The 72,089-nt window shown below is 33.9% G+C and overlaps 2 protein-coding genes and 1 non-coding gene across 3 annotated transcripts; all 3 read right to left on the reverse strand.

Moving 5' to 3' along the window:
* Positions 1-9,151: 9,151 nt before the first annotated feature.
* Positions 9,152-9,270, reverse strand: LOC114579399. The gene has a single exon (XR_003700340.1). It is a non-coding gene; the product is annotated as a 5S ribosomal RNA (ribosomal RNA).
* Positions 9,271-10,039: 769 nt separating this feature from the next.
* LOC110095460 (lysosomal Pro-X carboxypeptidase) lies at positions 10,040-30,246 on the reverse strand. Its single transcript, XM_020821005.2, has 10 exons — positions 29,841-30,246; positions 26,308-26,494; positions 18,302-18,435; positions 18,116-18,228; positions 17,918-18,041; positions 12,662-12,811; positions 12,401-12,556; positions 10,867-10,946; positions 10,619-10,668; positions 10,040-10,545 (listed from the first exon to the last, which is right to left on the reverse strand). Exons 1-10 carry the CDS (start codon positions 30,204-30,206, stop codon positions 10,388-10,390), a joined length of 1,518 nt encoding a protein of 505 aa, XP_020676664.1. The 5' UTR covers positions 30,207-30,246; the 3' UTR covers positions 10,040-10,387.
* A 16,928-nt stretch (positions 30,247-47,174) lies between these two features.
* LOC110095436 (nuclear polyadenylated RNA-binding protein 3-like) lies at positions 47,175-49,294 on the reverse strand. Its single transcript, XM_020820979.2, has 2 exons — positions 49,068-49,294; positions 47,175-48,630 (listed from the first exon to the last, which is right to left on the reverse strand). The coding sequence occupies exon 2, from the start codon at positions 48,563-48,565 to the stop codon at positions 47,339-47,341; it is 1,227 nt and encodes a 408-aa protein (XP_020676638.1). The 5' UTR covers positions 48,566-48,630; positions 49,068-49,294; the 3' UTR covers positions 47,175-47,338.
* Positions 49,295-72,089: the final 22,795 nt, after the last annotated feature.

Below are 72,089 nucleotides of genomic sequence, written 5' to 3' on the forward strand. Positions count from 1 at the left end.
AGATTCCACAACATACCAACTTACTGAGTAAAAATATGTGAAAACAATTAAATATGGACACTGTAAGAGTCTGCACGAAATACGCTTACATGCCATAGGATGCAAATTCAAAAGCCAATTATGGTGAAAAAAAGTAGAAAAGCATGAGTTTAATGCCATATAATCTTGCAGGATTTTTGAAGACTTACGTGGCACCAAATTCTGTGGCTTACCATGTTTGCCTTGGCCTCACACCATAGCTCGATATGCACTCATCCGCAAAGGCCAGGGTAATCAAACTCGTATGGGGGAAACATACTACTTTCTTTCCTGCTAGAACAAGGGCATACCATCTCGGTACAAGGCCTGTTCAATAACAAAACAAATTAAAACAGTTTATGATCACTTTTTTCTTGTCTTGTCTACAACTTGAGTATATATATATAAAATTTGAGTTGCAGCTACAGGACCTCCAATCCCACCCACTCATCCATGAGGATCCATCTTCAAGACTCAAAGCAATTCAACGATCCCGTGTCAGTTGTAATAGATGCTTACTCCAGCAAAATACACGTCCAGAATATCGGTACCATCAGGATAATCATCAAATTTTTTTGCAAACCTTTGATAGGAATATATAAGGCATTACAGAAAGAATAAATATTAAGAATAAAAGAGACGTAGCAATTAATAATGGCAAAAGAGCTTTTCCAAAAAGGCTTCATTTAGTACTCAAAAAGAATCATAAACAAATCACATAATAGTTGAGATATCTAATAATGAGAATGATATCATAAGAATAAAAAAAGATTAGCATATAAATAAAGCCTGATTGAATAAATTATCACAAGAAAATGTTGAGACAATAAGGGTCATCGAAATTTAAGAGGTGGGAAACTCAACTCATCCAATGAAGGAAGAGGGGGTAGTTTATCGTTAATTCAACGTACTGCAAAAATGAGATAAAATAAACTGTTAACAAAACTCTGGATGCAGCTTCCTCAGGCAAATGAGCGGATAACAAAAAATGCCAAGCGAATTTTAGCGAGGACACCTACAAGATAGAACTAAGATGCTTTGAAGAATGTCAGCCTTGAACAATATTTTCTTTTCCTTAATAGAAAAATAAAGGAAAAAGAAATAATAATAAAGATGTAACCTTTGAACTCAAATAACTGAGAAGCAAATGGAGCAAGCCTTCATATTAAATAGAATAACTGTTACGAGGCCCAAAGTTTATAGAGTCAAGAAACCCATTGATGCTCTTATATTTCTTCTACAAAATTAATGTATCTGTTAAGACCGGTCCTATTGGACCTGTCCAGCCGGGCTCCTTCACGTGCTATAGCAGCGGGCAGCAAGAGAGAGGGAGAGGGAGAATGCGGGACGCACTAATTCAAATTCAATTATTATGGAGTCCCAAAAGGAGGGGGCAGCACAAGCGCAGATTTGTCCTTTGGGGCCTAATTAATTAATTGCTGCTTTAAGTTAGGAAGGGAGGATTAGTGTTAGGAATGCTTTGTTTTTGATGGGTCTGATTTCCGTGAGTTTTGCTGGCGTTTTGGGTCCTAATTCATCTAGGGATGGCAGAGAGAAATGATCCCCTCTATTGAATTGAGGATAATCTTTATCTTCCTTTTATTATTCCGGTGTTTGATTTCCACAATAAAAAACTATTGTTTTGTTGCTTTTTCCCTTAGATTCATGAGATTTCTCGGCTGTTTTTACAATCTTGTTAGGTTACTTGAAATAATGAAACTATTCAAGTATTCCAATCAGTATCCTTTGAACCCTATTTTGCAAAAACAAAACAAAAACAAAAAAGAGGGGGAAATTAAACTAGCTCCGCTAAAACATAAAGAGGTGTTACGTTGGTATATCTTTATGTAACAACCCTTCATTGTTGCACCATAGCGTGTTCTATGAAAGTATTCCACTGCGAAAACAATTAGATGCATAAAACTGTTTAGAACGCACCTACTCTTCTATCCTATCTCCATCTCCAGATCACTTCTCATGCAAGCTATCTCAAGAGTTCATACGTAAATGGTTGAGGCTTGTTAAGCCCATGCAGAGTTAGCTGTGACTCACCAGCAAAAAGCATATCCAATTATGAGCTTGGCACATGACAACCATTCTGTAGCTCGCAAAAGGAAGATAAATAAAAGAGGTATTACATACATACGTCAGAATTCATTTGGGAACATGCATCACGCTTATGTGGTGCACACAAAGCTCACGACAATACGCAATTGCCCAAGGATCTCACAGCAAATCTATACAACTCAAACAAAAAAAGACATCAAAAGTTTATATATATATCATGACCACGTCAACCTCAATGTTGTCCACCCAAGAGCTCACATTCAAAGCCAAAGAACAAAGGCCCTTCTTACAAGCTTATAGAGGGAACGGGCACACCCAGTGCATTCAAATCACTGTCAATATGGATTAATTATTCAGTGCGGATGCCTAATGCCATCTTAGAGACCAATGCAGAATGATGTCACATCACCCCTTTGTAGCGTTTGCGGCAACGATACCAGCTGACGGCAAAGGTTGCACCTGATCGCATACGGTGTGGAGCTAACCTCACAGCAAGAAAATTCTCATTAAATTGAGGCAAAGGTTTGATGTGCACATCATATCCCATATATTAGTAGAAAGATCTTTTCTGTGACTTAAAAATTGGGGCATTCCAAAATACTACTACATAGCAACTTAACATCTCCAGATCAACATCTACGACTTGCGAGGGCATTAAAAAAAAAACTCTTTTGATCATCAATTATCAGCTCAAAAGACTTTATTTAATCTAAAATGCAATAAGGACCAGGTTAAGAGATTAAAATTTATTCATAATTTGAAGTAGTTGAATCCTTCAAGACATCGTAATTGGCCACAATAAATAAAAAAGATAATCACAAGACAAAAAAGGCAGAAAAGACAGAAAATAAGACATATTAAACAGGAAGAAAACAGACACATTGATAAATTAATAATAAGCGGCCTCACAATCCTCAAGCTTCAAAATCCTTAAATTCTAAAATTTTGAGGAAGATGAAATTCAAAATGAACTTCACCAATCAAACATTGTTAGCATATAAAAGGAGAATATTTTGGTAGAAAGGTACAAAATAAAGCAATGTTTGTCAAAAGTCAGGCGCTGCGAGAAGGAAAGCCAAGCACCTTAGAATTAATTGATGAGCCCGGCAGTGCTATAGCTATGCTTCGCTCGAAAAGAGCAAGAAGCCCCCAAGCACACTACACAATTGCAAAAAGAATATTTTTTCTAATTCAATTCTAGACTTTTTTTTTTTTTAAGATTCTACCCTCACTTGCCTTCTTCATTTAGTTCCACATTAGTGCCGCAGAACCTATCAATTTAATTATAGCTGCCTGTTTCATGAATATTTTATTCTGTTAGTTCCTAGCCTTCTATGTAATCAGTTCACCGTTTTTCTATCTAAATTTCCTAATTTCTTCTGTAATCAGTTAAGTACTTTGCCTGTCCATAATTCATCTGCCGTCTTCTTGACTGTATATCATTGCTTTATATACTTATAAATTATCCATTAAAATCAAGTTATATTTCAATGATAACAACTATTTCAATTTTCTCCTCATGCACGACGATATTGCTCATTGTACTAACTGTTGCTCCCTATGTCAACTGTTGCTAGCTGCATCCAAATGTAATATATATTGATGCACATTGCGCTATTATTTCTCACTATTATCTTGAATTTATAATTGACGGATAAAATTGATGTATTATATCCATGCACCGGAGTAAACACTGAGTTTTTTTTTTTTGTTTTTTAGAAGCTTTGTAAAAATTACTATCAAGGGTGCTCATCAATTACTGAAGCTGCTTTAAAAGAAAGTACATTGACGTTAACTATGTGACGTGCTTTGAAAAACAAACTACAAATAAATCTCCCACACTAGTCCTTTTCCTATTTTCTTTCATGATAAGAGGAATATCTAAACAAGCAATACTGCTGAATTTCGATCCATCATACCATAATATCTGGATCACTCCTACAATGCTGGTTATGTGTCATAGGTTTTTATTTTGGGACAACATCACCGAAAAAAAAAAAAAAAACACTAAAACAGTTGCAAGCAATCACAAATTTTCAAACATGGTGTGTAGTGCAGTAAAATTGAAAAAAACTCTTATATATGATAAGGCTGCCGCCATCACCAAGGTTGTGTTTTTAGTCTTTTATGCTTCCTAACAAGGCACAGTATAGTAATAGTAGTGTTTTTTAGTCTAACGTTTCACTACTTTATCTTTCAAGTAATTTTGGGTACAACTACAAGACCATGACCTTTTTGAAACAAAAAATATTACTAAGTCTATCAGTTTAAAATGCACAGAAGCACATACATTTATTAAAGGAAATAGCTCTGCAGCAACATGATTAAATATATACATTAAACTGAAGGCACAATAACCATGCATCTAATAGAATCGATTCTTCTTTATATCTTTTACTTATTGTTTTTTTTTTTACAGAGAAAAAACATTACTGAGTATTCTCCACAGTACAAGTAAATATAACAAAGTAGAAGAAGGAATGAAAAAAAAAAACAGACTAACCAAGGAAATAGAGACTCATATTTGAACAATTTGAAACTCCAACCATTGCAACACGCATCGATGTTCTCTCTTTTTTTCATGGAATATCAGTAGTTCATCACTCAAAGCGAGTTTAAAACACTACAACGAACAATTAATATCAAAACTTTTTCCCATTATGCGTCAATGATGAATCATTTTTCTCCATTGTGTCCTATTAAGAGTGCCAATCTCATTTAAAATCTAATAAAAAAATTCATTTTTATAATTTCTAACCAAGTCTTTTAGGTCTAACCTCTACCTTTCCTGACATAGGGCCAAATCTAAACATCTACACTCCTAAACCGGGTATTCAGAAATCTACTATTTTATCACTATTATACTTGTTTCGTATTCTGTCTCTAGAGGGAAAACCACTCAAGCCCCCTGAGCATCCTCATCGCAAACACTTAATAAGCATTGCAGGTCTCACCACCATCCTATAGAATTTTCCCTTAAGTGCGGAGTTCTATCACACAATAGGACCCAATGCATTCCTCCAGTTCAACCGATCCACTGAATTTCTGACTAATAATACCCATCTATTTCACCATCCTTTGAAACATAGACCAGATTTCTAATTTAACTTCTTATTAATGACTGATCATCCAATGTCGAAAATCCCCCCCTACTAGATCTATCTACTATAAAAAAACACTCCATGTATTTGGTTTTAGATCCACTAAAAACGAAAATCTCTTAGACATATAAGTGGACCTCCGATAATTCAATTACTTCAACCCCTTCTCTAGCCTTATTCTAGTGCTTATCAACCAAGAAAGAATATCATCAGTTAAAAAAGCATACACACAAGGTACGATAGCTCTTGCAAATATCTTAATAAGAACATCGCAAAACTAAAGCAGAAGATATTGGGCTTAAGCAATTCTGATCTAATCTAACTGAATAGGAAAATGTACTAGGTCAAACCACCGCTTTGTGTTTTGAACACAAGTTATTAGCCCCTGCATTTACATATCACTTAATAACTTGAATAAAAAGCATTATTAACCATCTTTCCTATTCATGAACTCTGCCAAAACACTTCCTCTTGGAACTTTATCATAAGCTTTCTTTGAAATCAATTAAATATCATAGGTAGATCCTCCTTATTTTTTATGCTTTTTCTTCCATCAAACTTCTTAATAAAATGAATAGCTTTTTTCATGATAGACTATCACGGCATGAAATCCCAGGTAAAAACACTAAGCAGTAAATCGTTAAATTACAAGAAAATCAACCTGTTTCTTTAATGGGTTGGGCTGGCAAAGGCATAAGAAAGCTGAGGCGTATGGAAATTCCGACCATCGCAAGATAGCTAATATGCAGAGTCTAACCAGTCTGAAAGTTGTTCGGTGTTGTTAAATCCCTGGCATTCAACAGAAAAAGTAGACAAAACAGGTGAAAAGAGGAATATGTTTGAACGAAACGAAAAGACCTTACTTGCATAGCCTAAATTTTCCACTGATAGACTGATTAAGGCCAAACCATATTTCCCTTGAGCTTCAACAACATCCCAAGAGTTTTAATAACAATCAAAGCAATTTCATACTTTCAACGCTGAAACATAGCAGATTTGCATAAGTAACGTATCAAACATACTAATATAATTATAGCATGTGTAGGTGTTTATGAATGTTCAAACCTTTGAATCACTGGCAAACAATGTCATAGAAATGAGACTCCGTGGCTGATATTTTTCAAAAATTTGCAGAATGGGTGCTGAAGAAGCGAGTGCACGATAGCAATATGCGTGATGTATTTAAGCCTCAATCATGCAGCCAAACACTGACTTCGACAAGCAATTAACAGTTTTTAACACTAGTTTCGGAACACAAAGAAGAAAGCATTAATGAGTTTATTACAAAATTATGAAAAAGGTGCCTATAAATGTCCAGAAATTGCTTGGTGTTGGAGAAAAGGGATGAACAGGACGAATGAAACAAAAAAAACAACAGCTAAAAAATAATAATATCATTAAAAACAAGAGAATAATTTGGTTTCAGCAAGTTGATAGGAAACGTGATAGGAAACACTTGTAGATCTCAAGTATTTCTATCAATCTTCGAAAAACAATGAGATTTCTCCCAAAAAAGTCCACACAAAACCATAGAAAACAGTAATAATTGTATTTATTTGATGAAAGAAACGGAAAATACCAAGATACAAGATCCTTATCGAGAGGAGGATCGATCTCTCCCAATCTCTAGACACGCAAGAGCCCCAAAGAAAACCCAAGAGATCTCAAATTCCAGTCAGAATTCAAGATTGCCCCTAACCCCTAAGAAAATAAACACTATTTAATGCATAAATCCATCTCTCTCTTTTTAGGGGAAATTAAAATTTTGATTTAACCAATCCACTTTCCGCAGCCGCACAGCAAAATGATCAATAAAAAAGAAATATATATACATTTAATCTTCTGAGGAAGAACACGAGGCCGTAAATGTTGCCGAAGGATCGTACTCGCTAAGCGGTTCAGAAGAGAACACGCGGTTTTGATCGCAGGCAATTGATCGTCTCCAGATAATCTTGTTAGTTTAAATCGAAATCTGAGTATAATAAATACATCAATGCAAAATACTTTTAACTTCAAAGCTAAAATGAAAAATTATGGTTGTCCTAAGCCTCCATGTCCATGCTATGTAGGGCGAATTATTAAATCCGGTCATCAGACATCCGGACATCCAATCCGAACGCCCCACGTCACCTGAATACACTAGGCCCCAGTGTATTTGGGTGACGTGCCACGTCTGAATTGGTGCCCGGACGAATCCGTACACCGGATGTAATAATTTTCCACTATGTAGGCCAAGAAACATGGATCTTTAAGAAGAATGAAGTAGAGTAAATTATTCCATATTCAATATTTTCATTAAATTTCTCATGAGAATATATGGAAGCACACAACTCTCATTGGCCTATTGGTTGAGAGCTTAGACTTCCAACTAAGAGGTTCAGGATTTGAGTCTGTGTATGCGTTGTGTGTATAAATTTGCCTTAAATAGCCTAAATGTCCAAAAAAAAAAAAAAAAAAAAAAATATGGAAATTAAATTTCTCATGAGAATATATGGAAGCTCCCTCTCCTCTCACTAAATGATTGCTATTAAATTAATATTTTCCACCCACTTCTCTTTCTTTTACTTTTAAAGAAGGGTGATAGGAGCAAAGTACAAAAACAAAAAGCCCCTCCAACCAACATCTGAACAATTTTCTTTTTAACATTTAGATCAATTACACATCACATACATAAAACGTAAATTTAATACCGTTTTTTTTTATAGTCAAAATTCGCAACTAATAGATTAAGGTTCATTTGAGATGACTTTAATTCTACTTCTTAAAGCAGCTTGAAGCAGAAAGAAAGCCATCCCAAACAACCCCAAACGAAGCATAAGACTTCGTTTGAAGAAAAAAATTCTTATTGCTTTCTAAAACGGTTTTTTTATTACAAATATTTTTAATTTAATTTTTTTAAATTAAAAGCTATTTTAAAAAGAAGCAAAAAAGTTGTTCCAAACAAAGCCTAAGATGAGCTGCGTGAAACAAAAAAATTTCCAAAAACAAAAGAAAAAACTAATATATGAACATGAACTTATATGTACCTTTTTATTGTAAGTTAGTGGACAATGACACAAAATCTCCTCATGATTTCTTCATTGCCATGTCTCCTAAATATTCCCACACGTATTCTTTTAAGCTTCAAATTCAAAACTTTTTTACTAACAATCTAAACATTCAACCTACAAGTCAAAATGAGCTGCTTAATAATTCCGTCATCTTATAACATTAATGATCTTCACAAATTAACACGTATATTTATTTATTTTTTTTATAAAGTAAAAAATTAATAATGTAGACTTCATGAATTGTTATTCTCCTATAGTGAAGGAGGATAACAAATATTTTCCTTTTCACACTTTCCATCACCCACATCACATGGGCAAATTATTAGATCCGGTCATTGGACGTAAAGATACGTCCAGACACTAATAAAATATTATTTTAAATTAAGCGCATCAAAAATGCAGGTAAAGCGCATGTAAAGTGCAGGTAAAACGCAATCAAAGCGCAGTCAAAAAAGCGCTGTCAAAGCACACCTAAAGTACAGTTAAAGTACAGTCAAAGCGCAGGCGACGTGGCAAGTTTTCATTGGATGTTCGGACCTATTTTTAGGTCATGTGACCGGACCTAATAATTTGCCCATCACATGAAAGTAGAAAGGAAAAAATTATAAGAACTAATGGCACTCACGAGTAAATAGAGGATCTAATATTTGTTCCTTTTGTAACTTCACCTTTCACAAATTTTCTTCTGCTGCTATATTCACTTCTCTTTCCATGCCAATAACAACTATATTGAACCAACGTCTAAATTCTAATTTGACCCCCCGTATTATTTTTGTCACTAAACTCTCTTTCTATCTCTTAATGTCAACATCAAAATTTTTCTAGATTTAAAATTGAACAACATAACATTTCACCTTGTCAATAAATATCTTAAGTTGGACTTGGTTCTTTTTTATTATTATTATTATTTTATAAAAGGTGCAACACGAGAACTTTCAAGGAGGTCACTCATCCTAGTACTACTCTCGCCCAAGCACGCTTAACTGCGGAGTTCTGATGGGATCCGGTGCACAGGTGCTGGCATGGTCGCACCCTAGACTTGGTTCTTAGAAAGTGGGTAGTGGCGAACTCGAGGAAGATTAGATCAAAAGCTTAGAGATCTCCAATAACCAATCCCAAGGTCAATTCGAAAGAGTAGTTCTAACCCAATGGGTTGACCTAGCATACTAGTCTACATAGCCTTAACATAAGAGAGACTAGGGTGAGGATGACTACCCCTATTTCTATGGAGAAATTATTCTATTTGGTCACCAGACTATCCAGAGGCAAATCAGCATGAGTCACGTCATCCCAGTACACATCAAATAGAAATGTGTCACATCCAAATTACCCCTAAATAGCTTCTGGTGACCACACAGAATAATTCTGCGTTGCCATGAGCCCTAGATCCAACTTATTCACTCGGGAATCATAAGGGCCAACCTAGGTCCACCTATGTAAAATCCAATCAATCGTAGAAGGCAATTTAGGCATCCTAATCAAACCTAGAGGCAATTAGAGTCAATTGACCTAACCTAGAGCAACCTAGGAAGCCTATTATGTCCCTTAGGAAGCCTAGAGTCTAGCTAGCCACCTAAGAACCCCAAGGACCCACTTAGGTCAACCCTAGCCCAATGATCAAACATAAATGTTCACCTTAGGGTCATTTAGTCAAACCAGATTAAATGGACATATTGGTTATGCTTATATATTTGCAAATGATAACCATATCAATGCATGTTATGATGAGCTTAGATCTTATCATTAGAATATAAGCTTTGAATATCTTAAGACTAATACAATTGATTCCATAATATCTCAATATTAGCCATAAAAGATAATGATCACACAAACTTTCACTATTTTGATGCCCCCAATGTTTTAAAAGGGACATCATATCAATCCTTGTTAATTAAACTCACATAAGAAGCATGGGCTAACTCCCAATCAAAAGGAAAAGCATGGAACAGAAGGTAAGAAATTATTTTTTTCAGTACCCAAAACACAACTTTACAGTACTTGTCAGGCTTCAGGTTTCAGTTGGGACGGCTTTCTTACTATTTTTTAAAGCAATTTTTTAGTACAAAATTTTTAATTTTTGTACTAAAAAGCTGCTTTAAGAAGCAGCAAAAAAGTCGTCCCAAACAAAGCCCAAATAACATTACGTACAATTTAAATAAATAGTGGAATAATACTATAGGCTGTAAAAGCCTTGTCCTGATAATAGTCATTTATCCAACCTTTGATTAGTTTAATCTCTGTTTCCCTTAGTTCAACCAACCATTTTGGATCATCTGTAGTTGAAGAACGCAAATCAATATGATGTGCACCTGAAAGAAAAAGACATTTCAGTTTTTCTAGCCAAGAAACTTTAAGAAATCAAAGATTGAAAGCATATCATACCTAGTTTGGTAACAAGTGCAATGATGCTATGGGATATGTTTTGAAGGACACTGCAAGTATCAGAAACAAGTAATAATGAATGTATCTACCAACTAAGATCAAAGGCCAAAGCAACTCAGCTTTGTTTGGGACAGCTTTTTTATTGCTTCTTAAAGCAGCTTCCAAGTATAAAAATGTATTAAGAAGCTGCTTTAAGAAGCAATAAAAAAGCTGTCCCAAACAAAACCTTAAATAAAAGAATGCTTTACCCGCCACCACTCCAAGGATCCAGCAGTCCATTTGAGAAGATGATGTTACTGCCAAATTTCTTTAGGACTGTACTTATATCCTGCAGGAGATCATGTAAAGGTCACATTATTTCTTAGATTTTTACCATTTGGGATTTGGCTTAATATGAATTTTAACTCTACAAATGCCCTTAAAATTCGTCAGAAAATGAGAATTTCATTCTAACTCAAAATGAGTAAACATAAAATCATAGCTTTCTATGTTTTTTCATCCACAATCATCCAATGAGCCAAATACATTTAAGATTCAGAAAAAAAGTTTCTGCTTTGAAGGGTAAGAACGGATATATAGAACTCCTATGTCCTACTGTGGCAAGAGCCTCGTGCATGAGGCATCAAGTATTAAAGATGGAATATTTACGTATATTGCACTTAAAAATTTGATATTTTCTATTCCTATTTTGATATTTGATTAGTAGGATTTACATGCAGATTACATAATGATTACGTATTTACATATCTAATATCTAATTTTTTATATTTATTTATATAACACACAAATCTTTAAATCATAAAAAAAAACACCACTAATATTAATTTTTTTTAAGTTATACATACCTTTCGAGATATATATATATATTTTATGTGATTGAGATACTAATGAAATTTAAATTTTAGGTCTTAGATATATTAATAAAAAAAAATTATGTCGTATGCATGTTTATCTCCCATTTTATTAACAACCTATTGTGAAAACAAACTATGGCAATAAAGGATAAGGCTTGCAGTCGCAAGTTGTTATGCTCACTAAAGGAATTTGGACAATAAATAACCCAGTGCTATATTGGGAAAGTGAAGCACATTAAGGTTTCAATTGTGTTGGGGGGTGATGAGGAGTAAACACCACAATGAAGAAACAAATAAGAAAGTAAAAGCAGCAGAAATAAAGGCACCAATATTTAATATAGAAAAACCCAAAATAATAAAAAAACTACAGAGCCACACTACACTAAGAAATCCACTATGAAAATTGGGAGAAATAAGTACAAATCTCTCTTCTCTCTCGCTCTCTCTTTCTTCTCTTCTCACATGCACTATTTTCAATGTCTCACACACAAAAAAACAAGAGAAAGCCAAGTAAAATAACCCTAAGGGATGCTACCCTTGAGAAAAAACGAGAAAGAAAAGCATCCAGTCCGTCTCACAGCGTTGCGGCACTCTACTCTTAGTAGTTCAGTGTCGGGGCGTTGTACAAAAAAAAGAAGTTTTCGAGTGCAAACCACCCAAACCCAAGCTTGGGGTAAACCCCCAGCAAGCACGACAAACTTGAGGTCCGAGGCAACAAAACAACCCGATTGATCAACATAATCAGATTCCACACATACCAACTTCTGAGTAAAAATATGTGAAAACAATAAATATGACACTGTAAAGTCTGCACGTAAATATCCTACATGCCACTAGGATGCAAATTCAAAAGCCAATTATGGTGAAAAAAAGTAGAAAGCAGTGAGTTTAGATAGCATATAAGTCTTGCAGGATTTTTAAGACTTACGTGGCCACCAAATTCTGTGGTTACCCATGTTGGCCTTGGCCTCACACCATAGCTCTGAATGCACTCATCCGCAAAGGCAGGGTAATCAAACTCGTATGGGGGAAACATGCTACTTTCTTTCCTGCTAGACAAGGGCATGACCATCTCGGTACAAGCCTGTTCAATAACAAAACAAATTAAAACAGTTTTATGGATCATTTTTTGTCTCTGTTCTACACTTGCAGTATATTATTACTATAAATTGATGTTGCAGCTACAGACCTGCCAATCCCACCCACTCATTCCATGAGGATCATCTTCAAGATCAAAGCAATCAACAGATCCCGTGTAGTTGTAATAGATGCTTACTCCAGCAAACACACGGTCCAGAATATCGGTACCATCAGGAAAATCATCAATTTTTTTGCAAACCTTTGATAGGATATATAAGGCATACAGAAAGAATAAATAATTAAGAATAAAAGAGACGTAGCAATAATAATGCAAAAGAGCTTTTTCCAAAAGCTCATTTAGTACTCAAAAAGAGAATCATAAAGCAAATCACAAATAGTTGGAATAATACTAATGATGAGAATGATAGTCATAGAATAAAAAAAGATTAGCATTAAATAAAGCCTGATTGAATAAATTATCACAAGAAAAATGTTGAGACAAATAGGCATCGAAAATTTAGAGGTGGAAACTTCAACTCATCCAATGAAGGAAGAGGGGGTAGTATTATCGTTGAATTCAACGTACTGCAAAATGAGATAAATAAACTGTTAACAAAACTCTGGATGCAGCTTTCCTCAGGCAAATGAGCGGATAAGCAAAAAATGCCAGCGAATTTTAGCGAGACACCTAAAAGATAGAACTAAGATGCTTTGAAGATGTCAGCCTTGAACAATAATTTTTCTTTCCTTAATAAAAAAAAAGAAATAAATAATAAAGATGTCAACCTTGAACTCAAATAACTGAGAAGCAACATGGAAGCAAGCCTTCATATTTAATAAATAACTGTTACTGAGGCAAAGTTTATAGAGTCAGAGAAACCATTGATGCTCTTTTTATTTCTCTACAACATAATGTATCTGTTAGACCGGTCCCTATTGGACCGGTCCAGCCGGCTCCTTCACGTGTATAGGAGGCGGGCAGCAAGAGAGAGGGAGAGGGAGATGTGGCCCACTAATTCAAATTCAATTATATTGGAGCCAAAGGAGGGGGCAGCAAGGGCAGATTTGTCCTTTGGGGCTTAATTGATTAATTGCATGCTTTAATTAGGAAGGGAGGATTAGTGTTAGGGAATGCTTTGTTTTGATGGCTGATTTCCGGAGTTTTTGTCTTGGCGTTTTGGGTCCTAGATTCATCTAGGGATTGGGAGAGAATGATCCTCCTATTGAATTGAGGATCAATTGTATCTTCCTTTATTGATTCCGTTGTTTGATTTCCACAATAAAAAACTATTGTTTTGTTGCTTTTTCCCTTAGATTCATGAGATTTCCTCGCTGTTTTTACCAATCTTGTTAGGTTTACTTGAATAATTGAAATATTCAAGTATTTCCAATCAGTATCCTTGAACGCTTTTGCCAAAAAAACAAAACAAAAACAAAAAAGAGGGGAAATTAAACTTAGATCCCTAAAACATAAGAGGTGGTTACGTTGGTATATCTTTATTACAACCCTTCATTTTGGTCACCATAGCGTGTTTCATGAAAGTCATTCCACTGGAAAAACAATTAGATGCATAAACTGTTAGAAACGCCCTACTCTTCTATCCTATCTCGCATCTCAGATCACTTCTCATGCAAGCTATCTCAAGAGTTCATACAGTAAATGATGTGAGCTTGTTAAGCCCATGTCAGAGTTAGCGTGCTCACCAGCAAAAAGCATATCAATATGAGCTTGCACAGACAACATTCTGTGAGCTCGCAAAAGGAAATAAAATAAAAAGAGGTATTTACATACATACGTCAGAATTCATTTGGGAACATGCACACGCTGATGTGGTTGCACACAAAGCTCAGACATACGCAAACTTGCACCAGTGATCTCACGCAAAATCTATACAAGCTCAAACAAACAAAGACATCAAAAGTTATATATATATATATCAGTGACCACGCAACCTCATGTTGTCCACCCAAGAGCTCACAATTCAAGCAAAGAACAAGCCTTCTACAAGCTTATAGAGGGAACGGGCACACCCAGTGCATTCAAATCCTGTCAATATGGATTAATTATTCAGTGCGGATGCCTAATGCCATTTAGAGACCAATCAGAATGTGCCACATCACCCCTTTGTAGCGTCTTGCGGCACGGTACCACTGACGTGGTTGCACCTGATTCGCATACGGATGTGGAGCTAACCTCAGCACAGAATAATTTCTCATTAATATGAGGCAAAGGTTTTGATGTGCACATCATTATCCCTATATTAGTAGAAAGATCTTTTCTGTGACTTAAAATTGGGGCATCCAAAATACACTACATAGAACTTAACATCTCCAGATCCACATCTACGAGCTTGCGAGGGCATTAAAAAAAAAACTCTTTTGATCATCATTTCAGCTCAAAGACTTATTTAATCTTAAAATGCAAAAGGACCAGGTTAAGAGTGATTAAAATTTTTATCTATTTGAAGTGTTGAACCTTCAAGACATCGTAATTGCCAAAATAAATAAAAAAGATAATCACAAGGACAAAAAAGGCAGAAAAACAGAAAATAAGACATTTAAACAGGAAAAACAGACATTGTGATAAATTATAAATAAGCGGCATCAAATCCTCAGCTTCAAAATCCTTAAATCTAAAAATTTTGAGAAGAGGAAATTCAAAATGAACTTCACCAATCAAAATTGTTAGCATATAAAAGGAGAATTTTGGGAGAAAGGTACATAAATAAAGCAATGTTGTCAAAGTCAGGCGCTGGAGAAGGAAAGCCAAGCACTTAGAATTAATTTGATGAGCCCGCAGTGCTAATAGCATATGCTTCGCTCGAAAAGAGAAGAGCCCCCCAAGCACACTACACAATTGCAAAAGAAATTTTTTCTAATCAAGTTCTAGACTTTTTTTTTTTTTAAGATTTCTACCTCACTTGGCCTTCTTCTATTTAGTTCCCATAGTGCCGCAGAACCTATCAAATTAATTATAGCTGCCTTTTTTATGAATATATTATTCTGTTAGGTTTCCTAGCTCTTCTTTAATCAGTTCACCGTTTTGTCTATTAAATTTCCTAATTCTTCTGTAATCAGTTAAGTACTTTGCCTGTCCTATAATTCATCTGCTCGTCTCTATTAGACTTTATATCATTGCTTATATGCTTTAAATTATCCATTAAATAGTTATATTTCAATGTACAACTATTTTCAATTTTCTCCTCATGCAAGCACGATATTGCTCATTGCTAACTTTGCTCCCAATATGTCAACTGTTGCATAGTGCATCCAAATGTATTATTTGATGCACATGCGCTATTATTTCTCACTATTATTCTTGATTTATATTGACGATGAAATTTGATGTTTATATCCATGCACCGGAGTAAAACTGAGTTTTTTTTTTTTTTTTGAGAAGCTTTTGTATTACTATCAAGGGTGCTCATCAATTACTTGAAGCTGCTTTAAAAGAAAGTACTTGGACTTAACTTATGTGACGTGCTTTGAAAAAAAACGACAAATAATCTCCCACACTAGTTTTTCCTATTTTCTTCATGATAAGAGAATTCTAACAACAATACTTGCTGAATTCAGATCCATCTATTCTATCCATTTTTAATTAGCGATCTATGCCTACAATGCTGGTTATTTCAAGTTTTTATTTTGGGACAACATCACCGAAAGAAAAAAAAAAGCACTAAAACAGTTGGCAAGCAATCACAAATTTTTCAACAGGTATCGAGTGAAAATTGAAAAACTCTTGATTGTGATGATGATATAGGCTGCGGCCATCACCAAGAGTTGTGTTTTTAGTCTATTTATGCTCCTAACAGTTCACAGTATAGTTAATAGTATGTTTTAGTCTAACTTTCCTACTTTATCTTTCAAGTAATTTGGGTACAACTACAAGACATGACCTTTTGAAACAAAAATTATACTAAGTCTATCAGTTTAATGCACAGAAGCACATCTTTATTAAAGAAAATAGCTCTGCAGCAAATGATTAAATATTATACATAAACTGAAGGCACATACATGGCATCTAATAGAATCATTTTCTTTTTCTTTACTTTGTTTTTTTTTTTACCAGAGAAACTTACTGCGTTTCTCAGTACATGATATAACAAAGGAGAAAAAGGAAAGAAAAAAAAAAAACAGACTACCAAGAAATAGACCAATTGACAATTTGAACTCCAACCATTGCAACACGCACGATGTTCTCTCTTTTTTTCATGGAAATATCAGTAGTCATAACTCAAAGCCAGTTTAAACACTACAACAACAATAATATCAAACTTTTTTCCCATTATGTCGTCAATATGAATCATTTTTTCTCCATTGTGTCCTATTAAGAGTCAAATTCTCATTTAAATCTAATAAAAAAATTCATTTTTAATATTTTCTAACCAAGTCTTTTTAGGTCTACCTCTACCTTTCCTGACATAGGCCAAATCTAATACAGCTACACTCCTAACCGGGTTATCAGAATCTACTCATTTTTCACTTATATACTTGTTTCGTATTCTGTCTCTAAGAGGGAAACCACTCAACCCCCTGAGCATCCTCATCTGCAACACTTAATAAGCATTGCAGGTCTCACCACCATCCTATATAATTTTCCCTTAAGTTTGCGGGTTTCTATCACACAATAGGCCCAATGCATTCCTCCAGTTCAACCATCCAACTTGAATTCTACTAATAATATCTCCATCTATTTCACCATCACTTTGAACAATAGACCGAGATTATCTAAAATGTGTACTCTTATTAATGACTTGATCATCCAATGTCAAAATCCCCCTACTAGATCTATTACTATAAAATAAACACTCCATGTATTTGGTTTTAGATCCACTAAAACGAAAATCTTTAGACTATAAGGTTGACCTCCATAATTCAAATTTACTTTCAACCCCTTCTCTAGCCTTATCTAGTTGTCTTATCAACAAGAAGAATATCATCAGTAAAAAGCATACACCAAGGTACATGCTCTTGCAAATATCTAATAAGAACATCCATAACTAAAGCAAGAAGATATGGGCTTAAAGCTAATTCTTGATCTAATCTAACTGAAATAGGAAAATACTAGGTCAAACCACCTTTGTGTTTGAACACAAGTATTAGCCCCTGCATACATATCCTTAATAACTTGAATATAAGCATTATTAACACCTTTCCTTTTCTGGAACTCTGCAAAACACTTCTCTTGGAACTTTATCATAAGCTTTCTTTAAATCAATAAATATCATAGGTAGATCCTCCTTATTTTTTCTATGCTTCTCCATCAAACTTCTTAATAAATGAATAGCTTTCATGATAGACCTATCCGGCATGAATCCAGTTTAAACACTAAGCAGTAATTTAAATTACAAGAAAAATCAACCTCTTTAATGGGGTTGGCTGGCAAAGGCATAAGAAAGCTGGAGGCGTATGGATAATCCACCATCGCAAGATAGCTATATGCAGAGTCTAACCAGTCTGAAAGTTGTTCGGTGTTGTTAAGATCCCTGTCATTCAACAGAAAAAGTAACAAACAGGTGAAAAGAGGGGAATATGTTGAAGGAAACGAAGAAGACCTTACTTGCATAGCCTAAATTTTCCACTTAGACTGATAAGGCCATCACCATATTTCCCTTGAGCTTCCAAAACATCCCAAGAGTTTTTAATAACATCAAAGCAATTCATACTTTCACGCTGAAACATAGCAGATTGGCAATTAACGTATCAAAATACTAATATATTATAGCTTAAGTATGAATGTTCAAACCTTGAAATCACTGGAAACAATGTCATAGAATGACTCCGGTGGGCTGATATTTTCAAATTGCAGAATGGGTGCTGAAGAAGCAAGTGCACCGATAGCAATATGCGGATATTTAAGCCTCATCCATGCAGCCAACACTGATTCGACAAGCAATTACAGTGTAAACTAGTTTCGAACACAAAGAAATGAAGCATTAATGAGTTTTATTACAAGAATATGAAAAAGGTGCTATATGCAAATGTCCATGAAATTGCTTGGTGTTGGGAAAAAGGGATGAACAAGGGACGAATGAGAACAAAAAAAACAACAGCTAGAAAATAATAATATCATAAAACAAGAGAATAATTTGTGTTTCAGCAACGTGATAGGAAACGTGATAGGAAACACTTGTAGATCTCAAGTATTTCCTATCAATCTTCGAAAAACAATGAGATTTCTCCAAAAAGTCCACACAAAACCATGAAAACAGTAGATAATTTGTATTATTTGATGAAAAGGAAACGGAAAATACCAAGATACAATTGATCCTCTATTCGAGAGGAGGATCGATCTCTCCCAATCTCTAGACACCGCAAGAGCCCAAAGAAAACCCAAGAGATCTCAAATTCCAGCCAAATTCAAGATGCCCTAACCCCTAAGAAAATAAACTATTTAATGCATACAATCCAAAAAGAAATCTCTAAACAATCTCTACATTCAAATTTCCCTCCTAAATCCCCCATAAATCCTTCCTAAATCGCTCCGTTGGCTTTGGCGGCTCGGTCGCCCATACAGGAAGAGGCGGAACTCTTCTGCCTATTCCACCTGAGCCGGTCCCACGTGGAACGGTCTAACACAATGTTCTCCAACATCACTCTTGCACATAAAGAGATATTCCACAAATTCAAAAATGCAAAAAGATTACAATATTTGCACTCAAATATTTTCTCACTCTTCTTTTATCTCTCTAGTATTAAATTTCTTATGTTTTATCACCTAAATCTCTCTTCTCCTATTCTGTCATTGTTTATATAAAATAAAAGAAGAAACAAACGCATAAAACTCCAACCATCAAGAAAAGCAAAATAAAACATATATTGTATATGAAAATTGTATCTCTTTTTGACAGTTTTACTTCATCCTTTGAATTATGTTGCTTGTATCGGGTTGTTCCTCAACTTTAATTAAAATTGATGAAAACTATTGGATCGATTACTATGAAAGCTGAAAATTGTTATTCATGTGAACTATTTAAATTAAAAAAAAAAAAATTGTATATTCGTATAAAATTAATTCAAATAATAAATCATTGATTAGTTACATCCAAAACTAATTTGTATATTTTATTATCCCCTTAATTAATTGCTTATCAGCCTTATGATTCATAAGTTGTGAACCGAACAAGTTTAATAATATAATCATCAATTAGTGGATATTCTATTATACTAATTAATTAATTGAGTAATTGATACATTACTAACTAGAATATATTACTCTTTCGGTAATCAATCATTAGTTAAACAACATATTTAATCTTTACTTTTCACAATTGATCTGATAGGTTTAATACCCCTTTTTTTAAAGTAATGATTTATTGTTTAATGATTAATTATAGACCCAACTACTAATGTATCAATGTTAAAAAATGTAAATAAAGTATGCCTATACTTCACTTGTTTACGTTCACGCCGGTCACATGAATTTGTTTGGAAGATCATATACATATCTTGATTGCGAAAGCAAGACTTGTCACTTTGACGAATCTTCATATATATATATTGCATCATGTTATATATTCGATAGAAAATGTATATGCTTATTAAAATAGAGAATATGTATATGAAAAGTTTGTAGGTGGCAATTGCCTTATGGTTGATGAATCATATCTTTATGGTTGCTTCATTATATTAATGTTAAATATCCCTTGACATGTCACATCAACTCCTAAGAAAAATAATACATATAAATGTTTACATTGTAAAGTCGAATTTCAACGTTATGTATATATTAGACATCAAATAGATCTTCTGAATATATCAAAGGATTTCCTATATGCGTTTGGTATATGCTGTAAGGTTTAATAGCAATGTTTGATAAATCTATCTACTTCTATGTTTCAATTAAAAGCATACATAAGTTCAATGTGAAAGCGCTTTGCTTATGTTTGAAAAAAATGCAAGTCTTATATGATTATTCCCATGTCTCATTCGTAGTGTCTAACTTGGCTCGCATATGTACAACCACTTTATGTATTCGTTTGTTTGTATATATGGTCATATATGAACGTCGTGTGAAGGACATCCAATGTATATGCAACTAATTTAGAGAATGATTAGAATTCATTATTGGATAAATGCTCTCATTATTGGTAAGGCTCTAGTTTTGTTATTGATGATTGCATATTAGAATGTAAGAAATTTAAATCATCGTTTATGTGATTTTATAACGTGTTATATACATTCATACCCTTAATATTTGTGAACAAAAATGTATTTGGTTATGTTGCTTTAGTGTTCACATGCTAAATTTTAAATAGTAAGTCGTATAGAAATCGTTGGGAGAGTCCCCCATGTATTTTTGGAATCATATAGACATAGAAGCTCGTAACCACCTCGAGCAACCACACTCGTTATATGCCTCAATTATGAGTACATGTTGGTTCATTAAGAAGTGGTATGGTTCATATTAGAAAGTTCCATGAACTCGAACAAAAATAATAATAATAATAAAACTGTTACGGTGTTATACTGGAATTTGTATTCGAATTAGTGAGCTTTCATATGTTTCATGTATGATTTCTCCCTTATGTTTTGTAACGATAAGCAGCTCATATACTTCATGTGTAGATATATATTTGTATTAGCAGAATTTCACATAATTCACACATAATCTATTCTTATTTTCTATGTAAATAAATTTTCAAATATTTAATGTATGATTATGGTAGCAAATCTTTATGTTATATCAATAAATTTTATATGTTGTATGTAGAGTGTTATTCAATGTCAATTCTTCTCTCCCATATTAGAAAACTCTCACATTATCTTGTACCCTCGTGGTGACATGCACATATTTGATAAATACACAATGTTAAATTGCTTATTAATTAAAGTCTTGTCTAGTTATGTTTCCTTTTTGAATGGCATCTACACATACCTATATATTTCTCTTTTTTCTTTGTCTTGCGAGGTACTTGTATCCTGCATGTATGAGTTGGTGGGTCGTTTGTTTGGAGGCTTTTAGGTGAACACATCATGGTCAAGTATACCTTGATAGTCATGTATAGATCTCTCAATGCATGACGAACAAAAAACACTTTAGCACACACATTGTTGACTGCTTTTAATTTCTCACCCATAAGTTAGTGCACTGACGAAGCTTTAGCCTTGTGGACCAAAGCTTGCCCCTCTTGCCATGAAACCTAGAGACCCTTAGGGTGATTTTAGGTATGTAGTGTATGCCACCTATTTGAGTCATATGCATCGCTTTTCCCATACGATATGGGCGCCGTTAGAATGTTTTTTTTCTTGGGATCTAAAAATATGCAAATAACTCTAAAAATTTTCTTCTTAATGATTTTAGCCTCCAAATGTATCTTTCATAAGTATGTTTATATATGATAAATGGAATAAATACGAGCACTAGCATGTTTAGGTAGATCTATAAACTAGTATTGTATATGAGATTTTCTTATAATTAATTTTTGTAGATTTTCTTATTTTTTCCTTAATATAGCACCTCATTTTCCTGTGAAGGTCATTTGATCCAAATAATATGAAGAATATTTAAAAGCTATAAAACCAACTAATAAAATACACTAATAAACTCATAGCTAATCTTAATTCATAATGAACCAATTATAATAATAATCATCCACTACAAAATCACTAAGCAACAAAAATAAACTTAATAATAACAAAGATGATTACCTGGTAATCCGGGCCTATGAGGTTTTTAACTTAGCCCCAAAGAAGATGAAATAAACTTTATGACCCTGGTTTAACAATGGTAGTCATTGCATAACCTAAATAATTAGTAATAAACCATCAACAAACTAAATCTTGCAACATGTATCCTAATCAATTCGAGAATATAAGAAGTTTATATTAAAATTAAAACTCTAATAATTAAAAATGACTCATAAAATATAACAGATTTACAAATCTCTAATTGAATTCATATAAGTCTATATGACTCCTAAAACTCTTTAATCAATCTAAAACTTCTTAAATTCTTTAATTAACTTACAACCCCTAAATTTTTTTTTTAACCAACCTATAACTTTAACAAACATTAATTAATCAAGTGAAATCTTAAAATATATAAAATACACCTCCTATCAACTCCTAATCTAATCATAAATAATAATATACATTAACTAAGATGAAGATAAATAAAAATTATTAAAATTCTCTCAACCAACTCTCCAATGTTTAACAAAACACTAAGATACTAAAACTTAAATTTAAACTAAAATACATTAACTTTAAAAAAACAAATGAACTTATTAAAGGAGCAAATGAACTTCGAATCATATCTTAGTGCCTTAACTTATGTCGGGTTTAAGTCTATCTTTGTATGTTTTCCCTTAATATACATAAGGTATATAGGTTGGATTACCTCGAGTTGCGGGGCTAAGTGTCCTAAGGAGGCCTCGTCATCGTGCCCATTGTGACAACGCCACGTACCTTATGCTTTAGAGGATAAACATTTAAAGATATACATAAATTGTCCCTTTTAAAATTTAAAGCCACCCTTAGGAACCTAAGCAAATTTTCTTAACCATTCAACTGTTAACCATAGGTCAAGTAAACATATACACATTTATAGATAGGGAATCCTTATATTCTCATGTCAGCCTTTAAAAATAAGTTTACCTTAGAAATAGGAAGCTTAGAATTTTCTTTTTATAGTGGGCAATAGGCTCATCTTAGAGGTGTCACATATCAGTCTTATCTCGAATCTTAGATTACCAAGGGAGGATTAACCGACCTTGCCACCTTACAATTATTTTGGCCTTGATTGAGGATAGGTCAATTGCCACTCAATTCTTTATAATCTTAGTATAGGTTATGGCCTAAGCCTTTGGCCTCTTAATAATTTAATAATTAAAATTTTAATCTTAAAATTAACTGTTAATAAATTCACCCAAAATGGCTAAACACTTATAGAGAAATTTGAGGGTTAATAAATTAAACAATAAAAACTTGATCTTGAAATTTGATCTTGAAACAACTTCTCACCTAATTTGGGGTAGCTATATACACTTTTTTGTACACACTTAAATGCTAGATATGACACCTTTTTATAGGCATCCTAGGATAAAATGTAACTAGGATAACATTTTACAGTTTTTTTCTTTCGTTTAGCATATGTGCTGATGTAGTGATGTATTTTTTGGTTTGAATTATTTTATGGTTGCCTTTCTTTTTTTTATTGATTGATGAGTGGGCATTTTTCCTTAAGTGGTAAGATTTTATAGAAATATCTTATGCAGGTGGTCATGTTCCCAAAGGGCAATAAAAAATATTATCATAATTATTATAAATGTGCTCTTTAACAGGTGCTGCGAGGAATGCTAAGTCCTTAGGAATGTGGCCCTAAGGACTAGGTTATGGATGATGTGTGCTTATTTATTATAATTGTGCTGAAATTATTTTTTGTAGGGCGTTTATGTAATTTTACATTTTTTAAATATAATTTTAGTTAGGAAAGCCATATAGGTGTATGGGATTTTCAAAAGGCAAGAAGCCAAGTTTTGGAGATCGATCAAGAATACATACACCAATTAATTTGTGTATAGATTTAGGCTGAGTCGTATATATGGTAGAGCTCAACTACCTTTTTTTACTTTCCTAGGGTGTATTGCAGAACCCAGATGCATTAATGGATATTAATTATTATTTGTTTACATTGATTGTGCAATAGAACAATATGCCTTTTCCTAAATTTCTTAAATTGCTTTGTTTGGGTGTGGCTCGGACGGAATTAGCATTAGGCTCTTAGAATGTTAAATTTTCTATAAAGTTAAAATTATTTAGACAAGATAAAATAAATATAGGATTTAAAATCAATCAACTTTTCAAAAAAATTAATGCATGACCCCTTTTGCAGGTTACCTTTTAAATGATGATTAATGTTATAAATCTTGTTCACTTTACAATGACTACTGACCAATCCTGATTGGTCCTACCTAAACATGCATAACCTTGAGTCAATCATATAAATTTACTTTTAAAACATAGAGGGATAGTTAATTTTGCATAAAGCATAGTACCATTCATGGTCGGCCTTAATGCCCGCTTCTTTTTTTTTTGGTGCCTCCCACCACTCTTGTATTTGCATAAGGCTAAATATCATGGATTTAATATGATAGGTGGAGTTTAGTTGGTACCCTTTTCAAGCAAGGTAGTAAATCCAAGTCAGGGCTGCTTAGATCCCTAGTGGAGTTTTAAGTTATAAGTTCCCTCGGTGTCTATCATAATTTCTAATAAATTCTTAATTGCCATTGCTCCTAAATTAGCAACTTAAATCTTTGATCTTCTAAACTCAAAATTTTAATCACATTTTATACATTTAAAAAGGTCTAATCATCACTAAATATAAAGAAAATAATTTATCCTCTTCGAAATAGAATATAGGAACCCACTCTATGCACAAAACTAAGAAGAAAATAATATAACATTCATAATCAAGAGTTTTCTTAGGTCAACGCCTAAGATGTAATTAACCACGAGGGCTTACACCTGTGAGAAACTGACACCCACATCAAATAAATCCCATTTGAGATGACGTATCGAATGAAAAAAATCTCATGATTTTTTGGTCATATATATTATTACCCATTGAGGTGTGTAGGTGAAAGTCACTATCCTCCATGATTAATCATATGTATCAATGTTTAAAATTGCGTATTCGGGTATTGAGGCGTTTTTCATTCGTGAGGCGAGGCGTAAGCCTCAAGGCGTTTTGAGGTGTAAGCCTCAAAATCAAAAGATTGCGTAAACATAAAATGATAAATTTTTTATATACTAATGAGTGAATAATATAAAACATAAAAAAACATAAGATATGAAGTTAAATCAAAATATCTCAATAATAAGACAACATGAAATATAGTTCAACTCAAAATTCTATCTTTCCCAAATCCCAGTATTCTTTTCATTAACATATAATTCTAATTTCCAAAAATAAATAGCAATGACATATCGCATAAGAACTCAAAAGTCATCAGCACTGTCATCACTAAGGGGTTCTTCATTTGAATCATCATTATGGTGAACTGCTTTCTCCCCTTCCTCCTCTCCTAAAGAGTCCAATGTCAGGCATTTACTTCAAGATTTAATATATATAGCATGAGGCGTAAGCCTCAGGCCAACGAGGCGAGGTGGGCCTCAACCAAGTTGAGACGCAAGCCTCTTAAAAAAAACTCGATGCTTAAGCATCGAGGCTTTTTTTACTGGAATTGCGCAAAGGCGGGCCTTAAGGCGGGCCTCATATTGCGCAATTTTAAACCATGATATGTATGACTACATCTATTCTTCTATTGACCTGCTTGCGTAGAGTGTAAAGGCCTACAACCACTTTGTCCTATGAGATAATGTGATCGTATCATTTGCATTCTGATCCTCGCAAGCAGCAACCTTTCGGAGACCCACATCAACATTGGAATACATGCTACGTGGTGATGAATTTGGAAGAAAGTATGATTCTAGCAATTAAACTGTCTTCATAAAATTATAAATAAAACATCAATTCAACAGCATAGGTCATCCTTCAACCCAAACCGATTAGATTAAAGGCTAGATTGATATCTAAAATGTCGTGTAAAACTAATTCTGATGTTCCATTTTTCATTATTAAGAAAAGAATTCTTCTAGATTTGTCAGAGTTAATTTAAGAATATGCAAATTTTATATTTTATGTTGAATAAAGTGTGAAAAAGGTAATTATACTTCGTTACTTTCTTTAAGATTCCTTTGCCCTGCACTAATAATGTTAGATCAAACGTAGTACTGCAAACATCTTACTTCCACCATAGGAGCCACCAAACAGAACAACTGGGCTGTCTTCAGCTGACATATTTCGCTTCAAATCAGTGATCAATGTAGCAAAATCTGCAATTGCTTGCTCAGTCGTAAGGTATGATAAGGACTTGGCATCCTTGTATGCTTCCTCTTTGCTGCCGAAGGGCATTGACAGCCCATAATAGCGGTGCTACCAGCCAAGATATGATGAAAGTGTTAGAGGATTAAATAATTTATTTGAAATTTTTAATTTTGAAAAGAAACTAGCAAGTATCATGCACAATCCTAAATAGGAAAATACAAAGAACTTTCCGTCTGTTAGAGTTTCTCAAATTTAGTATTTCCCAACCTGAAGTTTATTCAGAATTCTCCAACTAAATGTGGCAAAGAATCGACCTAAATGGCATAAGTGACCATTAAGCAAAATCAGGCAATTAAAATGATGTTGCATCCTCTACTTTACTGCTAAAGACAAGTTTACAAGAGGCATTTTATTCATCGCATGTTATTCAAAATCGGCCACAAGTAATCAAATCATCACAGTGAGTCCAGTTAGCAAATAAAAGCTTATTTGTGACAATCTCCCATCAAATTTCAACGCATAAGTCCGCATGGTCATATCTTCAATCAATCATGCAATTTTCATACATAATCAAACATTCTACTAAAAAGTTAAAAGTTGGTATTCAGGAGCACCATGTTCATCCATCACGTGGAACATCTTAGTTATAGCATACCTTATGAATAGTCTAACTACTTTGTACCAGTTTTCTAGAAAGCTTTAGAATATTCTATTACTAAGTTATATATCTAACTATTGCAGTAGGAAGAAGATATGAAGAATATGATGATATTTTGAGCCTTCAGCTTGTTAGTTCCCTGATTTTCTGTATCTCTTCTTGCATCTCCTTCTTCTATAGGATCCTCTCTACATCAATTTGGTATCAAAGCCATGAAGAAGATGGACTGCAAAAGAAGATGGGTTGTCGACGACGATCGAAGCTAAAGAAGATGGGTTGTCAACGACGAAGAAGATGGGTTATCGATGATGATCGAAGCCATGAATCCTTTTGGACAGCTCAAGTGAATGCATCACTTGATCGATTAGAGGATTTCTTCTCTAATTTCACTCGTTTTGTAGAGAGAATACGTACGTCGACAACCATACCGACACCGTCGTTCCTCTGCTCCTCTAGCGCAACCGGCCTCGTCTTTGCATACAATACCATCTCCAACAAGCGACCCACCGCACCTTCGCCGCCCGTGCCTCTCCCATGAGCTTTCCATCTGAGTTTACCTGAACTTCCCTCCCCCGCTCCCGCCTCTCGCAAGCGTTCCGTCTCGAGCCCGTTCCGCTCCAGCTCGAGATCGCATGGTTCCACCTCCGCTTCCTCTCGCAACTAGATACACGCTCCCAATCTTGTCTATGAACCTCTGTGCATTCCACCAACCCTTCCAAGCCACCACTCCTTGTGGAACCACACATGAGACACAGCGCCCACCTTAGGACCCCACTCCCACATCCGTCCGGCCTCCCCTGCACATTCACAAACGCGCGAGCATTCGCTCCCAAACTGGCCCACACATCGCACCCTGCGTATTGGCCACAAATGGTGGTCCCTTCACCACGTCCTCATCCGCACTGGTCATGGCGTCCGCCTCTACCACGGCCCCGCCCCAAAGGGGGAGCGCACCAGTTGGATTATGCACGAGTATCGCACTGTGGAACCGAAATTCGATCAGGATGTGGTTTCGTACTTCATCAATTGTTTAAAAAGCTTGAAGAGAGGATTTTAATTTCCAATGCTGACAAAAACGATGGCAGCATCTTTTCTCCTGCCATAATCAGATCCTCTCTATATACCACAATGCAGGGTGATGATGCTTTGGATGAATTTACCCCACTGCATCAGGAAATTGTACCCACAATAGGCCTGAAGTAGTTGATGAGTCGATGAAAGAATCGGAGGAAATGAATAGCTAAAGTGATATCACTACATATATATATATATATATATATATATATATATATATTGATAGATAGATAGATAAGTTGAAGGAAGACCCTCATCCAAGCAATTTAAGCAGCTTAAATCTTGGATACGAGTATAATGATTCTGATATATTTTACCACAATTCTCCTTCAGACATGAGTTACCTACATTTTGATGATAATGTCGTTGATGCATCCTTAAATGATGAAGATGATGGCAGTGAGTTTATTGCTAAATTCTTAGATGCCATACTTGTTTCTGATGAAGAAAGTCCGGATGAATTTAACAAATGTCTAGGAAATACTATGGAAGTTGTGCCATCTACTCAAGTTTACCCTATTAAACAAGAAAGTCCCTTGGATAATACATCTAGCATTGACAGTATAATTTGGAATAATACGAATGTTGAAGTGCTACTGCCATAGGATGCCCCTAGTTTGGTAGCTTCTTGCCAATTGAGTGGGCCAATAAGCCCATCAAGTTATTTTATGCCTCCTACGCCTTGCCTTACTCATACAATGTATTATGACCTCAATTTGATGTTTTCATGGAAAGTGTTGATGCCCACTATCCCAAAAACTCTACTGCAGATGAACTTCAATCCATGAATTCCTTTAATGGAAAAGTGTTTCGGAGTAGTGATGCAAGAGAGACTCTATTTAGAGTTGCGGATCTTTCTAAAGATCTAGGACTTCAGCAAATCCAAATCAAGTGGGACGTCAGGGCATGGCAGCTCATGGTAAGGCATTTAGAAGGATCCAGCTGCAAACTTCATTACATATAGGATCAACCAATCGTAAATCAAGTAGTTCTAATGGAGATCATGATTTGAAAGTCGAGATATCTATTTCGTGGACTTCCCTATTGGTGGATTTGCTCAATTTGGTATAGTTGAGGAAACAATGAAGTTATTGAAGAAATCATTGAAGCATTGCATTTGCATTGGTCGGGCAAATCAACTTGTTGATGTTGAATCCCTGATCAAATCCATGATTGTGGAAGCAGACGGAGATATGTGGAAAAATCTTTTGTCTGCATTCAAAATTTTTGAGAGAGGACTGATTTGATGTCTACCTCCCTCTCAATGAGCATCTCCATGGAGTCGAGCTCTTCTGATGCAAGCCGAGTATGATGTTGAATATCTTAGTTGTAGCATACCTTAGGAATAGTTTATCTATTTTGTACCAGTTTTCTAGAAAGCTCTAGAATATTCTATTACTAGGTTATATATCTAACTATTGTAGTAGGAAGAAGATATGAAGAATATGTTGATATTTTGAGCCTTGAGCTTGTTAGTTCCCTGGTTTTGTGTATCTCTTCTTGCATCTCATTCTTCTATTGGATCCTCCCTACATCAGTCCACCAGAATTCATTATTTGGGTCATAATTTTCAACATCTTTACGATGCTTCAACTTTAAACGATCGCAACGAATTTTTGTAACAAATCAAATATAAATGGAAAAAATAGCCATAAAACTATACCCTTAAAAAAACTATAAACGCCTAAAGGATAACGAAATTAGAAGCGGAGAGGAAAAAACCTCAGCAAAGACAACGAGGGCGGAGAAGCTAGGGGCGATCTCCCAAACAAAGCCAGTGTTTTCAGAGAACCACTCGATATCGCCCTCGTTGCCGCAATAGAAGAAGATGGGGGCCGGCGGGGACCATAGGCCGGCGGTGTTCCCGACAAGGTATCTCTGGTTGAAGTCCGGCAGCTCGGCAAAGCTGAAGTGGTCCAATCGCTGACGGAAGAAGCGCGTCTCGTATTGGGCGGCGTTAAGGGCAGCGCCGGCATTGTTTCGGAGCCTGGATCCGGCGAAGTGGCCAAGGAATCGCCGAACATGCGGAATGGAGGCCGATTCCGCCGCAGTGACGAGTAAGATGAGCAGAACAAGGAACGGTTTCATCTCGGGAGACTGGCAGTGTAGTTGCCGAGGGGCTGTTAGTAGGATTGAACTTAAATAAAACTTTAATTAAATTAGGATCTAATGTTAAATTTAATGGGTTTAATAATCTTGAGAATTATTTGGTATGATAATTATTAAATTTAATTTAATTTAAATAAATTATTTGATCATTTATTTTAATATTTAAAGATTTATATGGTTGGGACATCTTATTATATTTGTTATATTTATATTAAACTAATCAATTTATAATTAATCTAACTAAATATATTAATTAATAATTAATTAGTAATTTATTATAAAAATATTAAATAAGAACTTATAGATAAATTAAATCAAAAGTAAAAAATATTACAATAAGTTTAAGATAATAAAATTTTAATTAACTAATACTAATTTTCAACTTCCATTGTTAAGATCCCCATTAAGGGTATGTAGTTCAAATTTATTAATGGGATAGACAATTAAATTGTAAGCTTTATTCAAGTGCTCCCTTGTATTTTTTTTTTCAATTTCCTTTTTTAAAATAATTTTATCATTTAGTCCAATAGTGCATTCGTTAAAGATTCATTTATGTATTTTATTCTTAAAAATTCTAACAAAATTGTCACTAGATAAATGCATGCACTCTTAATACTATTATTAAATCTCTATATAATATTGATTTTTATCAAGTTGTATTTATTCTCAGAGAAGAAAGCATGAGCCCGCCTCTTAAGCCAACTTAATTCTTTAGATATATGTATATAGTTGGGTTATTGACCCATATTTTATCGAAGTGCTTATAAAATCTAACTCTTTTGTAAGATTTTGAAGTTATGCTTTTTAGGATTACTATCATTTTTAAACATCACTCTGATATTTATTATAGGGAGATTTGCATACATACAACTCTATAATATGATGAGTGTTAGGTTCATGGTGTGCCTCTAGAAATAATATAGATAAAGTAACGATGATACTATTATGCCTAACAGAGACACTAAAGTTTTCATTGTCTTTTGGCTTCCTCGATCTAATCATGAAATATATACACACACCATAATATTCTAAGTCAACAACTACAAAAATCACTTAAAAAATCTAAGTATTAGCTTCTTGAGCCCCTGTTATGAAAATAGTGCCTCTATAATGTGTTTATAGAAATGTTACATCCGCACTAAATATTGTGTTACTTCCAACTTTAAATCCATAGACCAAATGAGAAATAGATATACCTCAAGTGTAGTAAAGTGTTAAGCTAACGATCAACAACTATCCCAGGATGCTTCATATTAAGCATTTTTATACATGATAATAACTTTTGAAATGATGTTTTAATAGACCCTCTTATATAGGTGATGACATGCTCTCGCATTGCCTTACACTCTTACATAGGTGATGACATGCTCTCGCATTGCCTTATGTAGCTCCTTTTCATACTTGTAATAGTCATTTTTGGATTCAAACAAGGGGCATATCCAATGAGATTCTCCCTGATTATATGTCCAATAAACCACGATTGAGCTTACTATTGCCCTTTGGCAAACCCCGCATGCTCGAGATGATATCCCCACACAAGTTCTTTCATCCACTTGCTCTTGCTTGGATGATTCTCTCGCTCCTCACTTTTGTGCGCATTTGTCTTATCCTCCAACCACCAGCTCTCTAATCAAGCCCTAAGCTCAATTCGAGGCTTATAAGGCATGGTATTGCCTTATGGAAGTGGAGAAGACTGGTTCAGTTCAAGAAAGAAAATCAGAGTTTATTACATAAATGGCTACTGATTTAAATACTCACTTAGGTGGTGGTCTAGAATTGCATATTTTGTTTGGCAACTTTTTTTATCCCTATAAGATTTTTAAGCCATTTTGAGTAGTTTAACTTTAACAATCAAAGTATCTACGTTGTAACAATCAAGACTATCTCATTAGTAGGATGTTAGGGGCCAACTTCCCTTCTCTCTTTGTTTTCTTAATCAAAGCATATATTTTAATATCATTTATTCCATTTGAATTAATTGGTATTTCCAAGATTTTTTTCTGTCTTCTTCTATTAGGAATAAGTCCCCTTTTTTCTAGAAATCCACAATTATATTTTTTTAAATTGTAATTTAATTTAAAATTTGAAGGAATTCTAATGGAAGATTGTAATCATCTATCTTTTCTTTAGAACATGGAGCATAATTATGTTTTAAATAGTATCTCTAAAGGCTAGAAGAATTTCTATTTTATTTATTATCATTGCATTATCTACCAAATTTGGAGAGAAAAAATAGCATAAATTTTGGGAGAAAAATTACGATTATTTATATTGCTTTCATTAATATCAAAAGAGATGTGAGTGCTAAGATAAAAAGATGGAATTGCAATTAAGGTTGGAGGGACTAAAATTATTATCTAGTTTTTTGGTGGCTCGTTTCAATCATTCTAGTCACCCATTTGGTTTTTCTCGTGACTTTCCTAGGTTTTTAACACTTTTGAAATTTGGACTATAATGATTAGACGATTTTGTTGTGTCCCAATTATTGGTCGGTAGCCATGGGCTTAGATCTTCTCTTTCTTTCAATTTTATCACGGTACAATCATCCATATTTATAATTGATTCCTGATTTGAGTCTTTCCTTAGGGATGCAAGGAACCAAACGTTCGACGAGCTACTCACTGTGCGGTTCAGTTAAAACTTTTTTGTGATCGTTTAATTAACTAAAAAAATAAACTTGAATAATATTTTAAATACTCGATTCTTAAATAAACAAGTTTGAACACTAATGTGTTCAGCTCATTTATGTTCGTGAACAGCATCATTTAAAGCTCGTGAACAAAATCGACATTAAGCTCGATTCGTGTTCGATTCAGAACTCGTGAATAAGCTCGATAAGAACTCAATTAAAAACACTGAACCCTTCCCTCGTCATTTTTTCCTTGCCATTTTGCCCTAGTTTAATAAAAATCGCTAAATATGTTCATGAACATGCTCGATATAATTGTTTGTTAGGAGGCTCGATAAAGCTCATTTGTTAAGTTAATCAATATCTAGAAGTAGAGCTCTTTTATAGCTCGTTAAGGCTTGTTTGTTTAAAACTCGATGAGCACTAAACGAATCTAACATGAACTGATCATGAACCAAACATGAACATTATTGATTTAAACGAACCAAACATGAACACAAACTATAAAGCTCGAATCAAACACGATCCAAACTTGAACGAGTTGATAATAAATGAACTCAAACATGAACACTCACATACTCAGCTAGACTCGGTTCGTTTGCAGCCCTATCTTGCCTTGAACTGCTAATTTTAGACCCTCTTAGAGCCCTTGAACTTTTTTGTCTTGTTTTTTTAACAAGATTATATTTTCTGATTTTGCATTTTGTTATGCTTGTGCATTTTTTAATCCATCTTTCATGAGTATATTCTAAGCTTTCACACTCAATCCCCATTCACAAAAAAAAAAAGTATTTTAGTTTCATATAATTGAAAAGTAATTAATATTAGCATGTACAAGTTATCTTATTGTGCTCCGCTTGTATTTACTATTTTCCCTCTCTTTAGCCTATATAAGGACAACTATATCTCTGCTTAATTAATAATAATATACACATATTCTTTACTGTTTCCTTCGCTTTTCCTGTTCTTTCCTTTCTTCCTACATGGTATCAAGAGCTACTTGATGGGAGATCAAGATTCAGCCTCCTCTCTCCCTCCCTCCTCCACCGCCCTCGCCGGAAACTGCCCCAACGAACCAGTCATTCCGGCATCCCTGAAATTTCTTGTCACCAACATCAAGAATTTGCTTCCTCATCCTCTCACCACCGAAAATTACCCCATATGGAGAACCCAAATTCTCCAGCAGTTCACGGCTACAGGCTACCTGAGCTATCTCACCGGAGACAACCCTTCCCCACCGGCCGATCAACCCGCAGCGCACGCCGCCTGGAAACTAATTGACAGCACGCTGATTTCGGCCCTTTTCTCTACCATCTCCCCCTCCATCCTGCCATATGTCATCACCACAACCTCCGCCTTCGAAGTTTGGTCGATTCTTGAACGAAGGCTTCAATCGACTTGTCGCTCTCGAGTTCTTCAACTCAAGAACAAACTTCACAATCTACAAATGAAGAATTCATCCATGCAACAATATCTCACGCAAGTCAAGACTCGCGTCGACAGCATTGCCGCCTCCGGCTCCAAAGTCGATCCCGAAGACATCATGCTCTACACTCTTAACGGTCTACCTGCTGCTTACAACCCCTTCAAAACCTTCATCCGGAACTCCCAGACACCATCCGATCTAGATTCGCTATATTCGCTACTTTGCAACGAAGAAATCTACATCAATCAAGAACATCACCACAATAATTCCACCGATCCGTCCGCTCTCTACGCGACTTCGCACAACCAATAACGCGGTCGGACAAACCGTCGCCCGCCCAAGAACTTCAAGAACAACCTGTACCCACCATCTGCACCCAATCCTCCTCCGACTTCAGCCAACAACTCGAGTTCGCAACGCCTCAACTGCCAAATCTGCGGGAAGAATGGTCACATCGCTCTTAACTGTTGGCACCGCTGCAACTTCAAATACGCTCCTACAACAGCCACCACACCCTGTGCTATGCTTTCCAACACTGCTTCCTACCCAACCCAAAATTGGGTTCTAGATACCGGTGCATCAGAACACCTCACACCAGACAACAACAACATTCAGCAATCGACCGCCTACCATGGCTCATCGTCTGTTTCAGTAGCAAATGGTTCCTCTGCTTCCATTCAGAACACCGGACAGGGTCTTCTTCCGCTTCCCGATACTCCTCGTAAGCTACATTTACGTAATATCTTGCATGTTCCCTCTCTAACCCACAATCTGATTTCGGTTTCTAAGCTAACCCGTGACAATTCCATCTCTATAACTTTTGACTCTAACGGCTTTGAAATTAAGGATTCCCAGGATCTTCGACCGCTTCTACGTGGCCGACTCCATAACGGTCTTTACTACATTCATACCGATGCCGACGCACCACCACAAGCTATGCATACCACCGTGGCTCCCTCCTATTTGTGGCATGCGCATCTTGGACATCCACACCGGCAGCTTCTCAACCACATGGCTAAAGCTCTGCCAGCACCGACGCCTACTACCTCACATTTTCTTTGTACTTCTTGTAACGTGGCCAAGAGCCACAAACTTTCTTTTAGCCCACGAACCTCGGCCACATCCTCACCGTTCGAAATTATACATTCGGACGTGTGGGGACCATCGCCGACACCTTCTACGATGGGTTTTCGCTACTATGTTCTCTTTACTGACGACTATACTAGATTTACTTGGATTTATTTTTTGCACACTACGATTCTGTTCTGTTCTGATTTGATCTGATCTGTACGATTCTGATTCAATTTCTGGAATTAAGATTTCTGTGATTTCTGTTCTGATTCGATATACGATTATGTTGATCTGATTTCTATACGGATTTTGTCTGATGTGTTTGATGTGTATTCTGAGGATTTTGATTGGAGGTTTGATGTCTTGCTGAGCTGTTGTAGCTCATCCTTGTTTTCTGCATGGTTTTTAGGTTCTGGGAAAGGGAAGGAAGTTTTGGAGTAGGAGTTCAGAGTCTGATCTTTTATAGGTATTTTGTACTTTTGATTTTTTGTACAGTCATGACTTTTCTGTTCTGTTTTTCTTTCTGTCTGAAAGCCATGAGCTGTATTTGTATATGATTCTTTTTTTTAGGAAGAAAAAGATAGATGATCTGTTCCGCTGCATTTTGATGTTTATAGTAGCTCTGTGTGTCTGTTTCTGTGTGTAAATGTTTGAAAGAAAGTTCTGAAACAAATTCCAAAGCCAGATCCTGGAATCAGTTCAATCAGTTTGAGTTTAGGCACGACCCGATGCGAGCGGGATCCGTCCGGTCGGGTTGGGTCGTGACAAGACTCAAGAAAGGAAAAAATGTACAAACTGACTCAGACCTAGTCTACCCAATCTTGAGCTGATTTCAAATTGCAGTCCGATCGTGTGAACCTGAAATGTCAGTACATAAGGCAGTCGTAGAGAAATAAAATATTTGCTATCATCAAAATCATAAACCATTGATCCGCAACACCAACTTTTGTCTTAATATTCTTATGAATTCTAATGTTGGATGCCTATCTAACAGTCTTCTCTTCTAGACATCCATGATTTTTTTTTAAATTTGTAATTTAATTCAAAATTTGAAGGAATTCTAATGGAAGATTGTAATCCTCTATCTTTTCTTTAGAACTCGGAGCATAATTATGTTATAAATAGTATCTCTAAAGGCTATAAGAATTTCTATTTTATTTATAATAATTGCTTTATCTACCAAATTTGGAGAGAAAAAATAGCATAAATTTTGGGAGAAAAATTACGATTATTTCTATTGCTTTTATTAATATCAAAAGAGATGTGAGTGCTAAGATAAAAAGATGGAATTGCAATTAAGGTTGGAGGGACTAAAATTATTATCTACTTTTTTAATGGCTCGTTTCAATCAATATGATCAACCATCTGGTCTTTCTTGTGACTTTCCTAGGTTTTTAGCACTTTTGAAATTTGGACAATAATTATTAGATGACTTTGTTGTGTCCCAATTATTGGTCGGTAGCCATGGGCCTAGATTTCTCTTTCTTTCAATTCTATCACGGTACAATCATCCATATTTATAATTGGTTCCTGATTTGAGTCTTGCCTTAGGATGCAAGCGAATCAAACGTTCGACGAGCTACTCGTTGTGCGGTTCGGTTAAAACTTTTTTGTGAATGTTTAATTAACTAAAAAACAAAGTTGAATAATATTTTAAATACTCGATTCTTAAATAAACAAGTTTGAACACTAATGTGTTCAGCTCATTTATGTTCGTGAACAACATTTAAAGCTCATGAACAAGCTCGACATTAAGCTCGATTCGTGATCGATTCAGAACTCGTGAATAAGTTCGATAAAAACAATTAAAAACACTAAACCCTTCCCTCGTCTTTTTTTTCTTGTCATTTTACCCTAATTTAAAAAAAATTCGCTAAATATGTTCATGAACATGCTTGATATAATTGTTTGTTAGGAGGCTCGATAAAGCTCGTTTGTTAAGTTAATCAATATCTAGAAGTAGAGCTCTTTTATAGCTCATTAAGGCTTGTTTGTTTAAAGCTCGATAAGCACTAAACGAATCAAACATGAACCAAACATGAACACAAACTATAAAGCTCGAATCAAACACGATCCAAACTTGAACGAGTTGATAATAAATGAACTCAAACATGAACACTCACATACTTGGCTAGACTCGGTTCGTTTGCAGCCCTATCTTGCCTTGAACTGCTAATTTTAGACCCTCTTAGAGCCCTTGAACTTTTTTGTCTTGTTTTTTAACAAGATTCTATTTTCTGATTTTGCATTTTGTTATGCTTGTGCATTTTTTAATCCATCTTTCATGAGTATATTCTGAGCTTTCACACTCAATCCCCATTCACAAAAAAAAAATGTATTTTAGTTTCATATAATTGAAAAGTAATTAAATGAGGCAACTCACTTTTGTCTGTTAGTTGAGAGCTTTGACTATCAACCGAGAAGCCTTAAGTTCTAGTTTTGTATATGTGTGTGAGTTTGACATAATTGACCTAAAGTTCCAAAAAAAAAAAACTTAAATCTACTAATAAAAGTCTTAAATTGTCATATAAGAGACCTTGAAGCATTGAACATAGTGAACTTTGCAAAATTTTGGAGCTGCAGCAAAGAGGAAAGACCTCACACTTTCTAGATTAAAGTAAGTAATAATCATCACTCAATGGGTAGACAAAGCCAAGAGTGGTAGTGCGTTGGAAAACTTAAGGCTCACAGTTATTCTCTGATTGTCTTCTTCAGGCATGAATCCCTACGTCTAGCCGCTACTCTCCAGCTGTGTTGTCCTTTTGTTGATTCTTCGGCATTCACTCTCCAAGCCAAATAGGGAAAGCTTTTGCAGATCCTCTAAGAGCTTTTAATCCCATAATCTCAACTAGAGCTGACAGTCTGAGTTTAAAATCATTTAATCTGATTCTCTCCATCGAATTTCATCAGGATTTGATTGCAAAAACAGCAACAAAATTGTCAAAAATCAGATTTTTTTTAAGAAATCTTCAATCTTAGAGTCAACTTAACACGGCAGAATCCAAAATCCTCATCCATCCTTCTCTTTGATCTTTCTGTGCTTTGGCACAAGAACCAAAGTTTTCTGAGGTTCCCCTGTCCTCTTTGGAAACAAAGGTCCCTCACTTATTTCAAATGTTGTCCTTTTTGGTTGATTCTCTCCCTTGCAGGCTTCCATTTTGCCACATTAGTCCCTCACTCTCTCCAATAAAGCAAATAAGAATATCCACAGGGGAGATTTTGAATCCACTGCAACATACTGAATTCCTTTAAGAACTCCAGAAACAATCACAATCCATTTACTCTCTCCTCCCACTTCATTCCATTCTGCAATGCTTCTCCATTCATTCACCATAAGCATCTTAAGAACTTTTCTTCTCTTCATTTCAATCCTGATACTGCTTCCGGCCTCCACTCAAGAAAGTGTCTTTACTAACCAAGGTATGAAAGAAATCATTCGTGACTATATATGCTCCATAAATGCTCTTCTTAAACAGAATTATATTTCAGGTAGGTCACTGGTAATCCACAAGGAGCTTTCAAAGGTGAGATTTTGATCTTGCCCTTCTCCTCCATACGACCAAATTCTTCCTTTCCAGTTGAAAAAAATTAAACTTGGAGTAATTGTATTGCATTACAGGAAGAAAGAAGCGAGGGGATGCTGCCGGTGAACTCCATGATTGGGTCTAGGCCACCTCGGTGTGAGAGGAGATGCCCCGCTTGCAGCCACTGCGAGCCAGTTCAGGTCCCTGCAACTTCTCAGCAGAGAAGTGCTTCCGTTCATTCCTTTATGATCACCAATGCTAAAGATGACGATTCTAATTACAAGCCCATGAGCTGGAAATGCAAGTGTGGAAGTTTAATCTTCAACCCTTAAAATCTCTTTGGCTTCTCGTTTGTGTAATCAGATTTTGCATTTTTCAAGTATTGAACACCTTAAAAAAACAAGCTCTTGGCTGATTTGATGAAAAGTTGAAGTTTTTTATTTGGTGGTTTTGGGATTCCCCCATGAAAGGTCGCGTCAAGATCAACCAAAGCAGCTTTCAAGCAAATCATATGATTTCAAGCCCTGCATTAGAAGCAAATGATAGATGGGTCTTCTGATACCTTAGGGTAGGCTATCAGACTGAACTGTGACCAAAAGGGGAAGGTTGGATTTTTTTAGTACTATATATTGTTATTTACTTATTTACTAAATAGATTATATTATTTAATATTTGATATAACTTATCTTAATTTAGTGATTGAAAGTATTATTTTGATTGAAATTAAAAAAAAAAAATTTAGATCGGGTCTGCGTCGGAGTGGTTGACGGAAGAAATTTCTCTCAACTCACCTAAGGGTGTCAATATTTGATCGGACCCGAATATTCGGGTTCGGGTCAACCCGAACTTGGTTGGGTTCGGGTTAGGGATTTCAACCCATTTGTAAAATAGGGCCGGATTTGGATTGACCTGGAAACCCGAAATCAATCCGATTTGACCCGTTTTTAATTAATTTAAGAGAGTTTTAAAAGATTTTTATGAAATAAATAAATAATATTTCTAAAAAATAATAAACATTGTTGAATTCCGTTCCCTCCAAATCCAGTAAACCAAAACAGCAATAGCCAAGAAACAAAAATTAAGTTCAGCTCGGCTATAACACCCAGAATTGCTTAAAAATTCATATACCTGGAACAAATTAGGTCTCAAGTAGAAATTCTCCAAAGCAGGAATAAGCTCAGTAATAAGCTTAAAAGAAAAATCACATTCAAAAAATAAATGTGAATGGCATTCCCTGCTGTAAGAACAAAAAGAGCACTCAGCCGTGACAGAGATCCCTCTACTAAGCAGAAGATCCGCAGTTTTAAGTTTCCTAAGAATAGCCATCCAAGCATAGGATGCATACCTCAAAGCAAAACCTTTATGCCAAATATATTTAGCCCAACTAACATCTTCCATATCAGAAAAATAAAATTTAGAGAAGTTATTCAGAGTTTGAGAAACAGCCCCCAACCAGTAAACAGTATGAGTCTTAGAGCTTAGCTCCACCGTCATAATTTTCAAAATAATGTCTCCAGGAATCCCCTCAGGCAAAGTCCACAAATTATTTGAATTTTTTCATTAAGAACCAGCTGATCATATGTAGCTCTTTTGTCTAAGAACATGAAACTGCTCATTTACATTGAATAGTCTCAGACCTAGGGGTGTCAATTCGGGTCAACGGGCAGGGTTCGGGTCGAACTCAGAGCTGACACCGTACTGTTCGGGTCAATCCGAACCCGACCCGTTTTTAAAAAAAGGCCAGGTTTCCGGACCCGAACCAGACCCGATTCAGGTCCGGGTCAACCCGACTCGACACGAATGACCCGAAGTTGACCTAAAATTGATAGTTTTCGGGTAAAAAAATTGGGTCAATATTAAATTTTCGGGTCAAAAAATGGGTCAATCTCGGGGTTCCAAGTCAAATAGGAGTTTTCGTGTCAATTTTGGGTTGATGGGTCAACCCGAACCCGACCCGATTTTTAAAATGGGTTGATTTGTTGAGCCCGAACCCGACCCGTTTCGGGTCCGGGTTGACCCTAACCCGGATTTTTCCAGGTCAGATTTGGGTCGTGTCAAAAATTGACACCCCTACTCAGACTTGCTTTGTATAGAATTTGATTGACTGCATTTTGAGGTTTTGTTGTTATTGATTATATGCAAAGTTAGGTTTCATTTGAGACGGCTTTTTTACTATTTCTTAAAGCAGTTTTTTAGTACAAAAATTAGTCTCAGACTTGCTTTCTTACTGATTCTTAAAGACGTTTTAAGAAATAATAAAAAAGCCATCTCAAATAAAACCTTAATGTGACTAGAGTTGAAGGTTATTGACCTGCATGAATCAACAAATTCCCATTTGTGAAAACCAAATAGAAGAAGAGAGTAAAGAGGCCTCCAAAAAGTAATTTTTTTTTTTGGAAATTTAGGTCAATTCACACATATTGTATACGTAAGACTCGAATCTAAAACCTCTTAATTGATAGTGAAAGCTCTCAATCAACATATCAAGATGATCTCCGCGGCCTTAGAAAGTCTAAAATGGCTTCTATCTTCTAGCAGTTAAGGGAGTGAAAAAGTTTAATCAACAGTAGTCCAAACCTGAAAATGGAATACAGCTACAGTCTACAAGCTAAGGAAAGCCATCTGACAAATGGTCCAACGCCACATTTTGTACCAGCAAATTTGAGCCCTTGATGAATTCAGAACAGGAGATTTGCTTGTCATGCAGTTTACATTATATATATAAATAATCAAAACTAAGTACCATATGTTTATAATTAACTCACTGAGAGTTCAAAGCATTAGAGCATCTCCAACTGAACGTCAAACGAGCATATGGCGTCGTTTAGTTGCTCCAGCCGAACGCCAAATCTTCTGTCATTTACTTGCGGGTGAACAGTGCGACACCAATATTGACGTTGGACTGTTCACCCACGCTATTTTGCTCTCTCAACCGGAAAAACGCGCGAAAAGGAGAAGGATCGTTACATTCGCAGAAGCACATAAAATGACGTTCGATTGGAGCAACATCACGGCATTTTGGAGTTTTGTGGTATTTTGCCGTGAAAAATGGAGTTCTCCGTTGGAAATGCCCTTACTACAGTAATGACTTCATAAGTCATAACAGAGTTTTTGAGTTTTTGAATAATTAAGGCTTCTTTGGGAACAACTTTTTTACTTTTCTTGTAGTAATTTTTTAGTAAAAAAATTTTAATTCAAAAATTTTTTTCTACTAAAAAATTGTTTTATAAAACATTAATAAAGTTGTCCCAAATAAAGGGCTTTTAATTTTTGTACTAAAAAACTGTTTTCAGAAGCAATAAAAAAGTTGTTCCAAATTAATACTAATTTAGGTAACAAATAAATAATAATAGAGGCGACTAATAAAGAAAACAACATACATTATAACAATAAGAGCTTCTCCAACCGAAAATCTCATTTTTCACTCCAAAATACAGTAAAACCAAAAAGTGTCGTGATTTGTCTCCAATCGAACGTCATTTTACCCCCTAACTGTCGCTCTCTTCTTTCGCGTCTTTCTTCCGCATGTTCGGTAGACACGAAAAAATGGCGCAGATGAACAGTGCGACGCCAATATTGGCGTCGCACTGTTCATCCGCGATCAAATGGCGGAGGAAAAGACGTTCTTTTGCGACGTTTGATGGCCTCCATTCGGTTGTTTGTCGGACGGTTGGAGATGGTCTAACTAAATCATATAAATGAAAATCTTCTTAATTAAACCATAAGCAAATCAAAGTATAAACTCATGTAAATAGTAACTGAAAATTTATCAAGAGAGTTTAAATAATAATTTTATACAACATTGTTTCCACTTTCTCATCACTATTCTTCTCTCTCTCACCCTAAACCCTATATATATATATTTATATAAAATATATATATATATATATATATATATATATATATATATATATATATATATATATATATATATATATATATCCCAATTTTATCTTCTTTTGCTCGCTCTTTTACTGTATTTGTTAAACTTATATACAACAAATAAGGTTTTATTTGAGATAGCCTTTTTATTGCCTTTCTAAAGTAGATTTTTAGTAAAATTTTCATAATAAAAGCTGATTTAAAAGTAATAAGAATGCTATCCCAAATGAAGCTTGGGATGACTTTTTTTACTGCTTCTTAAAGCTGTTTCGAGTACAAAAATTGTTAACTTTTGTATTAAGAAGTTGTTTTATAAGAAGCAGTAAGAGAAAGCGTCCAAACGAAACTTTAAGTCTCCCGAAATTTGCTCACCAATCCAATTAAGTCTTTCTACAATGCGACAATTAAGCTTCTATTGTACATTATACAGGGTTTCTATTAATTTTTTTTTTTTAATTCAGTATCTGTAAGCCACATAAGGATTAAACCAATAAATAGATAAATTATAAGCTAATTAATAAAATTTAATCATAAACCGATATAATCAAACTAAAGAAGAAAATATGTTAATATCTTTCTTATGGGCTCCATAAATAGCCTGCTATCTATGCTCTTTGGTTGTGTTGGCATGATAGCAATTAGGGCAGATAGGCCTACAACTAATATTGGCTTGATAATGAGCAACTTTTGTCATATTGAATTTTTTTTTTTTAATTTTTTTTTTAATGTTGAATTGAATATTTGACTAAAAATATTATTAACCAAAATATTTGTTCTATCAAATAAATAAAATCTAGAGGAAATAATCTCTCATTTGCATAAAATATTCTTAATTATGCTTATAGTTAAATATCTTTAAAATGTTGGCTAATTTTGGGGTTCAATTGATTTAGAGAATAATTGGTAACAAGAGCTGCATGAAGATATAACGATCATGACTTTTCATTCTAAATAATTTTGTCTATGTAGAATAAATATATTTACTTAAATTTGTTGCATATCCATCTTACATCTTCAAATTCTTCATTTATTTTAAGATAACAATTTTATAATTTAAATTTAAATTGTATTTTATTTTAGTTTTTAGTATATTCCTATTATGTAATACTATAAATTTGAATCTTTTCTTCTATGTAACATTGTAAGTTCTAACCATGTTTTTAAACTATCTCTAAGCTCTCATTAAATATCAATAATGTATTAAAAATATTATTGAATAGATTCTTCTAAATATGCATGCCACCTAGACAATCACATATTAAACATTATTGAATACTTTATCAATCATAAGCTAATGATTTTTTAGTTAGCTTGATTTGAGTAAGCTAGTCAAGTTATCTCTAGGAAAGACTTATTAAACCCATGCCATCATTTCATAAGGATGCAATTTATGGGGTATTAAGGCCTGTGCTAATTAGCTGCTGAGCTTTCTTCCTGTTATTCTTGAATGGTTATGGATTGATGGTATTTCATTTAGTGGTATGTTCTCCAGTTGCTTTGACATGTTCCCCAACTACTTCTGGTTGTCTATTAGAGCATTTTGTTTATTAGGTGGTATCTCTTTGATTTTTGTGGCTGACATGTTTACCTGATACCTTCTTCAATTCTAGTGATTATTTGCGACCATCTATAGTCAATGATGAATGGTTTACATTAGGCTTTTGGTTTTTTGGATGGACGCTTCAGCAACTAGCTTCTATGTTTTGAATGGTCATTCCAGACAACCAAGGGAGCATCCTTTCTTAGTAAATTTTTGTTGATGTTGATGTAGTTTTGCCCATTATGAGTCTCTTTTTTTCTCTTATGTTATTTTTTCCTATCTTCTAAGCCCTATTGTTGGAACAAGCTACTTGTTTTCTAGTTGCAGCTTATTGACTGTTTTTTGTTTCTTTCTTACTCAAGTTGCAAAATTTCTTTCACTTATAACTAATTTTTGTTATTGAAAATGGGTGTTGCCCCTAAATTTCCCAAACACAAAAAAAAAAGGGAAAGAATATACCTAAGTCAAAAATTGGCCAACTCTAGAAATAAGCCCAATTCATTACATTGGGAACATGATTTTTATAGAGCTTTTGAAAAATTTAGATATCACCATCACCTATGTTAACTATTGCTTGGAGTAGTTATTATAGCCTATAAACATGACAACACTCCACTGTAGTTGTTGAATAGACATCATCCATAGAGCTATGTTGTCGTGGGCACTTTTATTTTTGGTGAGCCACCCAAAAAGCCACTATTCAATCATTATCACTAACCCGACTATTATAGACACCTCAAATCATGCCATAGTCCCCTCCTTAAGTTATATAATGTCCTAGCCCTTAAATATATCCGATCCCCCACCCTTGGGCTCACAATAATTGCACTCAAATTTGCACTATCTTGATCTTTAGGTCAACAATAGGTACCAATCCCTTGGGTTGTGCAGCTACAACATTGGGGTCAATGACAACCAATACCTATAGATTTGTTAACACTTTTAGGCATATTATAACAACAATCCTCAAGTATGACACAATAACCTCTTTAGGTTTGCTGTCATGCATTTGGGCTTGTTGTAGCTATCACACGTTAATTTGTCATAACTGCATTTTCAAAGACATTGCTTTTAAGTTTTCCACACTCTCTCTCTACCCTTACTTCTCCATCACCGCTATCAAATTTAGTCTTTGTTTGAAACATCATTTTAATAGCTTTCCTGTTAAGAAAAATTAGTGTGTTTGAAAGATAGTTTTTCCCACTATTTTAAAGTTTTGCTTTTAAAAAGCCGCTTAAAAAAAATCATTTTTGAAACAGTGATTGAGAAAAAAGCTTCTGAAAGGAAAAAATAAAAGAGTTTAAACAGCTAAAAACAAAGCCTTATTATCATCACTATGTCATGACCAACATTTCAATTTTTATTGCCAAGAATAGCATCAAATGATGTTAGCCATCACATTTATATGACTATCAACTGAAGTTTGATGTCATTGTTATCACTACAATATGTTTAATCATGTCAAAAGACATTATTGTACATGTCTCTTTCAAGATAAGAAGAAAAACAAACAATCATACTAAAAAAGTACACTCAACTTGATTTTCATTTTAAAAACTTCTCTTCTATGTTTATTATGCAAGTATGAGCCAAAAAAATTATGATAAACTATTTGTAACAAACAAACATTATAAATTTTTTAAGTTTTTTCATCATAATGAACTACTTAAAATATATGTCAATGTTGAAATACTAAGTGGTTGTTGGTATTTACCCATGAGATTAATATTTTTAGTTCAAAATAGATTTGAACATTAATATATTTAACCTAACTTCAGACCTACTTGGAACACAATTTCTAACAAGTGATATCATGATTTGGCTAGGATCTAACACTTCGTAGTTTCCATAAATTTTAGCAACCTTCTATTGTGTTATATGACATCAGATAATTCAATCATATATCGATATGTTGACGTTGAAATATCATTGACTCTCATTTATAGTAGTAAACGTTTGAGTTAAAAATAAATTTAATTATTAATATATCTACCCTAACTTCAACTCCCCCTAAAACATGAGAAATTATTATGTGCGAAGTCCAAACAGAGAAACGTCTGGATTTTGTGAGGTTACATAGTAAATACACAACAAATATACAATTTTATTTTTTGCTGTGTATGTACTATGTATTTAATGTGTACCCTCGCAAAATCCGGAACGAAATCTACACATAATAATCTCTACTAATTAAGACACACCGCAACAATTGAAAAAAAAAACACATATACACTTAAATATTAATATTCAAATCAATATAATTAGAATTTACAATTATTAACTTATGGTACTTCATAGATACAAATTTAAACAAGCATATTATCACATACTCATACATGGATATATATAGGCTAAATTCCCTTATTTGTAAGAAAATTAAATTATGAATTTTTTTTTATATTATTAGTGTGAAACTTCTTGAGTTAAATGAAATTAAATCCTTAAACATCAAGATTTTTTTTTTATGTAATGGACGAAATTTCATTAAAAACTTCAAAGTCGAACGCACTTGTACGAGAGTACTCCTAATATAAATGATCTCCTGGGAAGTTAAACCAAGCGGATAAAATCATCAGGTCATTAAGTCAAAGCTGATAATATATTAATGGTTTAGAGAGCTTGCACTATTACAATTGGCCAATATATTAAATATAATTTCAAATTTATTTTTATTAAATCAGCTAATATTGTAATATGTTTATGTGGGTGCTTTCAAGGACCTGAAGATTTTGGAAATGGATACAAATACCTTTTTAAAGTGGTAGCTTATCTTCAAATTATATTGAAAGGGCAGTTGGTTGGACTAGCCTCCATACAAAAAGAAAAATATTTGTATATAATAATGCATAAAAAACACCTCTATTTGTCTAATGGATAAAATTAATATTAAAGTGTCAATAAGAAAAAAAATTATCTTTCCAAACATAGAATCTCATTGATTACAAAACTATGAAAAATATTACAGAGACTTTAAGAGGATTCTTAGCTACATGACTAGTTTTGTTACAAAAGATGGCTCAGTTTGATGAGAACATGCCATTACTGTTCAGTTTCCTCATAATCATGCCTTATATCATTATGGATTTCTGGTAATGTCGACAGGTCAGTGCGAGCCTCCCTCTCTTCTTCTGTTAGAGTAGTTTGAGACAGACTAATCTCATTCTTGTTGAAAGATATGGTCGCAAACTGATCATCTGATTCTTGTTCTTCATTTATCTTCGACTTGAGATGATGATCAAATTCAACCACCAAGTCTTTTGATTTAGCATGGTTTTCCCCTATAGTTGCATTCTGAATGGTCTGCTTTTGACTAACTACCATCAAGCTCGCAGTTTCATTCACTATAATCTCTTTGTAAGACGGCGAATTCGCAATTGCGGAAAGGTTTCGATTTTCCATAAGACTTTCAGACAGATTTGTTGTGGAAATAGTTGTAACCATAGGTAATCTTATTGTTGTTGAATTTGTAAGCAACAAATTGGGATTGCTCTCTTCAACAGATATTGGACTTGAGTTGGAATCATTTTCATATTTGGAAACTCCAAAAACTGATTCACTTTTCTCTGATGAAGTCCCATTCATAGAATGATTACCAGCTTCATGAAAAGTAGCATTTCCTCTCAAGCCAATATTACTATGATTGCCTACAAAACCATTCAAATCCCCATTGTTTGTACTATTGTAAATCTTATTAGAAACATCAACAGATACATTGGTTGAACTTCCCTTCAGATTTGCATCCATATTGTTTGGTTTCTCTTCATCCAAACCTCTTGCATCTGCATGTTCTGCCTCTGTTTCAGTCAAATTATCCACATGTTCCAGGCGATCAACTGAGTTGGCTTCCCCCACAAGACTTCCATTCTCTTCTTCATTTTTCAACTCGATTTCTAGCTCGTTTTCGTCACCTCGCTGTTCTCGATCTTGCTCATCAATCCAATCATCGACATCGCCTCCCCCTTCTTCATCTCGGGCATCTTCCTTCTTCATTTCCAGCTCTTGGAACTCATCTTCATCGACATCGCGGGTCTCTCTCATCAGTTCATCCCTCTTGACTGATGGAAGGTCCTTCCTGCCAAACCGAAAGGAAAAAGCCTGATCTTCAACTTCTTTCCTCTCTACAAAAGCTCTTTTCTTGTCATGAGAGTGCTTGACCTGGTACACCAGCCAAATGCATATAGCAAGCAAGAGGCATATCTGAAGGAAATGTCTAAATCTAAAACCCCCCTTGTATCTTTGATTCCTGCTTGATGATTGCCTCATCATGAGGAAAGGAGCTTCACAACAAGCGCTCAAACAATCAAACAAAATCCTTCTATTTGAGGAAATCACTGCATTTATTTTCACCAAGCATTATATAAATTCAGTAAACAGCATGGTCATTATAAGGCCAAATCGACATCTATGAACAGTTACAGCTTCAGTGCAACATTAAGAACATCAGCACCCTGGAACAAGCTTAATCAAACGGCAAGTGCTCTTCTTAGACAAGAAAGGAAGCAAGAAAAACCCTAGCTTTCCCCAACATCGACCACCACAATCATAAAATGTCAAAAAACCTGTCGCCCCACATCAAAATCTAACCTTTTTGCATTCCGAACAAAACCCATCCACTAAGGCTACAAAGAAAGCCAAAACAGCCACCTAAAACCCCCAACAAAATCAAATCGCAGAACAAGATCTAACATTTTAAAGCAAAGGAAGCTCCTTTTTCCGACACCCATGTAGTTTAAGAAATCTAGAACCTAGATAAGAAAGGCTTGCATACCTGAAGCTCTTCTAAGTCCTTGAGGTGAAGAGGGAATAAGAGAAGAGGAGAGACTATTTGAAGAAGGCTTTTGACAAGTTTTGAAGTGGAGCGCTCACGGCATTCAACTGCCCATCTCCCACAAAGTCATGAGTACTTTGCTGGAGCCATTAGTGGTACTGTACTTCGATTAGGTGGGAGTCCAAAGTGAGAGCCTGTACACACCAAGTGGCCCCTTACTGCTTTTTAGCATGATTTTAAGTTCTGTAGTCAATTTTTCTGTAAAGTGCTTTTATTTAGACTGCAAGCAAAAGTTGTTGAGTTATATCGGCCTGTTCAATTTTAATTGTTGGAGAGTTGAAGAATCTGACAAGTTTTCTTGATTGTAGTGTTTTTTTTTTTTTTACATTTAGGTCATTTAAGGCAAATTCACACACAACGCATACAGAAAGACTGGAATCCAAGACTTCTTAGTTGGAAGTATAAGCTCTCAACCAACAAGCCAACGTGAGTTGTGTTCTTGGTTGTAGTGTTGCGCTGGAGCATGTATGTAATTGAATCGAAAGAAGGATTGTTTTTGAACTATTAAGAAGCTGTTTGGTTATAAATTCTGAAAATTATGAAAGTGATTGTATTTGGTTAAAAAGCTACTTGGTTGGATCAAAAAGGAATGTAAAATAAAATGGAATATAATGTACAAGAAAAATGATATATTTAAAATTATTTAGATGAGTGTAAAATATAGTCAAATGAATGTAATGTAAAGACTAATAATGATGGTGGTCAGTGGATGACGGATGATGATTATGGGTGACAACCAACAACGAGAGGCGGTCGGTGGCAACGACAATGATGTTGAGACAATGAGCAGCGGGGAGGCGATAACAGTGGCTAATGAGCGATGGCCAATGGAGAGTCAAGGGTGAAAGCGATTGTGGCTATCGACAACAGTGGCGATGACAAAGATGTGGGAGACTGGAATTTAAATATTAATAATTAAAAATAAATTTATATATATATATATATGATCTCATTGTTTGAAATCATAATTAGTATAAATAACATTTAAATTGATTATTAACTAATTTAATACAATATTGAATAAGTAAATTAAATTTTAATTAGGCTAGAAGTATTACTATTTTTAAATAATATTTTTATTATTTAATAATAGTTTTTTAAGATTAATTTAAATTGTAATTAACATATTTATATCTAATTTATTTAATAAATTGTTAGCATATTGGTAACTAATTAAATAATTAACTAACCACAACGAAAATAATTTAAATTAAAAGCTTCTATAAAATAATCAAGAATCATACTAACCTTAAAAGCTTTATAGATTGAATTGGTAATTAGATTTATTTTTGTGACAATGATTGTTATCAATGATGTGAAGATAGATAAGTGGGCATAAATTGAACAAATGAAGATAACACTTAGGCTTCGTTTGGGATAGATTTTGTCCATTAATTTTTTATTGTTTTTAAGAAATTTTTCAACTAAAAATGTGCTTTAAAACACAGTAAGAAAGCTATCCAAAACAAAACCTTAGTTGTTGTGAGAAGTTCTAATCTTTTAGAAATAGATTGTATCATAATGATAACATACTGGCATGATTGGGAGAGATTATTAAGTGCGGAGTCCGAATGCGGAGAACCGTTTGGTTGTGTGACTGTGAACAGCAAAAGCACAATTACTGTTCACCATTGTGTTTTTACTATTCACAGTCAGAAAGCATAATTGTTCTCTGTGTCTATACTCCGCATGTAATAATCATTCTACGATTTGAGGGGATGACATTCTATTTGTATTATGGTGAGCTAAGGGGGTTAACTCGATGAGCCATGGACTTTACTAATGGAAAAGATGATAACTATATCACCATAGTAATTCACTTGCTATGTGTGGAATTTGATTACATGCAAAAAAAAGTTAAAGAGAGATGATTGGGGTAGCTTGCACTCGAATTGACTGATTTGGAAGCATTAAAGCCCTGATCCGATAGATTTAGCTATTAAAAAAAAATTGTATGATCTACCAAATCTTGTATTTGTTATTTAATTGGGCTTGCTCATTATCTAACTTAACAGATGCTAGAAAAATTAAATATTAATTATATTTGATACATTCGAGCATAAATCTCGAGGTATATTCGAGTTGGAAATTTTCAAAATTAAATTTGGGATCATCTAAGCTCCAATTTAAGCAAACTTATAATCAAATTGAATATCTCAAAGAGACGAACTCAACGACACCAAAATCAATCCAATCCGAACCGCCCGAATGAGCTCAAATCAAGGGATTGAAGAACATTCGGAAGGTTCAAAGCAGAAATTAGATGATCAATGCTTATAGTCAAATCGACTAGCTCGGCGAGACGAATCCAACGAGCTTAAGATCACTTATTTCCAACATTATTAAAGTACTTAAATGCTTGATGAATGCTCTATGATTAATAGAATCAATATGGGCCGTCCGATAGAGCACTCTGAATTTATCCTAAACCTTCTCCGTATGTACGGGGCATGCCACTCTTTCAAGATTTTTCACATAAAAATTCTAGGATCTCTTATGGCATGTTATAACCTTCTATGGGCTTGATCTTCCTACAAAACTATGACGTTTAACTTTATATCTCTATACCGCCGCAAATGTTCCAACCCGCAACAATAATACTTTATAATTTATTTTTCTAGAAAACAAATTTTTGCTACATGAGGGAATTTTATCATCGATAATTAATGATGGAATCATCATTAAACAAATTGATTGGCCGAGTTTTTTGTCGTAAAGCTTGGGTCTATTTGAGACAGCTTTCTTGTTGCTTTGTTTTTTCATATAACAATCATAATTTCACTCATGCTTTGTTTGAGACAGCTTTTTTACTGTTTTTCTAAAATAGTTTTTAATGCAAACTTGTTCTTACTGTTTTTTAAAAAATTTATACTAAAAAGCTTGTTTAGAAAGCAATATGAAAGATGTCCCAAATAAAGCCTTAAATTTCTACTTTTTTTTTGCCGCTTTAACATTATTTTTTAAAAAAATTGATGAAAAAAATACTTTTTATAATTTAAATAATTAAATCATCGTTCTTACAATAGTAATTTCAGAAGAACCCTTTTATTAAAAAAATTTGTATAGCCGTCCCAATATGAAAATTTCGTTGAACATTCCACTAAGACTTAGGTTTCATTTGGAACGGCTTTTCTATTAAGAAGCATAAAAAAGCCGTCCCAAACGAAGCCTTAGATTATATTTGGGATGACTTTCTTAATGCTTCTTAAAGTAATTTTCTACTATAAAATTAAAAATTTTGAATTAAAAAATTATTTTAAGAAGCAGTAATAAAGTAATCCCAAACGAAGCCTCAGACTTTATTTAGAACAGATTTCAATATTAAAAGAAAATTTTAAATTAAAAATTTTTGTACTAAAATATAATTTTTAAAAATTCTGAAAAAGCTGTCCCAAAGGAAGCCTTAATCATTAAATAGCTCACGGGTTGTCCCAAATCCCTCTCTTCGTCACTCCGTTGGCTCTGTCCGACGGGAAATTATTATGTGCGGTCACTGGACTATCGGATGTCAATCAAAATGCATCACGTCACCTGATACACAACGGTACATAGTGTATAAGTGACGTGGCGCGTCATTATTGCCCTCCAGATAATATCTGGTGACCGCATGTAATAATTTCTCCTATCGGACATGCTTGCTGCCACTCTCCCTCCCCTGCTTCATTCGACTCATCGCCACTCTTCCTCTCTCATTTTGTCACTCCATCATCATGCCCCATTTGGGCGGCTAGTCATTTTCTCTCCTTCACTCTACTCGACTCTCTTATGCTCTTCCTCGCTCTGTCAGACCAACACTAGGTCCCTCTTCTTCTCCTTTGTTATCTCTCTCTATCTCTTAGCCTCACCATTCATGGTCGCTCACCACTGACCGAACCGCATCGCCACCATCCAAGTACTCATTGCGACAATCCATAATGATGGGGACTGCCGCTCCCGCCTCCTTGCGTAGCCTAGGTCCCAACCAACAACTTCGGAAAATCGTCGGTCTCAACATATAACAACTATGAATTTTACTCATTAGGTTCATGCATGACAAGCCCCAATTAGGAGTATTATGGAAACTAATCAATGTGTTCCAATACATTGGACATTGATGATAGTGATTATTGATTTGCGATTAGACATTCATAATTTCATCAAACCAAAAAAGTTTATGATACACATTGATTAGGTACTATGGTTATCAATCATCAATATCTTAGAACTATGAAGATTCTAAATATTAGATCAAATTGGCACAAATGGGGAACATTGAAGGTGTCATAAGAAGTTTTTTCTCATATCTTTATAGAATTATTCTATTTGCGCATTGAGATTGATCATTTCATCATGCTCTTAATGGTGTAGATCACTAAGTTGTGTTATGTGTAACCAAGATGATTAACATTAAAAAAATATTAGCTTTAAGGTTTTAATTAGCTATATCAGAAAGACCTTGATCTCATTAAGAGGTTGAACACCTTCCTTTAGATATATAGAAGGTTCATTGTAGTGGCTTCGATCATCTTCCTGACAAGCTTTGATGATGGCTTACATGGGGTAAGCAAACTTGAGCAAGCTTGTAGTGTGTTCATGAGCAATTATTCAAATTTATTTTAAAAAAAAAAGAGCCAAACATAATAAAATAGTATTCTTTTATCACTAACTAATATATAAGATACATGGTCAAAAATTGACTTAATTGAGCACGAATCTCGATTCATATTTGAATTGAAAACTTTTAGATTTAAATCTTGGACCATTTGAACTTTGGTTTTAGAATTTTATAGTCAAATTGAACGTGTCAATAAGACAAACCCAAGAATATAAAAAATTGATATGATCCGACTCTAGTAAGCCCAAATTAAACATTTCAAGTAAAATTAAAAACTTTAAGAAATTAATTTGAGGACTAAATAATCTACAAATATTGCATGCTTCTTAGCTTATAGTCAAGCCTAATATATATATATATATATATGCTCAAGAGAGAGGGCTTAGACATTAGCTTAAGATCCAAGAGAATTCAAAGGCTTAAAGATTCCTTGAGCTCCAACACCAATCACCATCATCAGACCATGATTTGACTACTACTATAACATCATCATCGGATCATAGTTTGACTAGGTCCTTTGACCTCTCTCACCTGACAATGATCACCTGACTACTATCGTTGACTATGTTCATTTGACTACTGTTGTTCGATTATGATCTTGTGATCATCATTGTTAGACTATAATCTTTTGATTATTGTCACCCGACTACATTCCTCTAAACCCTATCGACTGATTACAGTCATTGGACCACCATCATCCGACTATAATTTTCAAACCACTGTCGCCCTACAACTTTCTAACGGTTGCCAAACTACAATCCCCCGACTATCATCACCTAACTATGATCACACAACATTTGTTGCCCTATTTTAATCCTCCAACAAATATTGCTAGATTACATTCCTTCTACCACTATTACTCGATTATAATCCTTCGAACACAATCATCTGACTATAACCCTCTGATCACGATCACGAAATGACGATCCTTCGAAGACCATTGCTCATGTATGATCCTCCGACCAACATCTTCTAACTACGATCCTTTGACCACCATTAACTCACTACAATCCTCTGACCACTATTAATGTGTGTTGGATACTCAAATAAATCTAAAACTTTAATCTTACTCTCTATGTTGTTATGAATGTTCAAACACAAAACAATATGTGTAATGAATTTGGTTCAATAATAAAATAATATCAAAATATTTGTTCATTATTATCTCGTTTTCTTAACGAATGAATCAAATTCAAATTTCTTAACAAGTTAAATACTAACTATTCATAAATACAAGCTGTTAAGATAGCCCTGTATGGACCACTTAAAATAATTTCATATGTTATTTTTAAAAATAAGATCTCATTCAATTACAATATTTTAATAATTTACATTAATATCATAATTTTAAATACCATTGTAGGCTTTTTTAACAAATCTTATCAAATTGACACCCTTTGAAGAACCATTGATCTCATTATGTAAATTTTTTTTTCTTTTTAGCCAACATTTCTTTGTTATTGCATGCAAAATTATGGGCCATAAATCCATAAACAATGTAAAAACAAAGACTATAATCTGCCCATATAAAGTTTGATCCATATAATTCATAGTATAAATTATTCATGAGAAGGCAAAATTAATTCATTCTGAAGATCAATAAAATAAGTTGAGAATTACATTTTAAGATGGAGTCCTCTTGATTTTTTTTATTATTTTATAAATAAATAGGAAAATAGTTTCTACAAAAGATTAATAAAAGATAAAAAAATCTCAAATTTAAATAAATCAATTCTTCTCTTGAATTTATTTTATATATTCATATTAGGCTAAGATATTCTAACATGTTTTGCATTATGGTAGACTTTAGAGTATTTCGATTATTTGCACTAATCTCAATGTGATTCTAAAGGCTTTGAAGTCCATCTTGGAATAAAACTTGTTAGGATGTCCTTTTGTAATTTTTTCCAATAACTTATTGTATCATTTATTCTTGAAAATAATAAAAAATTGATTTATTATATTTTTATAATTGTTTTTTTAGTTTTATATACAATGGATATGTATATAATAGTGAACTTAAATAAAACCAATATTATTATTGGGTTATCTATTTATGGTAAATTTATTTTAAGTAAATCACCAGAGAATTTTTGTTTATTTTTAAAAATTTTATTCATGTAATTAATTCCATCAAGCCAAATTAAATAAAAGAAGATTTTTCCCTTAAGGAATTGTATGATTTGTTGAAAAAAGAATGCATAATAAAAATAAATATAATATAAAACAAATATAATATAAAACAAATATAATATATTTCATTTTTTATATGTTCGATTTGAATTAAAATGAATTCAATGTAAAGTATAACAATGATATCTAACAATGACTGTCAGCAGTTGTGGCGATCAATGGTGGCAGCCTGTGGGGGCAGCTATCGATGATTGCAACAACGGTTGATAGATACCAGGGGCCAGTGGTGTCGAAGGGCTGTAGCGGGTTGTTGCTGTGGCGGATTGCAATAATGAATGAAAAAGAATTTATGGTTTATTTTAAAATTAACCAATTAATAGATTTTGAAAAAAACTAAAAAAAAAAAACAAAAAAACAAGAGCGTATACTTTAAATTAATCAATAAAAAATATTATATTTGAAGCAATTTATCTAATAGTCAAAATTTTAAACAGATGCATTTAATTTATATTAAATCAATAACACAACAAATCAAACAGGCTTTTAATTTACAGTTTTTTTCAACATATGAGAGTTCATTTAAAACCCACATTTTTTGCCCCAAGGACCAGAAAATTCTAAGTCAAAAGTGCTATGCGATCTATCTGCCGAAGCCTTCAATTAGGAAAAATTATTAGGTACGGAGTGTGCACCGTTCGCACAAGTTCTGAGTACCTAGTGGTATCCAGCGGTACCCATCGGTACCGAGTGCCGATACCTAGCTGGGTAAGTTCTTGTGCGGACGGTTCTCCCCGTCCGCACTCCGCACCTAATAATCTCTCTTTAATTTTGTTTGGGATAATTTTATTACTACTTTCTAAATCATTATTTTAGTGCACAAAATTTTTTACTTCAAAATTTTTTTACTAAAAAATTATTTTATAAAATAGTAAGAAAGCTATTCCGAACTAAGCATAAATTGCTCATTACTCAAAACTATAATGTTCATATTGAAAAAAAAAAAAAATTTTAAATTCTGACTTTAGGATACCAAACCTAACCTATACAATTTCCAATTTCTTCTAGAAAAAATAAATATAAAATCATTGTCTTCTAGAATCCATCCACCTCAAATGATTGGTAAGTGGATTAGTCTTCTTTAAATTTACTTAATAAATATTTAGGGTTTAAAATGGACTAACCTTTCATATTACTCTTAATAATTAGTGTTTAATATAAAAGAAAATATCATATTTTTTTTTACTAAGGCATCGTTTGGGATAACTTTCTTACTGTTTTTTAAAGTAGTTTTATTTTATATAATTTTTTTTTAAAAAAAAATTTATACAAAAAATTATTTTAGAAAGTAATAAGAAAGCTATCACAAATGAAGCCCAGCAGTGATACATTCAAAGCTCCATATTATTCTATAACTAGAGAATAGTTACCAACCTTCTAGAAGTTAATTAAATACCAAGTGTTCTAGAAGGAGTCAATAGCCATATTTAAAATTTGAAAAATTGAAAATTGAATCCAATCTTCATTGTTATGTAGATTTGGAATCTTGGTAAGATCTAATTTTTAGATAAATGTAGTTGAAAGTTTGATACCAAAAATTTTTGAATATAGAAAAATCAAATAAGATGGAATAATTTTGTTTGGTTAATTCAACAATGTTCTAGATCAAATTCAGATCTATTTGATGTTCTTATTGGTAAATAAAAAAAAGTAGATATTAGTTAGATGAATTGATTTGATGACCTTTCCTAAGCAAAATATATTGTTATTTTTTTTATTGAATATAGAGTAAGCTGATTTATGTGATATTTGCAGCGACAAGAGTCATTGATGTTGCTCAGCGGAACCAAGTGGTTGTAGACTAGGGGTGTCAATTCGGGTCAACGGGACGGGTTCGGGTCGAACCCGGAACTGACCCGACACTATTTTGGTCAACCTGAACCCGACCTGTTTTTAAAAACGGGTTAGGTTTTTGGACCAGAACCTGACCTGATTCAAGTCCGGGTCAACCCGACCCGGCACGAATGACCCAGGATTGACCCAAATTTGCTAGTTTTTGTGTCAAAAATCAGGTTAATATTCAATTTTTGGGTAAAAAACGAGTAAAAAATGGGGCAATCTTGAGTTTTCAGGTCAAATACGAGTTTTCGTGTCAATTTCGGGTCAATTCCGGGTTGTTGGGTCAACCCGAACCTGACCCGATTTTTTAAAATGGGTTGATTTATTGAACCCGAACCCGACCCGTTTCGGGTCCGGGTTGACTCGGATTTTTCCAGGTCGGATTCGGGTCGTGTCAAAAACTGACACCCCTATTTGTAGTTGATGGTGGCCATTGATGATAGTGATTATTTTTAAAAATATTCAATACATTCAAAATCAATTTTAATCGTATTTAAAAATAATTTGATTTGTTTTAAGAAACAAAATATAAAATAACTAAAAATATTATAAACAAATATGCTTAAAAAAAGTATTTCGAACAATCTCAAACTTTGGCTTCGCTTGGGATTTCGTAAAGCAGTTTTCTAATAGAAAAATAATTTAATCTTTATACGAAAAATCTGCTTTAAGAAGCAGTAAGAAAGTCATTCTAAACGAAACCTTAATTACAATAACTAAGACTTAAATCTTTTGTAAAGATAAAGAAAAATATATTTTTATATATGATTTTGGCTTCCCTAAATAGTAAATATCAATGTTGCATCAATTTTTTAAATATTTTTAAACCATATTAAAAATATTTTTTTTATTATATATACAGACAATTTATAATTCACTCTTCATAGTTGTTAATGATAAGAAAATAATCTAAAAGGGCTCAATATATGATAATAAGAAAATTTATAATTTCTCTTTCATTTTGTAAAAATAAGGGCATGTTTGGAATGCAATTTTTTTAACAATTTACTTAAGGGGATTTGCTATTGAATTTTAAAATAAATTATAAGTGAGCTAAGAGCCTATTCTTAAAAGAAAAAAAGGGGGTGAAGTACAATAACTAAAATTATGTGGGGTAAAATGCACTTTGCACTACAATTACCAAGTTAATATAATAAAAGTAAGGGAACCTGCATATCTACCACAGAATTTTTATGTTTTTACAACAAATCTCTAAAAAATCTTTATAATAATACTTTTTTTTATCTATTATGGTCATAATTTATGTGACATAGTCAACATTTGTCAGTTATCCATTTATTTAAATTATTAACTAGCATAAAAAAAAATTCACTTTTTAAGCAAGCAATCCAATTCTTATAATTTAAAAACTCATCTCCTCATAATTTCCTTTTATAGTTGATATATCATAAAAAAAAAATTATGTTGATCGGGCATGAATCTCAAAGAAAAAATTAAGTTGAAAATTTCAAAAATTAAATCGGAGATTATCTCAACTCCAATTTTAACAAACTTATAGTCGAACTGAATGTCTCGAAAATATGAACCCAACTACACCAAATTAAACCCAATCCGACCGCAAATGGGTCCAAATCAAAGACTCGAATCGCATTTGGAAGGTTCAATCCATAATTTGGATTACCAAACAATTTCCAAATGTGGTGTGCTTATAGTCGAATCGAGCACCTCGACGAGATGAATCTAACGAGGCCAATATCGTTGAATTATGATATCATTAAGACATTCAAATTCTCAGTAAATAATTCATGATTGAGGGATTCAACATCAACCGTCCATTCAAACAACTCACAATTTACCCTTAATCTTCCTCCTATTTACTGGTCATGCCACCATCAGAAAACTACAAATACTTTCCTCATTTCTCATAGAAGGGGACCCCCAAGGGGGGGGGGAGGAAGAAAATGCCCAAGAACGAAGAGAAATAAGAAAAGAAAGAAAATGAAGAGAGCTCTCTTACCACCAGACTCTTCCTCGACCAACACCGGAGTTCTGCCCGACCACCAACTGACAATGGAGTTCTGCCCATCCACCGTCAGTAGTCGGATTTCACACCACGCCAAACTTCTGCCTGTCGTTAGACTTATGCATGTTGCCGTACTTTTACCATACACTGGACTTTCGCCCATCTCCAGATTTTTACTCTACGTCGGACTTCTATTCGACCACCAACTGACGTCGAACTTCCACCGTCAGTAGTCGGACTTCTTATTGAATTCTAATCAGATTAATGCTTCGTTTGGGATGGCTTTCTTATTGTTTCTTAAAGCAGCTTTATAGTACAACAATTACTAGAAAGCTGCTTTAAGAAGCAAAGCAATAAGAAAGCCTAGACTTTGTTTATGTCAATTTTCTCACTGCTTCTTAAAACAACTTTTTTATATAAATATTAAAGTTTTTGTACTCGAAAGTTACTTTAAGAATAAAAAAAAAGTCATCCAAATGAAACCTAAGACTTCATTTGAAATAGATTTTTTACCACAATTTTTTTACTATTTTCTAAACATTTTCATATGATACAAAACTATTATTTAAAAGCTATAAGAAAGCTGTTTTAAATGAAACCTAAATTTAAGTTTTATTTGAGATAGCATTTGATTATTATTTTTTTGGTGCTCCTAAAAAAATTATATATTAAAAATAAATTTAAATAAAACTTTAAATTAAATCCAAACCCAACACGTTGCTTTAACAATTAATATAATAATTAAAATTTGTTTGCAGCATTCAATTAAAATGTCGGCCTTCCTAAATATCTTAAAAATAGGACAATTGATCATTTAAAAATTATCAATAATTGAGTTCTTTTTAGATTTCTTCGTTTTTTTTTTTTTCAAGTGGAGAAACCGAAGACGGAACTAAGCTTGGAGAGCAACGCGATGTGACGCTTCGTAGTTCAGTGCTCTGCACCATATCAATATATCAGCATTTTCGTCTCTGTATGGACGTTCATTAATATTTGTCTCGCCCTAATTTTCAAAAAGAACATTGATGAGATTCGAAGAAATTAGTACTAATACGCCTAAGAAAAAATAATAATAATTAAATAAAGTATGAATAAATCGTCCGTTTAATTGACTATTACGCGTGTACGCATGTTTAATGTATACGTAGAGAGAGAATTTAAATAATTCTGCTTGTTGAGTATTGATTATTAAAGTTCATCCGTTTTTTAATAAGATAAGATAAGATTATATTAGTATGAGTTGTAGAGGAAAAAAAATATCAGAGTCTATAGAACTCAAGATGATTGTGGTTGAGTGATGACGGTTTCATAATTGTCGTTTGATAGAGATAGAGGTGGGTTAGTTTAGGCGACTGATATTTGATGGTAGTGGTTTGACGACAAAAGTTGGGTGTTGGTCCAACGAAGGCAATCAGGCGGTGCTATGTAATGATAGTCCAACAAAAGTGTTTAGGTTGTGGCTTGATGGTGGTGGTCAGGAGGTGGTCTAATGGTGGAAGCCAAGTGATGGTCCGAGAAACGATCTTACTCAAGTGGAGCTTTGGGATTTTTAAGTCAATGAGCTTGTTTGTCAAATCATGGGTGTAATAACCCAAAATTTTAAAATGAATTTATATGAAAAACATGAAAATTCAATTCAATTAGCACTGCGTAACGGTGCTTAGAGCACAGTGATGATGTGAAAGCGTCGCTGCAGCGCTGAGTTCTTAGTTCTATAATAATTCTATGGGTAACATGTAGCATAGTGCGCATGATTTAGCATGTCGCGACATCAAACACTAAAAATATTTTTTTTTTTAATATTTTCCTTTAAATATCCCTGTCACTCCACCACCCCTGCCTCACACTCATTTTGCTTGGTCGTGAAGGAAAGAAAGGAGAGAAGAAAAGAATGGAGAGAGAGAGAGAGAGAGAGGTTAGAAGCCAAGACGCTGATTCGTGCAAATTAGAAAGAGGCCAAGTTGGAGAACACAAGGGCAAAATAAAACCAAACTCGATTCAATTTAGCTTGCAAACAACCAAATAAACATTTGGATAAATAAAAGTCAACTCAAACGAAAGTAAATAATAACATAAAAATGCTATCCTCAGAAAAACCGTCTAGCGGTTTCCTCACATGCAACCAGAGTAGGAAATTATATGAAAATAATGCTTAGACTTGCAAACCGAGGGTCCACCACTGCACAAGAGTCCAACGTCCTACTAATCTCCTCTGGAAAATGTCTCCAAAATTCAACCAACAAACAACTTCCAAGAGCTCAAGAAGAAGGATACAAGTGGAGTCGAACTTGCGTAGAGAAGAAGAGGTTAGAAGCCAAGACGAAATAGAGAGGAGGAAAGGGGGTGGAACAATCCCTCAAGCTTTTCCAAGAGAAGAAACCCTCAGTTTTTTAGAAGAGACTTTGCTCAAGATTTCAACAACATTTTCCTTCTCAAAACATCTCTAATTTATAGGCAAAAGAAAGAAGCTAAACAGCCACAAAGCCTCCAACCAAAACCAATTAGGTTTTGGGAAATGAAAGGCCAAAAGACACCACAACATCCCACATAATCACCAAAAAAACAAGGAGAAAAAGCCACGGGAAACCGAGTTAGCAAGCCACGGGAAACCCATCCAGCAAGCCACGGGAAAGAACCTAGAGAGGGACCCGAGGAGCCAACACAGGAAACAGGGCAGAGAATTCATGGGAACAACCAGGGAGAAATCCCAAGAGCCATCTAGCTTTTATTCTCAAAGAAGAAATCAAAGAGACACAAGAAGGGGAAGAGATAAGATCCACTCCACATACCTTTTTGATTTTATGAGCTAGGAAGTGCATTTACTCCTCCAATTAATGAGCTAAACTTCAGCTCAAGCATTAATGAGCTAACACCAAGTAGAACCCAATTTTTAAGCTCAACACCAAGCAACCAAGGCCCAACCTGAGAGCAGCAACAGCCCCAATTCGAGAATAGCAACCAGCCCAAGGACAAAAAGGAACCAAATACAAGCAAACCCAAGACTTGCCATGCCCAAACACTTCCTACCATGATCATTAGATGTTCTCCATCATTGGATAGCTTATAAAAAAATATAAAACAAACTAATATTGTTCAAAATACATCAAAATAAAATAGACTAAAAACATGAATGCATCATTCGCCCCTACTAGAAGGAGAATAGAATTTGTCCTCTAAAATTAATCAATTCGTTTGAAGCAAAATAGAATTTTTTTCCAGACATAGCCACATGATCATGCATTTCAGTGTTAGACAATACATAAATAAAAATATTAACAATATTAACATTGCTTGCCAAGCCTATGATAGTTGGTATAACTGATTGATCCACACCCAAATTAATAAAAGAACATGCAGCTTCTTAAGACACAAGGGATAAATCACAAATAGGGGAGCCAGACAAACCATATTGCTCAATAGCCTCATAAGGCACAATATTTCTAGTTAAATCACATGGGGCAGACACAACACCTGCATCAGATAGAATAAGTATAGAATTAATGTCACAACATAAAACACCACCATCACTAGCACAAACCCGTGAGCCCTGAACAACGGGCATGATCCCAATCACAATAGCATTAACTTGACTTAAAGAAGCAAAAAATCACAGGTAAAATACACTCTAAAACCTCCACAGTCCCCACAAGATTTGGTATAGGGGCACAATCAACATAAAGCAATAGAACAACAGGGAAAGGGGGAGGAGTATTATTCAACATAGAATTAACAATCAAAACTGCAACAGTAGACAAATCAGGACCCTCAGGATTCGAATTCATAAGACCTGAAGGCCCAAAATCATCTGCAACAATATTTCCCAAAATAGAAACAGGGATAGCAGACGGTTCAAACATAGGTGGAGGGAAGCAATTCCCTGATAAGTGACCAATGCATTTGCATGAGGCTCAAAAGGGGGGAAATCATCAAAGGTAACTTCCTACACATACCCTAAGCTCTCAGAACCTAACCAAACCCGGCTAGGGTAGGATTTAGTAATATCAGGCTCCACAAGAATATGAGCCAAGGAGGGCCGGGAATGCGCAGAGGTAGCCACATCTATTTCTAAGGGTTTACCAAAAATTGTTTCCAAAGCATAAAGAATATGAGGGGTAAAGAGATGTGGACGCAAAAGCAAAAAAGTACTCCCAAACCGGGATAATAGGTGACTTAACACCAACATCCAAGCTAGACAAACATTTTGTGAGCTTCATGTAGCAGTTGAAGACAAGGTAGGAACGGTGATAAAACACCCTACAGTAGTCCAAGTCATTCTCGAGTTTAATCAAAATGTGTGAAGGATCAAGCAAAGTGACGAAAAATTCACTCTTTAATTTTAGGTTAAAGAAGAACTTGCGGATTGAATCAAGAGAGAGTCTCTTAGTAGGGAAGTAACCAACTAAGGAAAATTTAAAAGGGATGGACAGTTTATTGATTTATTGATCGAAAATCCACAGGGAAGGTAAACCCCAAAAGGTAGAGCAACTCAGCTCCGAAAAATATGAAATAGAGTTTGAACCAACAAGCGCCTCCAAAAATGAGTGCGAGTGAGACGAGCCCCCTAAAAAAACAAGGGTTGCTCTGACAAATCGATGCCATACCGGTGAACGCCAGAGAAAGAAATCAAAAGAACACAAGAAAACCAAAACCAGAACAAATACAAGACTAGGGTAAGAGAACTTCCCTGAAAATCACCAAGGTCGCCAACACCAGAAGGGGGGAGGCCCCAACGGGGCGGGGGAAACCCCGGCAAAAAGCTAGAGATGGAACCCTAGTAGAGGAAAAAAGCCAATCACGAAGCATTGTAAATGTTCATATGTGTTGATGTGAATGGGAGCTTGGCTGTAATTATATATATATATATATATATATATATATATATATACAGGGGCGGAACCAGCCTTAATTTAAAAAATTTTGGTTGTAAGGATACTTTTGGATTTTCTTTATTATTTCTCTTTGTATTTTGTTCATCGTTCTTTAACAATAACACCTCTACACAATGTGTATAATTCTACTAGGGGCAATCACCTAAAGATCATATTATTTTAATTTTTTAGGGGGGGCAATCACCTAAATATTCCTATAATAAAGAGTAAAAAAAAGATAGATGGGGACAAATTATATAAAAATCCATGCAATAAACAAATTTGTAAATTTTTTAGGGGGGGCAATTGCCCCCCCTGAGAACACAAGGGTTCCGCCCTTGGGTATATCGCAAGCTAGAAGACCGATCTTATATATAATCAATAGAATAGATACTTATAAAATAATATATGATAAAATTTTAAATTTATTCATGTAAAAATTTGATGAAAATTTGCTCATCCTTTTTTTTTTCAAAACTGAATATAAGTTAGTTTTAAAAATAAAAATATTAATTTATATCCATTTCCTACCATTAAGGGCTTGAGAAAAAATGATAATAACTTCCAACTCTTGCAAGAAGTTTTCAGATCAAATATAAAGCTGAAACCACCCCCCTTCCCTTGGTTTTGCGTCTGTGTAAGGTTAAGAAGTCTGTAAAGTAAGGACAGTCAGTAGGTGATAATTTAGGCTTTATTTATCATTATTTAGTTTTGTATGTTATTTTGTAGTTTTTTGTTGGCTATTATATATATTTTGGGAATTAACTAAATATGTAAATATTCAATGAACAATAATTTAATTATGTTTTTTTGCTTATATTGAATTTTGTGAGCTCTAGTTGATGTATAAAAGATAGACAAATATGTAATTCATCCCATTTAGATTATGGGTCATCACACTAGGTTCGAAAGGCAGTACACCTCGATAACATGAGTCATGATGAAAGGATAAAATGACATATTTGTACTCATAAAAAGAAAAAAAAGTACATAAACCAATATATATAATAAAAGAGAAACTTAATTTTCATTGTATTGCTATAAATTCAAAATAGTATATCAATAAAAAAGGGCTACAAGCAAAGGAAATATAAATATATATATATAAATGATAGGAAAAAAATTATCCAACTCTCAAAATGAATAAATAATAATCTACTATAAAATATAAAATATAAAATATAGTCTACTATTGATAGCTCGACTTATGTGGTGATGGTCCATTAAATATTATGGTAGAACCTAATGTTTTTCGCAAAATTTTTATTATAATATTGAATTAATTACATAGTTATACATACTTATATTTTTTTCTTTTTATTATTTTTATTTTGATTATATGTGTATCTTTGGTTGCATGCTTTATAACCTTAGAAAGCAATTGTTGTCATTTGATCCTGAAATTGAGAGAACCCTTTCTAAAATAAGAAAAACCAAAAAGATTTTAAAAATGAATGAACCTGAGTTAGAGCAAAATTATTTTAGACCTCTTAAAGATTATACAAATCTTTTAGGAGACAAAATTCATCAGAATATAAATATATCTACAATCAAGCTAATAATTTTCAATTAAAATTAACTATTATTCAAATGGTTCAAACTATCAGTTTGAGAGAACTCCTATAGAAGATCCTAATTTACATTTAATAAGTTTCTTAACAATTTATGTAACATTTAAGTATAATGGTATTAGTGGTGATACTATTAGACTTAGATTATTTATATTTTCTCTAAGAGATAAAGCTAAAATGTGGTTGAATTATTTGTCATCAGGCTCTATAGCCACTTGAAATGAATTAGCTCATAAGTTTCCCACTAAATATTTTTTTCCTTAAAAAACTGTAAAACTTAGAAATGACATAACTTCTTTTACTCAGTTTAAATGAGAATTCATTTATGAGAATTGAGAAAAAATTAAGAAAATGCTTAGAAAATGCCTTCATCCTGCATTACATGATTGTTTGATAATTCAAATATTTTACAATGATTTAGTAGGATTTCTTAGAGCCATAATTGATGCTACAGCTGAAGGAGCATTAATGTCTAAGCCATTTGAGAAAACTTATGAATTAATAGAGAAAATTACTATTAATAATTTTTTAGTGGCATGTTGTTAGGCTAAATCCTAAAAAGTAGCCGAAATTTATAAATTATATGCTTTATTAATTTTAACTGCAAAAGTTGCAAACAATTCTAAAAAATTGAATACCATAGGAATAAATTCTGGAATAGGAACAAAGATCTCAGGAGATCGATCAAAATTTAATTCAAGATAATAATATGTAAGGGATTGAACACATTAATGTAATTGGAAAATAAAATAATCCCTATTCATATACATATAATCCAGGTTGGAGGAATCATCCTAGTTTTAATTGGTTAAATAATATGTGTGGTAGTGATCATTGGAATAATGTGCAGAATAATCAATGAGTAAGTTGGAGCACTTCTCAACAACCTATTATTAATCCTAGACTTACAAATCCTCCAAGATTTAATCAAAGAAATCAATTTGGAAATAAAAAATAGTATTGGAAGATGTAGTTAGCAATTAGGAACTCAATTATAAATTCAAGCTACTCCTATTAAAAATTTGGAAACTCAACTAAGTCAGCTCGTAATTTTAATCAATAGTATACCACTCGGATATTTGCCTACTAATACTGAAATAAATCCTATAAAAAAGAAAAAGATCTTAATAGAAGTCAATTGAAAAGTGGAAACAATTTACCCCAACCAGATTAAAAAATCTCGGCAGTCTAGCTGAAGATTATAAACTTAACGCTTGTGGGAGACAACACAAATGATATGACATGTATGATGCTTTGTGAACTAATTATCTTATAATCAATATTATGTTTAATTATGTTCTATTAATACATATTTTATGTATCTTTTATCATTTATATGAAAGCATGTGCAGCGTTAAATATTGTTTATATTTCTTATATTTTCATTTCATTAAAATTTCTCTCATGTTTAATATAATTACTTTTATATTATAAATATTTAATTAATCTTAGTAAAAATGACAATTAAAAATTATATAAAATTAGGATAATAATAAAACCCTAATAAAGAGGAGTATATGTGAGATTTATTGAACCCTTATGGATATCCTTTACACTCATTCTCTTTAAATACATATTTGCATCCACAAACACAAGCCAAACACTCTAATAATGGTACATATATTATTATGTATCATAATATTAGGTAAGGGTGCAGATGAGTCAAGCCGCTTCACGAGATGGCTCAAATTTGATTTGCTAATAAGTTCGTGAGTCGAGCTTATCGAGTTTTAAGCTCGAGCTCGAGCACGTTTTTGAGCTCGTTGGATTATCAAGTAGATGCTTGCCTCATTTTCTCGACAAGCGGATCGACTGTGCATAAGGCGGGAGGCAGCATAGCATGATGAGTATTGCAAAGCACGAGCGATCGAACCGCCGAGTAGGAATGATCGAATCATTGAACCGCCAAATAGAAAGCAAATATTAGTTTTCAAATTGAGCCGCCAAATAGGAGAAATAAGGTTTTTTTCTGTGGGAGTGTTGTGGTTTGTCATTCGTGAGCTAGGGCTTATATCTCAGTATTGTCAAAGATATAAGAGAGTGTTGTAGTTCGCCATTCATGAGAAAGATGATTTTGCAAAAACATTATTTGTTATCTTCTATTTTTACCTGCCTATTTGGAATTTAGTTAGGAGTTTTCTTCACCTTCAATAATGATGTGTAAGGCAGAACCAAAACAGGCCGAATCAAGACCAGAATGGGAAGAGAGTTTATGCCTTGCGAGCTGCTCACGAGCTCGTGATCTAACCAATGAGCGAAGCTCAAGTTAAGCCTGACTCGAACTCGAATTGACTCATTTGCACCTCTTATATTAGGTATTATATTCTTAAATAATACTTTATTTTTTATGTACTTAAAAATATATGCATCTCATGCATTATATATATATATATATATGCCCCATAACATTAAAATAAATAAATTATTTTCAACTATGAAGGGGGCAGCCAATCAAGCATGAAAAGAAGAAAGAATCATAAAAGAAAGCTTGTTATTTATGAAAAATGTTAATTTTGAAAATTAATTAAGAACGAATATTTAAATTTATATAATTTACCCCCTCATTTTCTCTTCTCTCTCTCTCTCTTTTTTTTTAATTGTAATGTTATAAATATATATGCCCACAATGTAATTTGAATATTGAATAAATGCAAAATTGAGTAAATTCAAGTTACTCACCTTGGCATCGGGTTAGCTTTTAGATTATGACTTTTTGCATGTTTGAGTTGATTTAGCCTTCGTTTGTTTTTTTTGTGCTTTTGTAAAAGGCAGTTTTAAAAAACATTAGTTCAGAAAATGGAGTTTTCTAACGGAGAAGCATATATAAAAAGCTTTCTCAAAACTGTAGAAAAATGAAAAAAATGAGTTATTGGGAACGTTATTTGACGAACCAAACAACACAAAAAAAAAATCCTCCGTTTCCGAAAACGGAGAAGGCAAAAAAACGCTCAAACAAACAAAGCCTTAGTTGTCACCCTGAGGGAGTTTCGGAGAAGCACTATGAATTGGACTAAAATTCTCTAAGTAATTGAACTCTTCTAAAAAATAACACAATGACTATTTATAGGAAAACACAAAATAAGTGTCTGGCACTACAGTACAACAAAGATCGATGTCGCTACACCAAATAAATAAACTAATGTTGTTGCGTTGTTTTTCTGGTGCCACCGCAACTCTTGCTGATGTGAATAAGTTACTTGGTGAACAGCCGCATTGCTTCACTAACATATCATGTCCTTGAAAAGTTATATACACAGCTGCGCTGCTAACTATTGAAATCTGCGGTGTCGAGAGGGCAGTTTGGACATTGATGCATTGTGGATTGTAACGCAGCTGTGCTAGATAATAAATAATTTGGCACCGCAAAGTTGATATTTGGTCTATAGTGCTGCTCAAAGAGAAGTCGGCGCTACAATGTTGATATTCTGGCGCTACGGCGGTGTCTTTGATGGCGTTGCGGTGTTATTTATTTCGACGCCACGATGCTATATAAAACTTAAAATTTTGATGCCTTTATGTATTTTCCTGCATAATACAATTAAAATAACACATTTTCTCTAAAAATATAACACATAAAATAACACATTATTTAAAATTATCAACTATTCACATAAATACCAACTGCATTTAGTAGCTTTCCATGATACTTTCCAAGCAAGAATATTCCATCCAAACTTAAGACCAATCGACAAAACCTTAGCCCAAATATGTTAGGCCCACAAGCCTGAAAAATTCACCCAAAAATTAAGTGAATCAAAGCAATGCAACATGTATACTATGATAGACATGGTTGAGATAACAAAATCCATATATAATTTCATAGTTTGATAAGACTCATCCCAACCACCAAAAATAACTTTTATTTCCTTTCTTCTTATGTCCCAAACTTTCATATATGACACCTTTATATTAAACTTTGCCTCAATGCGAGTGGTAAATTTCTCGGCTTATGGTCAATCAATTATGAAATCACTAGGAGTATGAAATGGGTGATGAATCTAAATGTATACTATGTCCATTGAGAAGTATAGGTTTTGAACATATATGTGCTTCCTTGATAGATGATGCCTTCCATGTTTCTCCTAAGTGCCAACTAGCGAAGCGTGCAATCACCAAAGGCATGGACATAATTATGCAGATTTATGTACACAACATATTGTATATATCTTTTAGGTTGATGCAATAAGTTGAAATTCAACATTATTTTTTATGGACCACCCCAGAAGTACAAATTTTATATCACTTTTTCTTAGGAAACACATCCCTTTAAATATTTTATCAAGAATCTCAACTGCATGAGCTATCACTACCACCTCTATAGCTTCATCATGATTCAACTGATTATTCCACTCTTCAGCATTTAAACACATACCCACAAATGCATTCATGCTAATCATTCTATCAATAATGTATGTAGTCCTCATAAAGTAATCCCTTATGAGGTCATGCACTATACACTCACCTTCTAGCACAACCCTACCAGATTCCAAACCAGTATAATCTAGATTATTACTGGATTGAACACTTGTGTCACTTCTCATTATTACATAATCATCAATAATCGTTGGTTCGGATTGTAAATGATTAGCTTGATTTTCCACACTCCTATGAGTTTCAATTAACTTGCCCTGCCAAACTTTGATTTTATATATGTACATAACAAATAAATAAAAAATTAACTGTCTCACACTATACTTAATATGAGAAAGATCCTCCAATGGATATTTGAACCATATCTTATGTTGTTCAACCCTAAAGTAAGATATATTCTCCTCCATATCACATGTGATATTATTCTCCTCATTTCATTGAGGAGTAACAACCTCTTTAACCTCAACATATCAACAAAAAATTGAGTGGAAGCGTGTTGCATAATAGCTTTGCATTCTATTTTGCATCTTCTGATAATGTTGCATTACAACTTCATTTGGAACTAAATCAAATACTTCTTTCTCAATATATGGAACTAGACAGCCGCCGAGCCAATCATCACCCATTTTACTGCGCAATCTATGTTTAATAATTTTCATTATTGAAAATGCTCTCTCCACTGTAGCGGTGGCAACGGGCAAAGTTAATGCTAAAACAAGAAGCCGGTGAACTAAGGGGTACATGATATCTTTTTTAGCCTTAACAAATTATTTTGCTATATCAGCAATATTGTCCAAAGATGTGAACTCCTCACTTGAACGCATATCAAGAATGTATGTCGATAGCTGGTGCTCTAAAGCCACAAGTTCAACAATAAAAAAATTGACTGAATATAGTTCTGCAAGCCGAATTAATTTCTCCTTATTATAAGCAGAGAATGAGTTACTTGGATTTAGACATGACATACAAAGAAGCAATTCAGTACTGGCTTCAGAGAATCTATTATTCAGCTCTTGAAGTTGCATATCAATGATAGTATAAAAGAATTCCACTCGATAATGATGTAAATTTGTTGCATCATATTTCTACGTTTAGATCGTCGACGGGCTTTGAATGTTGAACTCATAACAGGAACATCAACTTCAAAAACATTACAAAAATGCGATACTTCTTCCAATAAGAAATTCCATCCATTATCCCTCATCATCTGTAATTGTTGTTTAGAGATTTGCACTAACTTCATTGCATTCAATATATCCTGATCTTTTCTTTGCAAGGCCTGTGATAATTCATTGGTGACACCTAAAATATCAATCAATAAGTGCATAGCAAGGATAAAATCAAAAGATGCTTGTCTCTTTGATAATTTCAAGAACTTCAATTACTGAAGCATACATTTTCTTCAAGCTAATTAATGTATGAAAATGTGAACCCCAATGGGTGTCACCAGCTCATTGTAAGTTTGTCTCTTGGTTCAAATCTCTACCACTGTTTAACTCTACTTTAGATAAATGAAACATTATGTATCATGTTGAATTGCTCTGA

This window comes from Dendrobium catenatum, unplaced genomic scaffold (genome assembly GCF_001605985.2).
Source record: "Dendrobium catenatum unplaced genomic scaffold, ASM160598v2 fragScaff_scaffold_370, whole genome shotgun sequence".
In the NCBI taxonomy this organism is placed as follows: domain Eukaryota; kingdom Viridiplantae; phylum Streptophyta; class Magnoliopsida; order Asparagales; family Orchidaceae; genus Dendrobium; species Dendrobium catenatum.

Bases quoted from the DNA above. Each gene is read 5' to 3' on its own strand.
- LOC110095460 (XM_020821005.2), bottom strand. From the start codon at position 30,206: ATGAAACCGTTCCTTGTTCTGCTCATCTTACTCGTCACTGCGGCGGAA. The intron at 18,229-18,301 runs GTTTGAACATTC...GCTATGTTTCAG, and splicing joins TTGTTTCCAGTGATTTCAAG to CGTGAAAGTATGAATTGCTT. The intron at 10,669-10,866 runs GTAAAGCATTCT...TGATACTTGCAG, and splicing joins GATCCTTGGAGTGGTGGCGG to TGTCCTTCAAAACATATCCC.
- LOC110095436 (XM_020820979.2), bottom strand. From the start codon at position 48,565: ATGATGAGGCAATCATCAAGCAGGAATCAAAGATACAAGGGGGGTTTT.